Below are 72089 nucleotides of genomic sequence, written 5' to 3'. Positions count from 1 at the left end.
ATTGTAGGGACCCTTAGGGGGAACATGACTGGTGAGTTTCGGGCCCCTAGGCCGAAGAGGTCATAGCCTAGGGTCACAAAAACCTGTTTGTTTGGGCTATTTCAATGGTAGTGATGGTGACGTACATAAATCGCAGCCATGGCCGTTAGCAACGTCTGAATCTCACGAAATGTCTCATGCAGGTAGAAGACATATTGTTAGACTTGGATTCCAAAGATGGGGTCCCTACATCTCTGCAAACCAGAGTTACAGGGGTCCAAAATTGGTAAAATCCCCCATAGGATTTCATTGCCTCCCTATTTCACTTTCCAAAATCTCACATCTTTTCAAAGGGCAATGGCTCAGCAGTACCAAATTTTCTAGCATTGTAGGGACCCTTAGGGGGAACATGACTGGTGAGTTTCGGGCCCCTAGGCCGAAGAGGTCATAGCCTAGGGTCACAAAAACCTGTTTATTTTGGGCTATTTCAATGGTAGTGATGGTGGCGTACATAAATCGCAGCCATGGCCGTTAGCAAAGTCTGAATCTCACGAAATGTCTCATGCAGGTAGAAGACATATTGTTAGACTTGGATTCCAAAGATGGGGTCCCTACATCTCTGCAAACCAGAGTTACAGGGGTCCAAAATTGCACCCTCAACTATTGGGTATCGAAGCTAGACACCTGGCACAAACTGGCAATGTACGCATTAGAGGTGCTGGCTTGCCCGGCAGCCAGCGTTATGTCGGAACGCTGTTTCAGTGCTGCCGGAGGCATCGTCACAGATCGGCGGAGTATCCGCCTCTCCACAGAAAATGCAGACCGTCTGACTCAAATTAAAATTAATCAATCCTGGATTGGAAACGACTACGCAACACTCCCGGACCCCAACCAAGTAACATGAACAATGAACATCTGTGATGGGTTAGCGTTTCCGGTCCCTGTTTATTGAACCTCTCATCTGTATTACATTTATGACTGCATGGCGACAAAATGCAAATTGCTATCCGCACGCTTCTTGTCCTCATGCAAGGCCTGGGTTGTTGTGTCTCAAAGCGTGGCTTTCTCCTCCTGCGCCACCCTCCTCCTGTTCCATCACGTGTGCTGCTGCTGGGTTAGCGTTACCGGTCCCTTTTCCTGGAACCTCTTATATGTATTACATTTATGACTGCATGCCGACAAAAAGCATGTTACCTGTGCAAAGAAAACAGACATTTCCCGCATTTAAAAGACAGTTTTCCCTTTGAAACTTTAAAATCGATTTTCTCAAAAACTATAAGCTCTTTTTGCTAAAAAAATTTTCCTCTTGTACCCACTCCCAAGGTGCACATACCCTGTAAATTTGGGGTATGTAGCATGTAAGGAGGCTTTACAAAGCACAAAAGTTCGGGTCCCCATTGACTTCCATTATGTTCGGAGTTCGGGTCGAACACCCGAACATCGCGGCCATGTTCGGCCTGTTCGGCCCGAACCCGAACATCTAGATGTTCGCCCAACACTAACAGTTAGCACCGTTTTGTGAATCAAGCCCAATATCTTGTTTTTTCGCCACCAATTAGGCTTTCTTTGGGGGGTACATTTTGCTAAGAATTATTTTATTCTAAATGTGTTTTAGCAGGAAAAAGAAAGAAAAAAATGGAAAAAATTATTTCTCAGTTTTCGGCCCTTATAGTTTTAAAATAATACAAGCTACTGTAATTAAAACTCACACATATTATTTGCCCATTTGTCTCGGTTATTGCAATATTTACAATTTTTACCTAGTACAATGTATGGGGCTAATATTTTATTCGGAAATAAAGGTGCATTTTTTCAGTTTTGCATCCATCCCTAATTACAAGCCCATAATTTATAAAGTAACAGTAATATACCCCCTTGATATACATATTAAAAAAGTTTAGTCCCTAAGGTAACTATTTACAATTGTTTTAATTGTACATTTTTTATTTTTTTCTTTACAAAAAAAATGTTGGAGCAACTATTGGGGAGTGTGGAAAGGAAGGGTCAATTTAAAAAGTAAAAATAGGTCTTTTTATTTTAAAAAATGTTTTGGGATGCAATTTTACTTTTTGCCGACAAGATGTCCTCATGCATAACTTCCCTATGCATAGTATTACTATGCATAGAGGAAGTAATGTGTGGATGTGTAAGTGGTAAGTGTGGTAAGTGTTTCTGTGAATGAGGGCACCATTTAATAGATGGCGGCGTTCATTCACATGGGGACTTAGATCAAGGAAGGGACATAGTTTCTAAGTCACTCTATCGAGTTATGGCATTTTGCAGGGACGTAGACGTAGTTACTTGTCCCGGGGGAGGGTAAGTGGTTAAATCATGGGCTTGTAAATAGTGATGGACGCAAAAAAAAATGCACCTTTATTTCCAAATAAAATATTGGTGCCAAACATTGTACTAGGGAAATATTTTAAACATTGCAATAACCGGGACAAATGGGCAAATACCATGTGTGGTTGTAATGATTGGTGTAGCAAACAGAAGTCTGGTTATTGTGTGATCTGCAGTATCACCAATAAATCAGACACTATAAGTGATTATATGGTGATCTGCAGAATTACCAATAATGCAAGTATTATTAGGCTAACAAGGTATAGCAAGTGTACAGTGCTTGCTGCAACAGTAATACTGATAGTTTTGACAGAACCTCACCAGAGGAGCTGGTGGGTACTATCAGTAATGAACCTCACCAGTGACAAGGGCTCACTGGTGAGTAGAGTGGTCAGACAGATCGGTTCGGCAACAGACAGGAGGATACAGTACAAAATCGACAGGCAGAAGGATATAGATATATCAGGCAGAGTCAGCAACAGGATCAGATGGGCTAAAGTACAGAATCTTATAGTGTAAGAGTAGTCAGAAGAGATCCAGAGTCATACACAGATAATCAAGCAATAATAACAGTAGTAATAATAATAATTCCTAGTCTTGTGTGAAATCCCTGGTTTCCTCCCAGATCAAAGCACACCGGAACTATCTAAGGTCTGAGTGCTCACACGAAGTATTCGCAACAGCAGACAAGTTGCAAGTGATTCTCGGAGGCTTAAGAAGCGGAGGAGACCCCTCGGCCACGCCCACGCCCATCAGCCAATCAGAACTGCCGAGAGTCTCCTCTGACGTCAGCCGACCGGCAGGTCAGCTGACGCACCTCCTCCCCGCATAAAGGTCCTGTCTGTGCGCGCGCGCACGCGACAAAGCCGCCCTATGAGCCACTGACAATCCCCTCGGCGTGCTAGACGCCGGAGGGCCAGGATAAATGCCTGCCAGGGAAACCGAAGCAGCTGCGGGGGCATCCTGACTGCCCGCAGCTGCATCTCCACAGAATGTTACTGTGGGTTTTATTTACGGTAGCATACATTATTTTAAAACTGTAATGGCTGAAAACTGAGAAATAATGAATTTTCCCCAATTTTTTCTTATAAGTTCCATCAAAATGTATTTAGAATAAAATAATTCTTAGAAAAAAGTACCACCCAAAGAAAGCCTTATTGGTGGCGATATAAGATATAGATTCTTTCATTGTGATACGTACTAATAAAGCTATAGGCGAATGCATAGAAGGAGCCTATTACTCTGCTGTTTAAGGGGGAAAACCATGGAGGTGAAGTGGTTAAAAAGCCCTGCGTAATATGCTGGTGCTTTATAAGTACAATAAATAAATAAATAAAAAGTAACAGTAATATACCCTCTTGACATACATATTAAAAAAGTTCAGTCCCTAAGGTAATTATTTATGTTTTTTTTATGTTAACTTTTTTATGTTAACTTTTTTTTTCATACAAAAAACAATAACTGGGGACTATGGGAAAGTGTAAGAGGGAAAGATTTAATTTTAAATGTAAATATGGGACTTTTTATAAAATAAAATAAAATTGTATGTAAGTGTAATTTTAATATTTGGCCACAAGAGGTCCTCATGCATTTATTTCTGTTGCGTACTATTAGTTTTTTTTGCTTTTGGTTTTTGTGAATTATGCGGCATCTCATTGATCGCCAGCGCTCATTCACATGGGGACTTGGATTAATGAATGGAAACTGCTTTTTTATATTCATTCATCCCCCCTCTACTGTTTGGCACGAGAATGAGCGTGGAAGCGAGCGAGAGTGCATGGTGGCAAGAGAGGAGTATCTACATCCCTGCAAGGTAAAGCAATATCAGGTTTGGGAGAGGCACACCTTACCATAGGCAGTTGGGTGCATAGCCTGGATGTAAAAGCCACATCAGTCCAGCAAGGTTCAAGTTTGGGTAGCACACCAGTGTCAATATTCCAGGATGTTTATTCCTTATAGTATGCACAACATGACAATTGTTTCAGGGCCACGGAGGGTCCCCTTCATCAGATAAAGGTGCAAGGTAAAGTAGGGACATAGATACTCATGCCGGGGGAGGGAAAGTCATTAAGAGATGTAGGTTATCTATGTTAATTGCTAATTTAATAAAGTATGGTGATAGAGGAAGGATTGATTGCTTTTGGTATAACAGGTGTGATACCACTGTATCTCTTTCCTCTTAGGAAGTATTACCAGGTTGATTAAAATGATGAGCAGGGGAAAACAGATGTAGCTATGGGAAGTACAGGAACACTTGAGAACTGGACGTGACACAGGAAATTGTGAAGTATAGGCATGGCCGGTGCTGCCATAGAGGAAATTTCTCCACAGCCCCCAAATGCTGCTGCCCCCCCAGGTCTCCCCCTGACTTGTGCTCCCTAGGGCCACTGCAAAGATTTGTCAGCATAGCAACTCATCTATCCCAGCTCACTGCTCCCCATCTTAATCCCCACTGGCTGCCACTTTTCCATGACCCGGCCATCACACGTCATTATGCAATAACATGTGCCAGGTCACTATGAAGAAGCACCCCTGTGAGGCTGAAGACGAGAGCACAGGGACTCTACTGAGCAGCACATCGGGCAGGTGAGTTTATTTGCTGAGAAAAACTGTGCAGGGGCCCCGGGGAGTAAGGCAAAGCTGAGGGGAGAGATCAGTGCAAGGCACTCCCCTGGATATTTTAGCCTGGGACCTCATTGTGGTTTGAACTGGCCTAGAATATAGAGGTCCATCACGTCTGGGATTATCCAGTGCAATGTGAGAATAGCAGAGAGAAACAATAACACAATCAGTATATAAATGTCATTGATGATAATGTTTCCAGATTATTGTTTCCAAGTTACTTAAAGCAAATTTTGACACTAGGGTGTCCTGATGAACTACAGCAAGCCCAGATATAAATAGAAATCCTGAGGTATCTGCTGTCCCCTGTAAGCATTCAGAGGCCTTTTTTTTTTTTTGATTAGTGTGTACCTTCAATAGACAAACTTCCCCACAGTGAAAATGACAGCCTTTTTAAGGTAGATTACAGATCTTGAAATTCAGCTTCTATTTTTACTTTGTCAAAGCAGAATGTTTTAAAAGAAAAGAACTAAATTTAGAGCAATAAAGTGTAGCCACAGGTACATACATAGTAGAGACATCAATTGTAAGATTATGAATCACAAGCAAATGTCGGTATAAAGAAAGCAACTTAAAGAAAACCTGCAGCGAGAGAGATAAGTAGGTTGCCATCTTTATTCATTTCTTATGGCCCATACTCACGGGCTACAATTGTCTCCGCAACACGTGGCGCGCGCTTGTTGCGGGGACAGGTGGGACAGGTCGCCCGTGAGTATGAGGTGTTGCACGGGCACGCACCCCGAACCGTCGCTGCTGTCGCCAGGCGATTGGCGCGTGAGTATGCGGACTAGCGACAGCAACCAGCAAGGAATACCCTGAGCTTCCGGCTGACTTCAGCGACAGCTTCCTTCGCGTCAGTTGCCAGGTCCCTCCGCCGTGTGTATGCGGAGGGACCTGGCGATGAGCTGTCGCCGGCCTGTTGCGCACACGCTCCCGTGTGCTAGCGACAGGCCAGAAATGTTGCCCGTGAGTATGGGGCATTAAAGTGGATCTGAACTCTTGCACAGGAGAGAAGGGGAACACAGAGAAATCCACAGTGTCCATCCCACATGTGTTTATAGAGAACAGCCTGTCTAGTTCTCCCTTCTCAGCATAAATTAGCTAGTGTAATTTCATCTCCCAGCTGTCTGCCAACTCTGCAGAGTTGAGAGCTAATATGTAAACAGCGGATGTAAAGAGTTGAGAGCTAATATGTAAACAGCATTGTAAACCGCTGCGGAATATGTTGGCGCTATACAAATAATAATAAAAAAAAAAAATAATAGTATGTGCCCTCAGCAAACCAGGAAATAACAACACTGCAGCATCTCTGAGGAGTTGTAATAAGGAAATGTTTTTTTGTAAAGGATAATGGGGTTGATTCACTAAGAGAAATAGCGTGAGTAATCTCCTGTTACTCGTACTATTTCATCAGCGTGCCTTGTTTGCACGTTATGTGCACTAGTGGCTGCGTAGCACGCGTAATCAGCCCTAGTGACAGGAGCGCATGCTATGCAGCTGTATTGCAGCATAGCAAGCGCTAGTAAGCTAGTAACTTTGTGCCCGCTCCACCGCCCCCCGCCCTGAACCCGTTCAGGTCCAATCACTTTAAAGGACGTGGCCCCCAGGGGCGTAACAATAGACCCTGCAAGGGATGCCTCTGTAGGGGGGCCCAGAAGCCACAGGGGGCCCCGTGGGGGGGGGGGGAGTTTGAGAGACTGACAACTAAGGGCATGGAGAGAAAATGTATTCTGCTCTCGTTCCATTATTATTTTGACTGCATGTGTCCACCACACAGATAAGGAATCATGCACACTTAGGAATTTGTACACTGTCCCTGCTCCCTAGGGTTCATAAAAAACATCTGTCTCGCACTGCAGCAAAGTTCTGATGACTTCATGTACAACGTTACAAACAAAGGAGTCACAGTTTGAAAAAAAGTTGTAGACTGGCCCCTTAGCAATCCCTCAGAAGAGATTCCTAGATTATTATCACACACAGGCTAGTGACCTTATGGTGTCTGATTACTGACACAGTGGAGTGGGTAAGATTGATGTCTGACTGTCGCTGCCTCATTGAGAACTAGTTGTCTCATACTGAGTCCAAGATCCTGTAATAAGAGTATCAATCAGTTTTGAATGTTTTGCCAAAGTTACAGTGAATACTATATCTTATGTTCAGCATGTCATTGTTGTTCCTCCATATAGCATGTGCTCTCCTGTAGTAAAATAATACGGCTGTGTGTGTGTATGTATGTACTGGGAGCAGAGCTGTGGCGTGGGACTTGTCTGCTGCAAGGGGCTGATGGAAGCCCCGAGTAAGTAGATCTAGGGGTAGTATAGATTGTCTGATGTTTCCTTTAAGTCTAAGTGTTTTTATCTGCATGAGGAAAACACACTGGTCCTCAGTTTTCCTGTGCAGAAAGCGAGGGAGGTGGGGGTGGGGGGCCCAATCCAAAGTTTCACAGAGGGGCCCAGTGATGTCTAGTTACGCCCCTGGTGGTCCACGCACTTATAAGGATGTGATTTTGGTCCCCGCTTTGATAACATTGCAATCATTAGGCAGGGAATGGAATACCTTTTGCTGCTGCATTCTTTTATACTAGAAACTGGGAAGCGCTTGTGCTAATTTTTCTTATTGCAATTATTAAGGTCTCAGCAGGTTCACCCAGATACTGGACTTGATGTAGCATAACCCAAAAGATTAGGCCTTTGAAAGTAAAAGAAATTTCTGATTAGCCAACCCAATGACATGGCGTGACCACTGTTGGTTGAAAAGCCCTTGTCTTTTTTTCAGGACTGACACTTGTGGTTACACCTTCGCTACCAAGCATTTTATCAGCTCTGAATTGTCAGTGTAGGTCCAAAGGTTCCAGACTAGTAGCAGGAGATTAGGCATGTCCATCATTAATCTGGGATGTTATGCTCCTGCCAGTATGATGGAGCAGAGGTAGAGGTAGCAGTTGTCAATATTAAAGGTATTTAATAAAGTTTTGTCAACCCCCCCCCCCAAAAAAAAACAAAAAAAACCTATTACATAACTATAATATGGAATGGAGGCTGTGCTGATGGAATTCTTTTATTCTAGAGATCCAATTTAATTTGACTGCTTACCTATGCCAAGTTTGCAGTTTCTGAAAAAACGGATCAATTTCTGCTCCTGCATTTCTCTCATCCATGCTTCCCTTTCAAGAATATTTGCTTTTTAGTTTATTAGGACAACATACGATAATCCAAAGGCTGGGTAGATGGAAATACAGCACATGCCAGCAACAGTGGAAAAAAAATAGACATGAAAGGATGTAAGATCTCTATAGCTGATGACGAGAGTAACCATTTGCTATGTTACCAAGATCAGCAGACATTACTTATGAATTTAATAGGTGATACAATATGTATGCAATAAATACTGTTTTTCTATTGAGTGAATCACAGCAAGGTTTAAAGAGAATCTGTATTGTTAAAATCGCTCAAAAGTAAACATACCAGTGCGTTAGGGGACATCTCCTATTACCCTCTGTCACAATTTCGCCGCTCCTCGCCGCATTAAAAGTGGTTAAAAACAGTTTTAAAAAGTTTGTTTGTAAACAAACAAAATGGCCACCAAAACAGGAAGTAGGTTGATGTACAGTATGTCCACACATAGAAAAATACATCCATACACAAGCAGGCTGTATACAGCATTCCTTTTGAATCTCAAGAGATCATTTGTGTGTTTCTTTCCCCCATGCACTGAAGTTTCAGGCTGCTCTTTTCTTCCTGCAAACAGCTTTGCCCTTGTTTGTAATTCCTCAGTATGTGAAAGCCCAGCCAGCTCAGAGGACGATTTATCCAGCTTGTAAAAGATAAGAGAGAAGAGAGAAGCTGCTCTAATCTAAATAACACACAGGCAGTGTGCAGAGAGGGGCCTGGAAGGGTGAGTTCATAGCAGAACCACAACACTGAAGAACTTGGCAGCCTTCCAGACACAGGCCGACAAGTCTGACAGGGGAAAGATACATTGATTTATTACAGAGACAGTGATAGTATAAAGTGCTGCAGTTAGCCAGAACACATTAGAATAGCTTTTGGAACTTGTAGGATGATAAAAAACAGGATGCAATTTTTGTTACGGAGTCTCTTTAAAAGCATTTTACTGTTAGCTGTTAAATAGAGATGGTCCGAACTGTTTGCCGGCGGACAGTTCCCAGCAAATATCGGCTGTTCGCTAATATATATGGTGTGTTCAACCCACCCCCTATACATTATAATGGAGCCAAAAATTGACCCCTCACCCCAGAGTCAGCAGACACATGGAAGCCAATCAGCTATCCCTCCCACCTGGACTACTCCCTACCTATCAGAAAGCCAGCACAGCAGCCATTTTGCAGTTTGTGTTTGGCTTCTGTGCTGGGCAGATCAGGAAGAGTGTGCTGCTGACAGGGAAAGCATTAGGTAGGCCTGTGTTCTGTGTCCTCAGTGCAGATTCTTGCTGCTACCACAGTGTCCTGAACAGCTAATAGCCCTTTTATATGTGTAAAAAATAACAGATTTCTTGTTTTGTTTTAAAATTGGAGCTGAACCCTTGCACAGGACAGAAGGAAAACAGAGAGAAATGCACCATCTTTGTATTTAGATAGACGACCCTGTCTAATCCCCCCTCATATGTGACTACTCACAAGTTGTAATTTGTAATTTGACCTCTTCAGCTGTGTCAGCTTAGGAATTCCCTCTGCCACGGCAGAGCTGCTAATTTGTAAACACAAAGGTCCATAAGAAATTAACTTGTTCTCCTGAGTTTCCTCTTAGGTGATATTTTTACACCTTATTATAAAATACCCTTTAAGCCATAAGCTAGCAGGAAAATACTCAAAATAATATTGATAGTACTTTTTCACCTACTTTTTGGTACTTTTTGAATTGCAAAGTGATGAAAAATTATTTTAAATACGAGATGAAAAATGATCTCCTAGGAGAAAACTTGGGAGAAAAAGTTAATTACATATGGGCCAGGGTGTTAACCCTATATCTGTTTCAATGAAAGCAGGAAGTAGACACACTGCAGATTTATTGCAGGATTTGTATTAGCTATAACAAAAAATGTTTTTCTTTAAAGGTTATTATGTTGTTGTGTATCTTTTAGAGCCGAGAGGTCTTCTGAGTTCAGGTCTGCTTTAACTAGTTAAGCCTTTTGGACATAGCTACTACGTCTAAAAGGCTGCTGCGCACTCCTGCACAGTATTACCAACCATTCATGTTCATTTTTATTGACAAAGATCCAAAAATTTACTGACAAAGGACATTTCTGACACACAAAACGGGTGTGGCCATGCAAAACAACATGTGTGTGGTCATGGGTGGGGCCAAATATACATGACCTTAGCACATGGTGTAAGTAGGCCTGCTGGGGAAGTGTGAGCGCCGCCATAGTGTTTCTTGCCAAAATACACATCATCTGACAGCATTTCACCCACAATACATGTAATCTGTAATTGTAATTGGGGTTGGAATTTTCAAGCTCGGGCATAGATAAAACTATTAATGCTTCAACCACATTTCCACCACACATCAATGTGCAGATTGCTGCTTAAAGGAAGCATTAGGAGTTTAAAAAAACTCATATCTACTAACCTGGTGCTTCCTTAAGCTCCTGGCAGCATATGTGTCCCTTGCTGCAGCTACACTAGTACTACTCGCCGTTGTCCTGGGGTCCCGTCCATAGCAGGCGGCGAGGTTCGCCTCTTCTGTGCCAGTGCAAGCGGCCCGTGGCAGGGACCATGAAGTACTGCACCTGCGCAGAATGCTCGTGAGCACGGCTGTGCGCTCGTAAAGTGGCCGAACTTACCAGGTCGGTGGCTACTAAGGAGGGGACCCTGGGCTACCGGCTGGGAGCGGAGCTGCGGCGAGGGACAGATAGGTAGTGATGGGCCGAACCTCCGATTTTAGGTTCGCGAACCGGGTTCGCGAACTTCCGCGGAAGGTTCGGTTCGCGGAAAAGTTCGCGAACTGCAATAGACTTCAATGGGGAGACGAACTTTGAAAAATAGAAAAAATTATGCTGGCCACAAAAGTGATGGAAAAGATGTTTCAAGGGGTCTAACACCTGGAGGGGGGCATGGCAGAGTGGGATACACGCCAAAAGTCCCGGGGAAAAATCTGGATGTGACGCAAAACAGCGTTTTAAAGGGATACTGTAGGGGGGTCGGGGGAAAATGAGCTGAACTTACCCGGGGCTTCTAATGGTCCCCCGCTGACATCCTGTGTTGGCGCAGCCACTCCCCAATGCTCCGGCCCCGCCTCCGGTTCACTTCTGGAATTTCTGACTTTAAAGTCAGAAAACCACTGCGCCTGCGTTGCCGTGTCCTCGCTCCCGCTGATGTCACAGGAGTGTACTGCGCAGACACAGACTATACTGGGCCTGCGCTGTGCGCTCTTGATGACATCAGAGGGATCGAGGACCCGGCAACGCAGGCGCAGTGGTTTTCTGACTTTAAAGTCAGAAATTCCAGAAGTGAACCGGAGGCGGGGCCGGAGCATTGGGGAGTGGCTGCGCGGGCACAGGATGTCTGCGGGGGACCATTAGAAGCCCCGGGTAAGTTCAGCTCATTTTCCCCCGACCCCCTACAGTATCCCTTTAAGGGCAGAAATCACATTGAATGCTAAATTGCAGGCCTAACGTGCTTTAAAACATCTTGCATGTGTATACATCAATCAGGTAGTGTAATCAGAGTACTGCTTCACACTGACGCACCAAACTAACTGTGTAACGCACCGCAAGTTACCAGCTGTTTGTGTAGTGACAGCCATGCTGAACTACTGTGCAACATGGCGAGATTGCTCTTCCTCACTCAGTGATGTCAGGTAATGTGTGACTGCCTTCTCAATTTTCCATGGCATTGTTAAAAAGCTTACGTTTTGTTTTTAAATTACATTTTCTACTTGCTGTGTACTTGTTCAGTACCGCTACAATTAGAATCCTATGGAGGCGGGCAAGTCTGGCATTGTGACCCCGGGTAATGGCCGGGGAATGAGGGTTTGAATCCGGTGTGGAGCCTGAGCAACGGCTACCACTACACATCCAAGGAGGGCAGCAGGCAGGCATGCACACCCGCCCCGAGGTAGTGACCAAAAATAACAATACAGGAGGACTATCGAGGGCTTGCTGTATTAATTTCAGCCTGCATCTGCTGTATGTCTAATCTCTGAATCTGAACTGCTTTGAAATCTCTGCAAGCAAACGCTTAATTTCAGCCTGCATCTGCTGTATGTCTAATCTCTGAATCTGAACTGCTTTGAAATCTCTGCAAGCGAACGCTTAATTTCAGCCTGCATCTGCTGTATGTCTAATCTCTGCTATCTTTTGTATCTTTTCACCTTTGCTTTCTTGATCTTAATAGTGATCTGCAATAGTGTTAGCACCTGAGTTACATTACAGACAGTATTGTAATTGCTATTGAATTCTGGCTGTTTGTTCACACTTTGTTTTCTGGTGGCTGTCTGCAATTTCCATCATAGCCTGTATCACATACAGATCTGTTTGAAGTTGCAGGAAATAAGACCACCCCTATTACTTAATTAGCATATTGTCTGCCAGCTGACTAGGCCTTCCTTCCTGATTACACATTGCTAATGCTATAGCTATGTGTATATGAGGAGAAGCACCTTGTCGGTTCGACAAGTCGGTTCGCTTTCTAAGGGCAGTTTTCAAAGGCACAAACGAATTTACCAGAATTCACCAGTAATTCAACAGAAATAAGCACCACATCAAGGTAACATTAACTTTGTTGTAACTTACCTGTACTGCTGCTTACTATTGCTGTCTAACTTGATCATCTCTGCCCTTAATTCTGAACTGCACAGCCTACAAGCCACCCCACCAAATAAAAACAAACTGCACTGATAAACGACTAAACGTTGCTCCATTGCCCTAGGTAAGCCCACCACCAAGTATCCTCCAACCTCTGCTACACCATTTTCCCTACCTATTTTCACCACCACTCCCAGTGCAACAGTATGTATCCCCAACACATCATTATGCGTACCCCCCTCATACCTCCTCCTCTTTCCCTTAATCACCCGCCCTATTGGTGCCTCATGTTCTGGCTCCATCTGCTCCTCCCCCTGGTCCCTTGTCCACTGCTCACCACACATCCTAACCCCAGGCCCACTCCGGTCTCCCAACCCCCCCGTTCCCCTCCTCATACTTCCCACCTCACCCACCACAACCAAATTTACCCACCTAGCCCCTCTCCCCGCCGCACCTCCCACCCTCCCCATACCCACGAACATTCTCGCCCCAATCTCATTCCCATCTGCCCCATACTCAGACAATCTCTCCCTCTATCTGGCGCTCTCTGGAATGCCAGATCTATCCGCAACAAGCTTACAACTATCCATGACCTCTTTATCTCAAAAACCCTCACCTTTCTTGCCCTTACTGAGACCTGGCTCACCCCCTCTGACCTGCCTGCAGCTGCAGCCCTATCCTACGGGGGTCTACACCTCAGCCATACCCCAAGACCAGATAATAGGCCTGGGAGAGGGCCTACTCCTCTCCCCATCCTGCACCTTCCGTGTCCTTACCCCTCCCCCTTCTCTTTACTTTACCTCCTTTGAGGCCCATGTTATCCGCCTCTACCATCCCCTCCCAGCCATTATTGCAGTCCTATACCGCCCCCCCTCCAGTACTATATCGCACTTCCTAGAAAACCTTGCCTCCTGGCTCCCACACATCCTGTCCTCCGACCTCCCAACAATCATCCTCGGAGACTTTAACATTCCAATTGATGAGCCTACCACCTCTGCTGCCACTCAGCTTCTCTCACTCACCAACTCCCTTGGTCTCACTCAGCATACTAACGCCACAACCCACAGTGCTGGCAATACCTTGGACCTAATTTTCTCCAAAGCCATCGCACTTACCACCCTGGACATTACACCATTCCCCATCTCCGACCACCACCTCATCACCTTCACCCTCACTCCATCCAGCAACCCCTGTCCCCCTCCCCAAACTGGACGTTGGCAGAGAGATCTGCGCAACCTTGACCCAAATGTACTAGCCACACCCCTCCACTCTCTCTCCTCCTCCCTCCCCAGCCTAACCTGCCCCAACGAAGCGGCAGCTCAATACAACAGTAACCTCTCTGCAGCCTTAGACCATGCGGCTCCCCTGACCTTTTGTACCAACAGTCGCCCCAACCCCCAACCTTGGCACACTGCCCTCACAAGAAAACTACAAAATGAGACACGAGCTGCAGAACGCAAATGGAGGAAATCCCGCAACAACAATGATTTCCTGGGATACAAGACTAAGTTGCAGACGTACCATGCTGCCCTCGCTGATAGTAAACAGATATACTTCACTCACTTGATCGCTACCCAAGCCTCCAACCCACGTCGTCTTTTTGCCACCTTCAATGCCCTACTTAACCTCACACCTCCCCCCCCAACCTCCACCCTCTCAGCCACTGACCTATCAAATTACTTTATCAACAAAATTACAACCATCCGGAGGGATATTTCTCTCCTCCACTCTATCGCCCCCGCCTCCCCACCACATCCGACTCCTTCCTCTTTCTCCTCCCTTACCTCCTTCAATCCTGTCACGGTGGAGGAAGTCAACCAGCTGCTGGCAACTTCACCTGCCACTTCCTGCCCCCTAGATCCGGTCCCATCTGATTCTCTGCGCCCACATTTTTTTGATCTGGCCCCTGTCCTCACCCATCTGTTCAACCTCTCCTTCTCCACCGGCATCTTCCCCTCCGTATTCAAACAGGCCACTGTGCTTCCCCTACTAAAGAAATCTTCACTTGACCCTGCTCTGCCATCCAACTACCGCCCAATCTCTCTCCTCCCTTTTGCCTCAAAAATTCTTGAACGCCTGGCCCACCAACGCCTGACCAACTTCCTTAACTCCAACTCCCTTCTCGTCCCCTGCAATCTGGTTTTCGCACAGCCCATTCTACAGAAACCGCCCTCACCAAAGTGGTAAATGACCTCGCCCTTGCCAAAGCCGAAGGTAAATACTCCATCCTGCTCCTCCTGGACCTCTCCTCGGCATTTGACACTGTCGACCACTCCCTCCTCCTCCACTCCCTGCAGCTAATGGGCATTCAGGACCTAGCCTTAGCCTGGATCTCCTCCTACCTCTCCAACCGCTCCTTTACAACATTTTTCAATGGCTCCTCATCCACTCCTACACCCCTCTCAGTTGGTGTTCCTCAAGGTTCCGTCCTAGGACCCCTACTGTTCTCACTCTATACTGCCTCAATTGGCAAAATCATCTCCTCCATGGGCTTCAATTACCACCTGTATGCTGACGACACCCAGATATATCTCCACACCCCAGACCTCTCCTCCTCTACCATGGACAAAGTCTCTGCCTGCCTCACATCCATTTCCTCCTGGATGGCTGCCAGGTACCTGAAGCTTAATTTGGACAAGACTGAGCTTCTAATATTCCCACCCCGCACAGCTGCACCCCTCCCAGATCTGCACGTCACTATTGAAAATACTATAATCCACCCTACCTCCCAAGCCCGCTGTCTAGGCGTTACTCTGGACTCTGAACTTTCCTTTACCGCCCACATCCAAGGTATTGCCAGATCCTGCAACTTCCACCTCCGCAACATCTCCAAGATCCGCTCCTACCTGTCCCCTGACACCACTAAACTCCTTATCCACGCCCTTGTCATCTCCCGCCTAGACTACTGCAATTCTCTTTTATCTGGCCTCCCCTCTAACCGTACTGACCCACTTAAATTGGTAATGAATGCGGCAGCCAGACTGATACATTCTTCTCACCGCAGCGCCTCTACAACTCCGCTCTGTAAAGCACTACACTGGCTCCCCATCAGCTTTAGGATCAATTTCAAAATCCTGTGCTTTGCCTACAAATCAGTGCACAAGACCTGCCCAACCTACATCTCTGATCTGGTCCACAGGCACATACCAGCCCGCCCCCTCCGATCCTCCAATGACCTGCGCCTAGTCGCACCACGCATAACTCAGTCACACGCACGATTGCAGGACTTCACCAGGGCCGCCCCTACTCTCTGGAACTCTCTCCCACCAGCCGTCAGACTCGCCCCCACCTTTAATTCCTTCAAACAAGCTCTCAAGACTCACCTCTTCACGCTCGCATACCCCCCTACACCAGCACCATAATATGTTCTGTTAGACCCCCTCTCAAAAGACGCACCTATTGTCTCCACCCCACCTTTTAGATTGTAAGCCTCCGGCAGGGCCCTCCTCCCTAACGTAACCAGCTTGATTATGCAATCTTACTCGCAACCATCCCTCTTGTAGACTCGAACAGTCTCTATTTTGACCTATGATACTGTATTGTTATCAAATCATTTGCATGATCTTGTTTTGTTGTGAGTTTCCGTATGTTCTACCTGTATGTTAACCCATTTATCTATTGTGCAGCGCTGCGTAAGATGTTGGCGCTTTATAAATACAATAAATAATAATAATAATACTTTAAATGCTTTAACGAGAACCAGTTATGGCGGGCAAAGATGACACCACATTCCTTTCACGAGAATCATATGGAGGCGGGCAAGTCTGCCATTTGAGTTCACTCAACCCAGAGGTAGTTATATATGCAGTGAGGTGAGTTCACTCAACAGAAAAGGTAGATATGCAGTGAGGTGAGTTCACTCAACCCAAAGGTAGTTATATATGCAGTGAGGTGAGTTCACTCAACTCAAAGGTAGTTATATATGCAATGAGGTGAGTTCACTGAACTCAACAGGTAGTTAGATGCAGTCAGCTGAGTTCACTCAACACAAAGGTAGTTATATGCAGTGAGGTGAGTTCACTCTACAGAAAAGGTAGATATGCAGTGAGGTGAGTTCACTCAACTTAAAAGGTAGTTATATGCAGTGAGGCAAGTTCACTCAACACAAAAGGTAGTTATGTGCAGCGAGGTGGGTTCACTCAACACAAACGTAGGTGTATGCAGTGATGAGGTGGGTTAACTAAACACAACAGGTACTAGTAGTAGGTAAATGCAGTACTGGGTGGGTAGTACAATGTGCAGCTCCCTGTCACACACACAGGTAGTCACTGAATGTGCTACTGAATGCTGGTGGGCTGCTGGCAGTGGGACACACACATTATGAATTAGCAATGCTGTCTAAGCAACACAAGTGTCTCACACACAGGTAGTCACTGAATGTGCTGCTGCTGCTTCTGCTGGCAGTGGGGCACACAGTATGAATTAGCAATGCTGTCTAAACAGCACAAGTGTCAGTTTCAAACACAGAAAAAAAAATTGATTACACGAACAGGATGAGCTCTGAAAAGAGCTGTTCTGGGGCGCTATTATAGCAATAAGATTCAGCTAGGAGCAAGCTAAGAAGGCAAGAGCCTGACTAATCTGTCCCTAGGAGAACAAGTCTGCAGCAGCTGTCCCTAGTCTGTCTCTAGCAGGCACACGAGTAAGGCTAATGGCCGCCGGAGCCTGCCTTATATAAGGGGGGTGGGGCTCCAGGGCTTAGTATAGCCGGATTGGCTACAATGCGCCTGCTGACTGTGATGCCGCGGGTCAAAGTTGACCCTCATAGAGCATTATGGGGCGAATCGAACTTCCGGGAAAGTTCGCCTTCGCCGGCGAAGGCGAACCACCCGAGGTTCGCCTGGAATCGTTCGCCGGCGAACCGTTCGGCCCACCTCTACAGATAGGCTGTCAGGGACAGGAGGAAGCCCGAGGTAAGTAGATCTGCTTTTTTGTCTTTAAAGCCTAATGTTTCCTATGTGCATAAGTGATGTCCATAAAGCTGTGCTCCCCAGGACTCAGCTTGGACCTTGGGAGCACAGATTTATGGACAGTACTTATGTATTAAGAAACAATCTGAAGCAAGAATAGTTTTATCTTTTATATATTCCCAGCCTGAACATTTAATTCTCAATGGGCTTGATTTACAAAGCTGTGCTAACTGTTAGCACGCTGGTGAAAAGCCCATTATCACGCCTAAACTCAGTTTAGGCGTGATAAAATAAACTCACACGCGAAGTTTTGTGCATAAAGTTTTACGCACCCAAAGTTTACGCGTGCAACGCCATTAAACTCTATGCGCAAAACTTTGCGCGCAAGTTTTTACCTCAAAGCGGTGCTAACCTACTTAGTGCGATGCTTATCACGCCCAAAAGTCTTTAGGCGTGCTAATTAGGTTAGCACTGCTTTGTAAATCAAGCCGGGCGACTGTTAGATGGCAAAATTACCATCTTTTCACTAAGTGCAGCTCTGCAACACCCCCCATCCCCCCCCCCCCCCCCGTGATACTAGAGAGCGATCTACTCTTATAGGCAGAAGCCTATGACAGCTGATCGCCAGGATTGGCTGGCTGGGGGGAGGGAGGGGTTTGCACACACAGAAAAATAGTAAAAAAATAATATGAAGATAAAGATGCAAATATTTATTTAAAAAAAAAAAACACTAGACCCAACCAACAGGAAGCTCTGTTGGTGGGGAGAAAAGGGGGGGAATCACTTGTGTGCTGTGTTGTGCGGCCCTGCAGCTTGGCCTTAAAGCTGCAGTGGCCCATTTAGTTAAAATTGGCCTGGTCTTTAGGGGGGTGTAATACTGCGGTCCTCAAGTGGTTAACTTCAGACCCCTCTCATATGGCCCTCTTACTGCCAGAATTTCTTTCCCTGCACAAGTGATGATCAGCATAGAGCACAGTGATGTGATCAAACCTGTACAGGCTGTGTGTTTGTGGTCCCCTAATATAAAGCCCTGCAGTGTCCATGCATGTAGACCAGAGCAGCAGACATTGATGCTTTCTGCACTCCTCTGGCCCCTGGAGCAGAAGAAACAGTTTAACTTTTTTTGAATAAGCTAGCATCTCCTCACCACTTCTCTTCTCTTGTGATGATCTCAGTCAGATCTCCATCTCCCTGCTCCCTGGCTCCTGGAGTCCTGAGGCTGCTCGCTGCCCTCCCCAACCAGCACCTCTGAGAAGACTTTGAGGCTCTGGCACTCACAGTAGTATGTCACTTTCAAAGAATCCGTTCCACGCACACATTCCCTGGCTAGATGGCTGATTGACAGAGGCAGGGATGGAGTTGACCGGGGAAAAAAGGGGAGGGCATGTGTGGGACAGAAATGCCTGCTACTGGCTGCCACAGTGAGCCGAGGGGAAGGGGGGGGGGGGGTAACTCTCTGCAACAACTAACCCCCCCCCCCACCTCCGGCAAGTGCATGGATCTGCTTGATTTTTACGCACACAGCAAAAGAACCTACGGAAATCACGGTCACTGACATGACTGACATGACTGAGGATGACTTAACTAATCAATAGGCTATCTTAGGTGTTCAGCTAAGTTTACTCTTTGGTTTACAATATCTGCTGAGATCTGGTGTAATTTGCTGCACCACTTACAAATGTGTGTAGTAGGGCTCAGGTCCCAGTAAGTCCTTTAGGTTGTGGGAAACCAAAATAAGTAACTGCCACAGAAGTAACTCGTGGAGCCAACTGCATTTTTAATGACCAATTACCGGTAGTCATTTTAACATAACACTGACCTTTTAATGGCAGTATAAAAATGTTACCAGTCCTTAGTTTTTGCTCTGAAAAATAATTCTCTACTGAACTCTGGTATGTCTTACATAGGGTTTTGGAAATCCTGGCTTGGTCCCCTTACTCCAAGTTTACAGGCTCCAAACTCTTCATGCAGAGGTGGTACATAGGCCTGGAAATGATGTACCTTAACATCCAATTAAAAGTCACGATCCTTATAAGGTGAAGTTCTAGAAACAGGTTATTTTGTGGGGAACAAACAGCCCCTAGCTGAGTGGAGAGAATGGAAGCATTTCCAGAGGCGATGCAAAGTAGTGTCAGAGGCCTGTGCTACATCACCATGAAGGCATTTTTATGCTCAGGAAAACAGTTTTAACCACACAATAAAACCTTGTTTTTTCTCTCTCATTTATACATTTCCAAAAATCATTTGAAATCATCATTTAAACATGATGTGTTTCATATGTACTCAAAAAAGAGCCTGTTTATAATATATATCTACATTATAAATATACTTAGCTTAAAACTTTAGGGCTATTTTTCTATAATGTATGTTTTATATGAGCCAAAACAAATTGTACCACTGCATACTAGTGATTAGACTCTGCAGGAGCAGCTATTAAATTGTCAGCATGTTGTTTTCCAAGATGCATGTGTCTTTTTCTTAGGATTTTGTTTTTCAGAATCATATATGAGAAGTTCATATTGTTTCATTTTAACTTTATTCATTATAGTTTTTTTCCCCTTACCTTGCACCAAAGCTAATTTTAGTAAGCAAGAATAAGTGAAACAATTGAATTCTAAGTAACCATGGGAACTATATAGCATTTAGATATTGTCTTCAAAGGAACAAAATCACATAATTGCTAATTTGTTTTTTCTATTTGTCTTTACAAAAACAGATATCCAAATAATTCCTACATCTGCGCCTATAATTATAATCCAGTTATACAATCGTTGCTGGCAGAATGTACACAACATTTTCTAACATTTCAAGCTGTGTTATATAAGCCAAGTGCCACGTTAACTTAGGGGCCTGGTTTACCATGGATCTCTAGGGCAATAAGCAATAAGGGCAATACGCACCTCTGCAGTTGCAGAAATATGCACACATTCAGAGGAACAACATTTTTACACAAATACTAGAATATTTGTCTATCTGTTAAAATGTATGTGACTGTCATAACACTGCCAAAATTCACTAAACTACTCAGTCATCAGAATGTACACCTCTCTATTTGTTTCTCCATTGCATGCCCACAGAGCTGGTTCTAGACTTTTTGCTGCCTGACACAAACTTGTGAGGATGCGACCCTCCCCCCCAATCTGGAATGATCGCACAGTACCCGACAATTTTCTCTGCTTCATTTAATGTCCTCAAATGACATGCTGCAGCTCAATATGATAGCACACTGCACTGCCTGTCAGTGAGTCTGTGACAAATACACTTCTCATCCTCAGCCACTCCATTCCTCCTCAGTCTAGACAGCAGTGCATCCTCCCCTGCTGCGCAAGTCAAATGAAACACTGCTGCTCTCCTGCCACCCCCCTCCTCACTCACTATCAGACTCCTCACACAGCACAACAAGCTGCTTTTCCCAATTGATGACCTCTTCAACTTGCTCTCCTTTCGCTTATCCTCCTACTCTGACTGCATGCTGGTAGTGTAAACACAGTACAAAAATGCTGTCCCTGTAATCTCTGCGCCTGATGAAAATGTTTCATTCAAATCAATATGATATTCAGTTCAAGTGCATAACTCTCACCTAAGAGCTCTCTCCTGCTGGTCCCACTACACATAAGAGCCATAATTTCCAACCTATTCAGTTAGGAAGTGTCGGCTTTAGGTGAAATGGGGCTCTGGCCAAAAATTAACATGGGCTCTAAATACCCACTTCCCCATATATAGTCTTAGTAGGTGCTCTTTGATTACCCCACCCCCATATAGTAGTACTAGGTTGTCTTTATACCCCCAGATGTAATCGTATTAGATGACCTTTGTCCCTCGCCCACCCCTGGATCCCAGAAGTGACACCCTTTTAGGGAAGATACTTGGGGGCCCTTACAGGCTCTGGCACCCTGGGCAATTGGGAAGCACCAGCCCTGCAGTTATGCACACACAGTCTTATATACAGCATACTGAATTGCAATGCCTTTGTGATGGCCAAGGAAAATGTACCAGATGATTGCTGGTTTAGTTTGTGTTGCACAGATTTATTTTGAATTTGGTATTGGCATCCAGTAAAAAATTGGCCTATTAGGTCATTCATAAAAACCCAGAACAAGGTTTAGAAACAGATGTAATCAGCACACCTGGTTGCGTTCTATAAATAACTGCATCTCTCATGAGGTTGTGGGCCATTCTGAAGAGAGGCTGGTGACTAGACTACAGGACTATGGGTTCAGAGGTGAGGGGAGGTTTTGGCACAAATTATATCTATTTGCTATTCTGAGTGGAGCACTTTGTTATTTTCTGGATATATCTGGTTTAAATAAAACCTCGTTCCCTTTTTTCTTTATTTTAACCCTAATGAGCTGACTGGCTGCTGTTTTCTAATCCTTCTATGCCTTAATCCCTACTACCTAAACCTAAAGGTTCAGAAAAGGGTAACTAAGTTGGTTTGAATAGTTGTGGTTTGAGGTCTTGTTTTAAAAGCAAACCTAATTTGATGAGATATGAAATTCCAGGGGGGGGGGGAGGGGATCTATAGATAAACTTTGCAGGCATTTTCAATAAAAGGTTGTGAGTGGATACGTTATATGTAGGTTATTGTAGACACGGGCGGGGGGGGGGGGGGGGCAGTTAGGGGTATATTTATGTGCAACTTTAGAAACATGAGGGGAACAGGACCACTTGAGCAATTTAAACACAAAGCATGGAGGCTTGAATTTAATTCTTTGTTGAAAAGGAAGCCAACATAGAATTGTCAGAGAGGAGAAAAATATGAGGAGTAGGAAGAATAGATACGTGTAGCTACAACATTCAGTATAGAGTACAGTTAGAGCAATAACTGTGTTATCTATTATACTGATGCAATTAATCAATATCAGGTAGATATTAATCATGTAACTGACCTACCTATAATCTTATAGTGTGTAAAGCAATGAGTGAATTAACAGAAAATGGATGAGAATAAAATAAATGGAAGAAGACTTGTGTATGTTAAAGGGAAATATTACCTTTTCACTTATTTTCATAAGTCATATTGGCTCATCTACATCATCCTTATCAAGAGTAAAACATCTAAGTACATATTCCAATAAAGTCTTACAGAAAATTAACAATATTTACATGTAATTTATGGAACTGTACACTAAAGCAAACACCAAGCTCATACATAAAGTGAAAAGGCTATGGAAAGGATATTGTGTTTATGTATGAAATGGATGAGCCACTTTGCTATACTGTGTCCTAAATCATTTTAATATTAGATTTATGTGGCCAAGGCAGATAGCCTTAGAAGTATCTGCCTCATACAGATGTGTTTTATCTTCATTGCACAATGCTCGAAGATGCTTAGTTTTACAATCAGTAATAATTTGCATAATCATTTGCAGGTGCTTTCACATACTCATGAAATCACTGGTCCTAGCACTTGCCCAACAAATCAAAGCGGAGTTACTGTTTGCATTTTCCTATGCAAGAGTAGTCTAAGGCTGATTATTACTTTGGTGAACTTTAACATTAGTCATTTTTTTATGAGGCACTGCAACATCTTTTTACAATTCCCAGTTCCCCATCAGGTCCACCACTTGATTCCGCCCAGTGGGGCACTGATTGGTGCATTTAATGGGTGTGGGGTATTTAAGAGACTGCACTTTGTTTGTTTGTATATGGCGATTGCAATTTGAGAAAGGGCTATGCCTGAAACAACGTTTGTCATTGTTGGAGCCATTGAGGTGATGCAATAAAAGAGCTTACTGTTTACTCTTATGGTGCTGCCGGCTGTGTTGCTGTTTACATCTTTTTACAAGGACATTTAAAGCAAAAGCCAAGGCTTCAAAGAAAAAAAAAATCATAGCAAACTATATCACAATAGGAACGGTTCACATTAGCATTTTTTTGCGGGAACGTAACCGGAACGTATACTGTACAAAGGGAACGGATGTGAAAGGATCTAATGTTAACCTATGGATCCATTCACATGTGTCCGTTGGTACGGATACGTTCCGTACGTTCAGTTCCCCGGACCTAAAAAATGCTGCAGGCCCTAATTTTCCGGACTGTTCTGCCCAGCAGAACGGAACCAGACAAAAAATGTTGCAGCATTGGGGCAATGGAAAACAGAACATCATCCCTCATCCACTGGGAGGATGAGGGAGGGTGCAGAAGCCAGGCGGGTGGATGAGGGAGGGTAAAATACACACCTAATGCTCTTTTGAAGCCGGCAGTAGAGCCTTCCATATTCTTCACTTTGTGACTGTCACAGCAGAAGAAGAGGAAGCCTCTACCGCTGGCTGCAAAAGTGCATTAGGTGTGTATTTGCCAGCAAACTGAGTGAAAACTGATCCGATCGAACGTTGATCAGATCCATTTTCACTTTTCATTTGGCTGTGTGCACAGAGCCATCTGGATCCGGTGTAGCGGAGAATGGATCTGCTCACCGGATCCATTTGGCTCAAAACACAGATGTGAACCAGGCCTAAAGGAAAACTGACCCAAGAAGAATATGCAATGTCATAGGCCTGTAGCTCTGAATATACTTAAGCCAAGAGATCAGTAAAACAACCAAACAAATTATATTTTTAAAAGAGGATAAAAATAACTGCTTCCATGTTTCTTTTACTACAAGTTTCCTTTAACAAGAGTGTTAAAGCACAAGAGTGTTAAGCAAGAGTGTCCAATCCAAGAGGCCGGCACCATCCAGTGTTATATTGCTCTTTTATTGTTTCATAAAAACAGGCTATCACAATGAAATGACGTTTTGGAGCATAGTACTCCTTTTTCAAGTTGGTGACAGTTGCACACACTTGTTAAATGTACTGTACAAATGTACAAATGTACAAATTTACCAACATCATAAAGTTCCAAAATAATATATCATCCTGACCCTAGGCAATGGTGCAGAAATGTCTCTTTCCATTTTACCTTCTTGGGTTCAGAAGAAGTGCTGGAAATCACAATCATCTAGAACACAGTTGTTAAACTCCAGCCCTCGAGGGCCATATCCATGCCAGTGTGGATTGAGAAATGGAGAAAGGTGTCCTGCTTGATGAACCACCTTTTATGATTAAGCTCCATTTATTAATTTGAGCTGTGCCAAAAATGTGTGAGGACCTTTGTCCTGGAGGACTGGAGCTCAACATCCCTGCTCTAGAAGTGTTGTGACACTACTCTTTCTTGGTGTTGCATAACTCCAGCAAGCACAGATCTGAATGTGATGTGTAGTTTTGGTGAATAATAATGTCTGAGTAGGCTTGACACACATTTGTAGATAATTTATTGGGAGCTACTTGATCTTGGTTACCCTCCTGTTCTCATTAGAGTTGGGCCGAACCTCCGATTTTAGGTTCGCGAACCGGGTTCGCGAACTTCCGCGGAAGGTTCGGTTCGCGTTAAAGTTCGCGAACCGCAATAGACTTCAATGGGGATGCGAACTTTGAAAAAAAAATGTATGCTGGCCACAAAAGTGATGGAAAAGATGTTTCAAGGGGTCTAACACCTGGAGTGGGGCATGGCGGAGTGGGATACACGCCAAAAGTCCCTGGGAAAAATCTGGATTTGACGCAAAGCAGCGTTTTAAGGGCAGAAATCATATTGAATGCTAAATGACAGGCCTAAAGTGCTTTAAAACATCTTGCATGTGTATACATCAATCAGGTAGTGTAATTAAGGTACTGCTTCACACTGACACACCAAACTGTTCACTGAACAGAACAGGTATGCAGTGGCGGGTTCACTGAACAGAACAGGTATGCAGTGCCGGGTTCACTGAACAGAACAGGTATGCAGTGGCGGGTTCACTGAACAGAACAGGTATGCAGTGGCGGGTTCACTGAACAGAACAGGTATGCAGTGGCGGGTTCACTGAACAGGTATGCAGTGGTGGGTTCACAGTACAGGTATGCAGTGGTGAGTTCACAGAACAGGTATGCAGTGGTGGGTTCACAGTACAGGTATGCAGTGGTGGGTTCACAGAACAGGTATGCAGTGGTGGGTTCACAGAACAGGTATGCAGTGGTGGGTTCACAGTACAGGTATGCAGTGGTGGGTTCACAGAACAGGTATGCAGTGGTGGGTTCACAGTACAGGTATGCAGTGGTGGGTTCACAGAACAGGTATGCAGTGGTGGGTTCACAAAACAGGTATGCAGTGGTGGGTTGACAGAACAGGTATGCAGTGGTGGGTTCACAGAACAGGTATGCAGTGGTGGGTTCACAGAACAGGTATGCAGCCAGGGACAAGCTAAGCCTAACTAATCTTTCCCTATGAGAGAGAGTGTACAGCAGCTCGCCCTACTCTCACTAATGCAGGCACACGAGTGACCGTAATGGTCGCCGCTGCCTGCCTTTTAGTAGGGGGGAGTGGCTCCAGGGGCTAGTGTAGCCTAATTGGCTACACTGTGCCTGCTGACTGTGATGTAGAGGGTCAAAGTTGACCCTCCATGGTGCATTATGGGGTGAACCGAACTTCCGCAAAGGTTCGCCTGCGGGACGCGAACGCGAACCACGGAAGTTCGCATGGAACCGTTCGCAGGCGAACCGTTCGGCCCAACTCTAGTTCTCATGACAGCTGCAGAACAAACCTGTAAGATAATAGCTCAACCATTCCCATTAAACATAGGAGTTGGTTGCTAACCACTGTTGTTCTAATTTCCTGTCTGCGATTATTAACTATGTGCCGTGTTAAACCCAAGTAACTAAGGCAATCCTAACATTTCTAATCCTATCCTAGCATTTGTATAGAGCTTTTCTCTACTTGGATTCTAATCACTCAAGAGCTGCTGCCACTAACAGCGCGCTCAAGGGGCCACCCTGCAGTGTTAGCAAGTCTTGCCCAAGAACTTCTTACTGAATAGGTACTGACCCTGGCCAGAATTCGAACTCTGGTCACCCATGTGAAAGGTGGAGCACTTGATTAGCACACTATCCAGCCACTCTATGGGCTTGATTTACAAAAGAGTGCTAACTGTTAGCACGGCCATTTTCGCGTGAATTTTCGCATTGCGCGCGATCGCGAATTTTCGTGCGAAACCGTTATCGATTCGCGGGAAAATTCGCGATCGCGAAAATTCGCGCGAAAACGTTAGCGATTTTGCGGTAAAATTCACGTTTGCGCGCGAAAACGTTATCGTTTCGTGCGAAAATTCGCGATCGCGCGCAATGCGAAAATTCGCACGAAAACGGCCGTGCTAACAGTTAGCACTCTTTTGTGAATCAAGCCCTATGTGGTGTTAAGAAGATTCTATGCTTCTATTTTTCCTTTTGTTTAAATGAATGTTTGTTTATGCTGGGGGAGGTCTCTGTTGTCCTGCTGTGGGTATAAAAATGGCTACCTTTTCAACACTTACTTGGTATTTATTAAGGGAAAGGGAAGTCCCTGCCTGCTGGCAGGTAGTCTCCATATGCACGCACACAACAATCTTTCTCCAGGGTGTTACAATAATACTGCAGATTTTAAACATCAAAGTCTTTTTTTTTAATACTAAGGTTTTGCAGCTTGGAATTGCCATTTATAGGCCAGTAACACTCATTTAGCTTTTTTCGTTTCAAGTGTGTTTATTGAAGAAATAAGAAGCAAAAACATATCAATGCAATCAAAAAGGTCCCCACTTAGGGGAATATTATAATAGCTTTCAACCAAAAATTAAGAAGGTTACAAAAAATTATATAAAAACTTTAACATAGAAATTTAAGGTGAACCATAGTAACAGTCTTATTTCTTTATTAGGGGGGAAAGGGAAGAAAGGGGTAGGGTAAGGAGAAGGATAGAAGGGTCAAGGGAGGGGAGGGAAGAGTCAGACGATGGGGACATGGGTGGGGTTACCACATCATGCCATAGTACCCCATCATCCAGTATAGGGAAGATAAGGGAAATGGTAGGAGGAAAGAAGGGAAAAGATTAGGCTAGATACATATCTCATCATAACCAGCAAAAATGTTTAACAGGGCTTGGTAGATAACAGCTATATTTCTATAGGTCTCACTTCAGCTTCAATACGATCTAAAAGTTATGCAGTGTGTATGATAATCCTAGGTTGTCCTGCCATGAGATCCAGGGGTCCCAAATTTTAAAGAAGTGCTCCATTTTGTCATGAATTTTGGCCAAGATGTGCTCTGAGAGCATAGTGTCGTTCAAACCTGTGAATACCTTATCCACTGAGAGGGAGGGAGAGCGCCAATTGGCGGCCATGTGCCTTTTAGCCTGGGCCATGATAAATTGTACCAGTTTATGTGGCGCATATGGCAGGCCTGAAGGTCTATTTCCAAGTAAAGATACGGTAGGATCTAAAGGAATGGATTTTCCCAAGATTAAATTTGTCTTTGTGCTCGAGGACAGGCCCACCAAATGTGCCACATGTCGCCTCTAGTTGTGCAGCCTCTAAAACATTGGTCTGAATGAGAGGGGGAGAACATGTGCATTTTGGATGGCGTATAATAGACTCTGTGTAACAACTTGATGGATGTTTCAATAGATGAATAAAATAAGCTATTCTTAGATAGCTGGGAGCAACAATGAGACCATTTAGGGTCAGAAAGAACCTGGCCACTGTCATTTTCCCAGTCTACCTGACATTTAAGCTTGGGTTCCATATCAAAGTTCAAAAGTATGTTGTAAATTTCAGATATAAATCCTCCCTCTAATGCACGACCCTTGCATCTTGTTTCAAAGGGAGTATAGACCAGGGTCTCATTACCGCTATCTAATGTTCTCAGATATTGATAGACCTGTTGGACTCTGAATCTTTCAACAAGTGGTGGGGAGAATTCCTCAGAAAATCTAGAGATATGCATTATTTTAAAGGCCCGCAAAAATGTACCCACCGTAACCAGCCCTTTTGTTGACCACCAATTGAATAAGGCCCATTTCTGGCCTAGTGGGAAATCGGGGTTCCTAAAAATGTGTGTCATGCATGAGATAGGTGCTTGTAGCCCATAGTGAAATCTATTTTTAGCCCACAATTTAAGGGAGTGTGCTGAGAGTGGGGATAGTTTTGCAATAGATTGAATTGGAATATTTCTAGCCCACATAGAAGCCGGTAGTGAAAGTGGGCTAATCAGTTGTGATTCTAGGGATACCCATAATGGGGCTACACTACCCGAGTTTACCACTGAAATTGAGATATTTGTGCCGCCAAATAATAATTCCAGAGGATGGGGGCGCCCAACCCTCCCCTATCTTTAGGCCTAGCCAATGTCTGGTACTTTATCCGGGGTTTACGCTGCCTCCATATAAAAGACTGGATTTGCTTTTGAAGATTATGTAAGGCAAATTTCTTAACTTGGACTGGGAGAACCCTGAATAAATATAGTAGGCGTGGGAGTAATGTCATTTTTACCGACATTACTCGTCCTAACAAGGATATAGGGAATTCATTCCAAGATTGTAGGTCTGAGATCAATTTCCTATGAAGGGCAGGATAATTAAAGTCGTACAATTTTGTAGGATCTAATGTCAGATTGATACCCAAATATTTAATATATTTAGCCTGATGTTGTACTCCCAGGGAGTGTGATATATTTTGGGCCTCCTGTTGGGGGGTGTTGGTGAGCATCAGTTCTGATTTGTCTAAGTTCAGATGAAGCCCTGAGAAAGCAGAAAAGTTGTGAATGATCTTAAATAAATTTGGGATGGTAACTCGGGGAGTAGACAAAGTCAAAAAGATATCGTCTGCAAATAAGGTAATTTTGTGCTCCCTATTACCAATACGCATTCCCAATACTTCCTTGGATCCATGTATGGCACTGGCCAAAGGCTCCATCATCAGTGCAAAGATGCCCGGCGACAGTGGACACCCTTGTCTAGTACCCCGTTGGATGGGAAAGGAGGCCGCTCCCTGGGAAGGCATCTTAAGTGTAGCAGTTGGGACCGAATATAAAGTGTTTATGGCTTTCATAAAATTTCCCATGAAACCATATGAATTCAGGACTTTCTTCATGTATGGCCACTTGATCGTATCAAATGCTTTTTCCATATCAAGCGCCAAAAGTGCAAGCGTGGTGTTAGCCCTTTTACAGTAATGTTGTATGGCCACTATCTTTCTAATGTTATCTGATGCCTGTCTAAGTGGTATAAAGCCGACTTGATCTTTATTAACTAATGCCGGGAGGACTCTGTTCAGTCTCTTGGCCAAAATGGAGGTGAAAAGTTTGTAATCAATCCCTAGCAACGATATGGGCCTGTAATTTTTGACCGATAATGGGTCCCTATTAGGTTTAGGGATTACAACCAGAGCAGATGCAAGAAACTCAGGCGGTGGTGTAATGCCTTTCATAATAAATAAAGTTAGAGGCCACCGCTCAACTGCACCGTACAGAGTGGTGCTGGACCCAAGGCAGCCAGACCCAGATATTGAAGCAAATATGAAGAAGGTGTGGTCCGCAACAAAATTCTCTCCACAAAACCGTAATTTATTTAGGACATATCCTCAAGCAAGTATAAAAGTACATAAGCTATGTACTTTTATACTTGCTTGAGGATATGTCCTAAATAAATTACGGTTTTGTGGAGAGAATTTTGTTGCGGACCACACCTTCTTCATATTTGCCTTTCATAATACTATTGTAAAATTTAAGTAGAAATGGGGACAAGGTGTGTTCGTATTTTTTATAATATGAGGCAGTGAGGCCGTCCGGACCTGGAGCCTTTGGTCTTTTTAATTTCTTAATAGCATCGTGCAATTCCTCTGAGCTTATATCGTAATTAAGCGATATGGCCGTGGGGAGTGATATGGTGCTTGAGATGTTGTGGGAAAGGAAGTCGTCGCAATCCGCAGAGTGCGAGTTTGGGAATTGGTCTTTATATACATTTTTATAAAAGGCCAAAAATGTGTCGTGGATTCTATTAGGATTTGCCGTTATCTTACCATCTCCATCTCTAATTCTAATTACCCTATTTAACACCTGTTGATTTCGCAACCTCCTTGCCAACCATCTATTGGGTTTGTTTATTTGTTCATATGTAATGGCCTTACACCACCGTATAGATTTTTCCGCCTCTGCATTGAGAATTGTGTTCAGTTGAGTCTGAAGGTCACGGATTTGCTTTAGGAGATATCTAGAGGGACTAGTTTGGTTGGCGAATGTTAGGGATCTAATTTTATGTTCAATATTGGATTGTATTATGTTTTTATTTTTCTTATAGTGGGACGAAATCTTAATGAGTTCGCCTCTAATGACGGTTTTATGGGCCATCCAACATATGCCTGGGGATATCTCTGGGGTATCGTTCTCTTTGAAGTAATTCTCCAGAGTTGTTTCGATTTTGTCATGGATCTCGGAGTTTAATAAGAGGGAATCATTCAGTCTCCAAGGGGAAGATTTAGGTTTAGGGACAGGTGATGAGAGGACAGTAAGGACAGGATCATGGTCAGACCAAGAGGTTAAGAGGTGTCTAGAGTAGATCATGGAGGGGATACAATTGGCTGAAAGCAATATTAAATCAATACGAGAGTATGTATTGTGAGGAGCAGAAAAAAATGTATACCCTTTTTTGTTGCCGTTATATTCCCTCCATGTATCGATCACAGAGTGTTGTTGGAATATATGATCAAAAAGGTTTCTAAATTTCTTGGAATCAGAAGGCTGTGAGGGATTAGTCCTGTCAATATGATCATTAGGGGTAGCGTTAAAATCGCCCGTCCAGATAAGAGAATCAAACTTAAGGCCCAAAAGTAAATCCGATACCTTGTTAATGGTTTCAATATTAATGTCTGGGGGGCATAGATGTTAGCAATACACACAGTTTTAGCTTGATATTCCCCTAATATTACTACATAGGTTCCTTCTAGGTCTTCAATGTGGGAGGTAATTTCGATTGGAAACACATCAGCCAAGAAAATCGCCACACCCCTTCGTTTAGAGTCATAATTTGCCAAAAAGAACCTCTGCTATTTTTTATGAAAGAATTTGGGGTGGGATTTCTTTGTGAGGTGAGTTTCCTGCAAGCATAAGATGTCGGGATTATGTTTGACATATTCTGAAAAGGCCTTATTCCTTTTCATTGGAGAATTTAGGCCCCTAGGATTATGTGAGATTATATTAATAGTCTTATTAGCCATTCTCGTACACACTAGCCCGAGATGGTATTTTGATAAGAGTGAGAGTAAATTGCAAAAACAAGCATGGTTCTACCAAAGTTAGAATAAGCTGAGCGTGAATATGGGTTTTACTGGTGAGAGATAAAGCAAGATGTAGCTGGAGAAAAATAATAAACATATGGCAGCACAATAGTGCTGATAAGCTGACGGGGGACAGGTCCATAATATACCAGGCCTGTCTCCCGGCAAACATCAAGGGGGGCAACAATAATTACCGGGGCAGACCAACCGCCCAGAATTAAAAACAATATGAGAGAAAAACTGGACTTTGTGCATAAGGAGGATAAGGGTTTAAGTTTAAAGAAACAAGTATTCTATAACTATGTTTAAAGACAAAGACAAACCACCGGTCCTCGTTGTACCGAAAACAGTTCTAACGCTCCCTGTTATAATATAATAGCTTAAGAGTCTGGGATATACCAATTATGGTTGCAATGGCTCATCAGTTCTGAAGGTTCGAGTATAGCTTGGGTGATTGCCAAGTCAAAGGACTACATCTGACCCCACATCATAAAGGGGGTCAGGGAGCTCCAAAGAATCACAAAGTAACTAGGTTGCGATCCTACGGTTATTCCAGGAACCCTTATGAGGGATTTAGTCATAAAAAGATCGAGGTCGTTACCCCCACATCATAAAGGAGGGTAAGAGGACCAGGGCTGATCACTGTAGTATAAACAAATTGTCCTGGGGAAGTTTACCAGGTCTTGTTTTCCAATTACGGTGGGTATTCCAGGGCTCTGGGTTGAGGCCTGTTATGGCCGGCCATGTTCCAGGTTCTTCGTAGTCTTGGGGATCTTTGTTGTCTTGGAGTTTGCTGCTCTACAACTGGGATAGAGAATGAGATTCCTGCTTCCGACAATGCCGAGGCTGCCTCATCCGTGGTTCTGCAATTATATTGCTTGCTGTTAATTGTAAACGATAGCATGAAGGGAAAGCGCCATCTATATCGAATTAGTGCTCTTTGGAGTGCCGAGGTATAGGGCCTCATAGCTCTTCTTTTAGCAATTGTTGTAGGGGCTAGATCGGCGTAAATCTGAACTGACTGGAGGACATCCGGTAAGGTTTCTAAATCTCGAGCAGCTATTAAGATTTTATCTCTAGTGTCTTCAGATGCTAGTTTGGCAATGATGTCCCGGGGAAGTTCAGGGTTCCGAGGTCTAGCTGCGGCCCTATGGATACGTACAATGCGCATTAGGGAGGGGTTTATGTTAGGTGTTAGAGCTGCAAACAGGTTAGAGGCCACTGCATGGACATCTTCGAAAGATTCTGGGAGACCTCTAATTCGGACGTTAGCCCTCCTGCATCTATTTTCCAGGTCTTCCATTTTGTCCTCTACCGTACAGAGTCTGGTGTCTTGTGAGTCAATTTGTGCCTTATCTATCTGAACAGCAGCTACTAGGTCGTCTGATTGCTTTTCGAGTATATCGACTCTCTCTCCTATTTCATCGATACGATTACTAAGTTCGTTCACTGCTTCCCTTAATTCGGCTCTAAAGATACGCGTGATGGCACCCAAAAGTTCCTCATTAGACATGCCTCTCTGCGTTGATGTTTGAAGGGTAGAATTGCCCATATGCGGATCTTCATGCGCATGAAGTCTATCAGGATGCAAATTTTCATGCGACCCCTGCCTGTCTCCATGCGTATCTTCATGCAGATTTTGTCTGTTGCCATGCGGATTTCCATACGCATCTGATCTGCCTTCACGCGAACTTCCATGCGTACCGGACATACTGCCATGCGAATTTTCATGCGAATTTTCCCCCGCACGCGTATTTTCATGCGTATTTTCTCCCGCACGCGTATTTTCATGCGTACTTGCCCGATCCTCTAAAGTGTGTTCTCGGTGATCCGACTTCTGGGGTGCCCGTCATGGCAAGCAGGGATGAGGTTGAGGGTCCAGCTACCCGGGAGGATGAAGATACAGCTGCAGAAAAGCCAGGGAGAGCCTGTGGAGAGCCGGCTTGAGAGTTAGAAATTCGGGCCTGGTCGGCCATCTTGGAAAATCTTCTCCGGTGCTTTAAAGGGGATAAAAGTGGTCTTGCAGCTGGTTTACTCCTCCGGGGGTATCCCGATGGGGACCTCAGCATAGCGGGTATCCAAGGGTGTTGTTTTGGGGTCGTTTCATCCAGTTTTTGATGCTAAAATCAGCGTTGATCTGCCCCAGTTCACAGAGCTCACAGAGAACACATCCTCCCTGTAGCTCTGCACATGCGCACCCCCTCATTTAGCTTTTTTGTGCTCGTTTCCTTAAAAAAAAATTCCTTCCTGACAGGCTATTACTTTTTATTCAGTTACAGCTATGATTTTTGCAGATGTGTAATGTGAACCCTAATTAATTTAGTTATTTCAAAGTCTTGTCATTTTCAACCTTTATTAACAACCCCTCTTTTAAAATGTCGTCATGTTCATAAATATGTAGTGTTTTTTTGTAAAAGAAATCTCAACAAAATTGTACAAACCAAGAGTGTTTTTCCAGAGGCACTAATTCACACTTGCCCGTTTTATTGCACTCTAGGTAACAGCAGCTGAAATCAAATTACCAGTTTTTTTGTGGCAACATTCAATAGTTGCTATTAATATTATTATTCATTATATTATTCAATGGTGTACAATTAATAACAAAATATGGAAACCGCAAAAGAAAAAAGGGAACATTGCCCCCAAATAACATGTGAAACTATGTTGAGGGTTAATGAGACTTTCCCCAAGCCTCCATGGCAGCACTACGGGTATTAGCCCCGCCCCTAATACCCCATAGGACATGATATCTATAAATGTTTAGTTAGTCCCCCTCCAGGCGTCTTTTTTTCCTCGTCCTTCACCTCATAGGTCTGGCAGTTCATTCTGTCATAACTTTTTATTTTTGTATTATTCCTTCCGTTTTCTACCTTACCGACCACGTTATTTTTTGTGGGAATTGAAACAGACTTCAATGCCTGTTCAGCCTCGTAAATTCTAATAGAGTTTCTTAGGCTTGCACCCCGTTCTACTGGTCTTGGGGGTGCCTACATGTCTCGCTGACCCTGCCTGCAAACCACTAATAGTGAGTATTGGCGTGGGGCAAAAAATAATATCTTGCTTACCCAGGCTAAATGCTTGGACGGGCTGGCATCCTTCCTCCCTGTGTGGCGTATGGGTCGGCACGGCGTACGTTCCACGCCTACTCGTTTCCGGACTCTTCCTCCATTCCCTTCCGGCTTGGTGGAGCGCACGGGCGGAAGTAGGTCAGAGCGCATAGCGCAAGACTTCCGCTGTGACGTACACGGAGGGTCGCGCGCAGATGACGCGAATGGACGCATTTAAACAGCGCAGCTCTCAGTAATGGCGGCTGCGGCGGGCTCTCCGGGAGACGTGAGGGGGATACTTTGTATCTACATACACCAGGTATTCAAGCTTCTTTACTTACACATGCTACACGATGTTCATATGTACATTGCCTAGCCGGAGGGGAAGTGTGAGTGCCTTAGCCTTTTTTTTCTGTCTCTAATTTCTAGCGTGCTGCCGGATTTTGGTGACCTATCATGGATGCCAGAAAGCCCTCATCAGACCAGTACTATTATTATAGGTAAGGTAGGATATGGAAGACAGGTAAGTCGGTGTTCAAAACAGTGAACTGATGTCGGGATCTCTCTCTTGTTCTTTGTCTACAGTACAAGGAGACAAGACAAGAGGAGGTCTTCACATTCCCCTAGGAGACGCTCCAAGGAAAGATCTCGGTCCAGGGACAGGTCCAAAAGAAAGAAGTCTAGACACAATAAATCAAGCAGGAAGCATAGATCCAGATCCCGCTCTCCAGTAGCACATCAGCAGGAAAAAGCCTGTTGGGCTTGTGGACAGCCAGTTATGCCCAGCAAATTAGTATGTGCAAACTGTTTTCAAGATCTGGGTAAGGATGAAATATCGGAACCAGTGGATGTATCAGAACTGGTTCAAAAAGCAGTACAAGAATCTTTACAAAACTTTGTAGCCAACATGCCGTCACAGCCGGAGCAGTCCCAAGAGGAGGCACAGGTTTATCCCTCCACCTCTGCAGCTAATGAAGAGGAGTATAATGTAGGATTTGACTTCACATTTGTGGAACCTTTTGTCAAGGCTGTCAAGCAAGCCATTCAGTGGGAAGATGCAGAAGAAGACTCACAAGAAACAAAAACAAAAAAATGTTACTATAAGCATTTAAGTAAGGAAAGATCAACCTTCCCAGTCATGGAGGAAATAGAAGCGGTGATGCTAGATGAGTGGCAGAAGCTCGAGAAAAGGATTCCCTTAGCTAACCGGATATCGAAGTTATATCCAATTCCAGATACCAAATCAAAGGTTCTAGATACCGCCCCACCTGTGGATGCGTCAGTAATTCGCCTTGCGAAGCATGTGACACTACCTTTATATGATGCAATCTCCTTCAGAGATACGTTGGAACGCAAGCTAGACTTTGACCTGAAGAAGATTTATACTGTATCAGGAGGGGCGTGCAAGCCGGCAATTGCCCTCACCTCAGTGGGGAAAGCCATCAGGAGCTGGGCTGAGGACATAGAACAAGCAATCCTTAACGATGTAGATAAAAGAACACTCGTATCGATGTTGGAGGACCTTAAAATATCGGGAGATTTTGTCGGGGAAGCCGCCATAGATGTGTTAAGGTCATCAGCAAGATCGATGTTTCTCTCGGTGACCGGGAAGAGGGCCCTATGGTTAAAAGCATGGGCGGCAGACCCTACTTCAAAGTTACTGTGGTGTAAGATCCCGTATGATGGGAAATCCTTATTCGGAGAAAAAATGGACTCTGCAATCAGTCGTGTTACCGGAGGTAAATCAGGTTTAATCCCTCAAGACAGACGCACGGGAAAACAACCTTTTAGCCAAACGGGTCAAGGGTCGGCATCAAGATATCGCAATGCAAGGTCCTATAGACCAGGAAGAAACTTTAAACGAAATTGGCAATCGACACAACCTACCTTTAATAGGAACCCTAAACAGAAGTCTACATCTTCTACACCCGCTAATAAAAAGTCTTTTTGACAGTGGTTGTCTCCAGGCCTGTCCAGTGGGGGCCAGATTAAGACACTTTGCTCAGGTCTGGAATCAGAATATAACGTCCCCTTGGGTCCTAAGAACAATAGCAACTGGCCATTTCTGGACATTCAGAAAACAGCCCCCACGGACACGGTTCAGGGAGACTCGTCTACCAAGTTCTCCACAAAAAAGGGAAATATTGCAGGATTATGTGCAAAGCCTTTTACAAAAGAAAGCCATTGTTCCCGTTCCGAACGACCAGAAGGGCAAGGGGTTTTATTCAACCCTCTTTTTCATTCAAAAGAAAACTGGGGATTGGAGGCCGGTATTAGATCTCAAAGACCTCAATTCATATATTCTCCTAGAAAAATTCAAAATGGAATCACTGAACACAATTATTTCAATAGTAGGCCCAAACGATTATTTGCTCTCTGTCGATTTAGAGGACGCCTATTTGCACGTCCCCATTCAAGAATCCTTTCAAAAATTTCTACGCTTCGCAATAAAGGACGACCACTTTCAGTTTGTGTGCCTACCATTCGGCATCTGCACAGCCCCAAGGACCTTCTCCAAGGTATTAGTGGAGGTGATTGCCATCCTTCGTCTCCAAGGCATACGAGTATTTCACTACCTCGACGATGTACTTTTGTTAGGAGAATCGGAGGAGCAAATAGTACTTCACAGAGAAAAACTTATGCAGACTCTGACAAACTTTGGGTGGATTATAAACTTCCAAAAAAGTAATCTAATCCCCACGAAAGATCTAGTTTATCTAGGAGCAAGATTCCGAACAGATCAAAACGCAGTGGGTCTTCCCAACGAGAAAATTCCAATAATAAAACACAGAGTTCAGCAGCTATACCTATCACATCGGTTACCAGCGAGACACTGCTTGAGGGTTTTGGGGACAATGTCCGCAACAATACCCATGCTTCCATGGGCACATTGGTTCCTGAGAAGCTTTCAGCACGGGTTTCTAAGACAATGGGGTGGTCTATCTCTGAATCAAGTAATTCTTCTAACGAAGAATATGAAGAAAGACCTCAGATGGTGGTTGTCAGACAGCAATCTTACCAAAACGGTTCCCCTAGCACCTCCAACTCCAATTCTGATTTCAACAGATGCCAGTACGCTGGGGTGGGGAGCGACCTTTGGAAACCAGTTTGCTCAGGGACAGTGGCCGCCCTACATGACAATCTGGCCAGCAAACAGACTAGAACTGCGAGCAGCCTACTGCGCTCTCTGTCATTTTCTACACCAAGTGACACAGCAAGCAGTAGTTCTAAAGATGGACAATGTGACGGCGGTGGCATACATCCGCAATCAGGGTGGTACACGCAGTCACACTTTACTGGAAGAGACAGAAAAGATCTTCAGAATAGCAGTGCACAATCTTCAGTCCTTGACAGCAGTCCATATTCCTGGATCTTCAAATATAGTTCCGGACTATCTCAGTCGAACTCCGATCGGGAACAACGAATGGACTCTGAAGCAGTCAGTATACAATCAGATATGTGCCCAGTGGGGGACACCACAGCTAGACCTCATGGCGACTTATTCGAACAGGAAATGTGTGAGATATATAAGCAGGTACCCAGAGCCGGAAGCGGAAGAAATAGATGCACTAACAGCACCATGGAACTTCAAACTGGCCTATATGTATCCTCCAGTTCCGTTGATCCTACGATTACTCATCAGGCTGAAGACGGAAAGGGTCACCCTATTGGCAATCCTGCCAGCTTGGCCAAAAAGACCTTGGTACCCTATGGCTCGTCAGATGATGATCAGTCAACCCATACCGCTGCCTCTCAAGAAAGATCTTCTCACACAAGGCCCGGTCTGTCATCCAGATCCAGGACGCCTGAGACTGATGGCATGGCAATTGAAAGGAGGAAGTTAAAGGATCTGGGTTGTGACGAAGCAGTAATATCTACACTGCTGAAGGCAAGAAAGCCCTCCACCAATGTCTGCTACCAAAGAATATGGAATATATATATAGCTTATGCAAAGTCAAATAGTTTTGACCCCTTACAGCCGCTAGTAACTCAAATACTGGCCTTCTTACAAACAGGAATAGATAAGGGACTTTCATCATACTCAATTAAAGTGCAGATATCAGCCATATCGGCACTAACGGGAGAAAGATGGTCGCTACATCCGCTTGTAAAGCAGTTTGTTACGGCAGTACTAAAATTTAGGCAGCCCTTTAAACCAATCTTCGCTCAGTGGGACTTACCCTTAGTTCTAAATTTTTTGTCATCTGCTCCTTTTTTTCCACTAGCAGAATGTTCAGTTGAAAATCTAACCTTAAGGACTATTTTTTTTAATAGCAATAACCTCAGCAAGAAGGGTTTCAGAGATCCAGGCCTTGAGCTGCAGAGAACCATACTTACAATTTTTTCCGGAAAAAGTAGTACTACGACCGGTACAGAGTTTCTTACCCAAAGTATCAACGGCTTATCATCTCAACCAAGAGTGGTGCTTGCCCGTCTTTAAGGAGGAACACTCGCACAATCTGCATTCACTTGATGTAGCCACTTCTTTAAAAGCTTACCTTCTGGCAACTAAACCCTTCAGGAAAACGGATAAACTTTTCGTTATTAATACAGGTTATAGAAAGGGGGAACCGGCAACTACTAGAACGATTGCTGCCTGGCTAGTTCGAATCATTCGAAAGGCATATATCGCTAGTAATGAACTTCCGCCTACTCAGATAAAAGCACATTCAATAAGAGGTATTGCTGCTTCTTGGGCAGCACAAGCAAAGGTGACCCCAGACAAGATATGTCAGGCCGCAAATTGGGCTAAAATTAACACCTTCATTTCACATTACCGTGTTGACACTCATGCTTCTACAAGTGTAGATTTTGGGAAGGCGGTACTGTCGTCCGCCTTCACTCCTAATTTAAGTTAAGAGTGCTAATAAAAAGTTATTTCCTGATTCACTGGCAACAGTCTCCCTCCCAATTTCTTTGACTAGTTAAATCCCGTAGTGCTGCCATGGTGGCTTGGGGAAAGCAGAAAATTGTATACTTACCTACCGGTAATTTTCCTTTCCCCATGCATCCATGGCAGCATAGGGTGCCCGCCCATTCGGTGAGTACCTAGTTATGAAGACGCCTGGAGGGGGACTAACTAAACATTTATAGATATCATGTCCTATGGGGTATTAGGGGCGGGGCTAATACCCGTAGTGCTGCCATGGATGCATGGGAAAAGGAAAATTACCGGTAGGTAAGTATACAATTTTCTGCTTTAGTTACTTAGTAACCCATAGCATTATAAAATCAAAGTTCTTTTCCACGTATGTTAATGTGAGGGAAAGCAGGTGTAGCATGTAACTGTAAATTCAGCCATGCTTTATGGTCTGCATTGATTTACTTGCTGCAGCCAGTAATTTGGGCAAGAGAGGCGACTGAGAACAAAAGCGGGAGTGGGAATCCGTGACTCATGGCAGAGCTGACAGTGTTAGGTTTAGGAAGGAAAGTTCCTGTTAGTCATAAATGGGGAGGAGGGGTAGTGTAAGGTGTAAATATAGGGGCGGTTAGTGCTGGTGTAGATTGGGGGGAGGGTAAGTATTGAGCAAAGATGCAGGGAGAGAGGATAGGATAACATAGTGGCTGGATAGTGTAATGGTTAAAGGATACCACAACCGAACGGTTGTGGTAAAATTGACTGCAGCGCTGTGTAGGGTAAAAGGAGTACATACCTTCCGTGCCTCCAGCCCCCCTCCGTCTGCCGCTGTTCTTAGTTTATAGATGCCGGTGTCCGGCGACTTTCCTGACCCTAACCCTGGACATACTGCGCCCTGTGTGCGCAGTATGTCCTTCCCCCTTGCTTCTGGCCGGCGCATAGTGCGAGGCTCAGAAGCACGCTGTCCCCTTTCTGCTGCGTGTGCGCTCAATTACACCGAGCGTCACATGATTAGTCATATGTCTATATTGTGTAGTGCATGTATATATTTTTTAGTCTAGGGCCAATTTTATGGGGAAGCCAATTAACTTATTTGTATGTTTTTGGGATGTTTGAGGAAACCAGAGTGCCCGGGGGAAACCCACGCAGACACAGGGAGAACATACAAACTCCTTGCAGATGTTGACCTGGCTGGGATTCGAACTGGGGGACCCAGCGCTGCAAGGCAAGAGCGCTAACCTCTACACCACTGTGCTGCCCATATGTGCAAAAATAATCTTTATGGTAACTGTTATAGCACACAATGACATAGAAATGTGCAAAAATATTGGCTATTATGGTAACGGGAATAATGCCCAACCACATGGAAATTTGAACAATATTCACCGTTACGGCAACTGGAATACCACACAAACACCTGCAGTGAAACATGCTACCTTGAGTCATAACGCTCTATCTCAGTAACAGGTAATAGATCCTCCAACAGGATAATGATTCAAAACACAACTTAAAGAGAATCTATAAGTTTATAACAGTAAAAAAACTGATGCTTACCTTGGGTTGGGGAAGCCCCTGTCCTCCTGAGCCAGCCCCATCCAGCGCTGGCAGCCCCAAACTAAAACAATAACAATAGCAATGGCATGCCTGCACAGGCACGCTAGCAGCTTTCCACTCAGGGAATTGGAGCCTCCAATAAATTTGGGGTTGATGGTTACCAGTGCTAGTTTCCATGATTTCATGGTGGCTAATACAGAGGGCAGTTTTTGGGATAATGGGCTGTCTATAAATTAAACATCTGGTTAGTAGCGTTTTGGGATCCATACCTATGATTTCTCTCTCTATGTCTAGCCGGCAACTGGTATTTTTTTTACCTCTTTAATACCAGATGGTTCTGGCCCCTTAAACGAAACATCAAGCAAAATGTCCTGCCCTATGATATACTTACCGGGGGCTTCCTCAAGCCCCTTGAAACCGACATGTCCCATGCCGCATCTATGATTGCAGCCACCGGCCCCAACCTCGTCCTCACTGCATCTGCATGAAGCACCGCTGTCAATCAAGTCCACGTTGTAGCGTACTGTGCAGGTGCAGAACTACTGCGCCTGTGCAGTACGCTGCAGACAACATGGAGTTGACTGACAGCAGCGTTCACGCAGGCGCAGTGGAGGAGGTCAGCATCTGCAGATTGCGCGGACCCGAGCTGGCGGCTGCGATCGGAGATGCAGCGTGGGACATGTCAGCTTCAAGGGGCTGGAGTAAACCCCCAGTAAGTATATCATGGGGCAAACATTTTTTCTTAAAGCTTCCATTAAAGTTAAGCTTAAGTGACATGTGGCATGATGAGATAAACTTGTGTATGTACAGTGCCAATCACACAAATACATATGCTGTGTTGCTTCTCTTCTTTTTCTGCCTGAGGGCTTGTTCACACTGCAGGCGTTTTCGGCTTTTTTTCACCCACGTGCGGTTTTTAAAAATCCCCCCCCCCCCCGACTGTGTGGACAATGAATGTCTATGAGAAGGTACATATCAGTGTGGGTCATGCGCTGTCCATTCAGTGAAGCGGTGCATGGACCATTTTTGAGGTGATTCCGCCTCAATAAAAAGTATAGGAGCAACGCAAAATGCTCACAAAATCGCTTTGTGTTTTAAGAATAACTACATTATATTTATTCTTTTCCGGGTCAAAAAGTTCACTTCCTTACTTGCATCAGGGAGTGAATTACAAAACTGCTCGGAAAAAATGCTTAGAAAACCGCTAAGCACAAAAACGAATCACCCACCCAACACAGGTAATAGGAAAAAAAAGACGCCTCAAAAACAACCCAACGCGGATGGACACACGAGCTGAACGCAATGTGAACAAGGCCTAAAAGAGTTAATATTCAGCTAAGCAACTGACATTTTTTTTCCAGTCAGGACCAAGCATACTTCACTGATAAGGAATTACAGCCATAAAATACTTAAATGGCAGAGAACTGGGCTTATGAGAGCAGGGGATAGATAAAAAGGTCAATAGTTCATATATTTCAGCACTCTGAGACAAAGGACAGGCTGTTTCATTGAGCTGAGACAAAAAAATAAACCTATTTTTTTTAAAGTTTTTAAACATAACATAACACTAAAAGTCATTTTTAGGGATAGTGGGATAGCTACAATTGTTTATGTCATCGGTTTCACTTGAACTTCACTGTAAGGACCAGAGCTGTACTCCTATTTTTACACTGGGATTCCCATGATTGTCTCCCAGTGATCACAGGGTCAGGATCCAATGAAATTGGCTACTAAGTGGCATACAGAGCTCAGCTGCAATACGCACAGCTGAGTGAGTAGGCTGCTGTTCAGGCTGCAGCGGTGCCAGATCGGCGAGAATGGTGGGACTGTGCAACAGCGAGCGAATAAAATATACACCCTTGGCAGGGTAAGATTAAGTTTGTAAATATGTCAGCATATCCCTCTAACTTCAAGTTACTTAAAGCATCACAGAGAACTTTTTTCTTGAAGATGATAGCCATTTTACCATCATTCTTGACACATACAATTTTGCAAGAAAATGTTGTTTCGTGTGAACTTAATTATTGTGGAAATTACTGTTTTTGAAGTGTTTGTTGGAAGCAAAAAATTTATCAGGACATGGGCAATAAAGTAAACAGTCTCTTCCTGAAATACATATGTAGGGTTTCGCACAACCATAAAGATTGTAGCAACCCCTTCCTTATGATAACCCCTGCGCAATGAGAAACAAACAGTCCCATGTGTAAATAACTTTCTCCTTTCTCCTTACTGAATTAGTACTGACTCCAGCCAAGATTCAACCCTGGTCTCCCGTGTCAAAGGCATAGCCCTTACCTAGTACACTATCCAGCCACTTGTCAGTACTTTTACATCTACTTTTTTGGGGTACTTTTTCAATTGATTACTGGAAAGTTATTTTAAACAGAAGATGAAAAATTATCTCCAGGGAGAAAACTTGGGAGGAAAAGTAAATTGGATTGGGCCCTATGTATTATTTGGTGATATGAAACTTTCAAAGTATCTGTACTTTCAAAGTATGATTTCAATGTATCTGGAAGGTGCCAGCTTACTAAGGATACCTTTTTAGAAGCACAAAATGCTGTTTGAAGACAGTTGGTTCTCTGTTGAGATGTATGTGCCACTTCTTTTTGTAAAAAATGTTGTTTGCAAAACAAAATTGCAGCGTTTTCACAAAAAATTATGGTAGGCATGCCTTGAGTATTATCTGTAGACATCACAGAAACCCTTTACAGACATTCACACTTGGTTTTGCTAATTTGTACTCTGCAATCAGTCGTGTTACCGGAGGTAAATCAGGTTTAATCCCTCAAGACAGACGCACGGGAAAACAACCTTTTAGCCAAACGGGTCAAGGGTCGGCATCAAGATATCGCAATGCAAGGTCCTATAGACCAGGAAGAAACTTTAAACGAAATTGGCAATCGACACAACCTACCTTTAATAGGAACCCTAAACAGAAGTCTACATCTTCTACACCCGCTAATAAAAAGTCTTTTTGACAGTGGTTGTCTCCAGGCCTGTCCAGTGGGGGCCAGATTAAGACACTTTGCTCAGGTCTGGAATCAGAATATAACGTCCCCTTGGGTCCTAAGAACAATAGCAACTGGCCATTTCTGGACATTCAGAAAACAGCCCCCACGGACACGGTTCAGGGAGACTCGTCTACCAAGTTCTCCACAAAAAAGGGAAATATTGCAGGATTATGTGCAAAGCCTTTTACAAAAGAAAGCCATTGTTCCCGTTCCGAACGACCAGAAGGGCAAGGGGTTTTATTCAACCCTCTTTTTCATTCAAAAGAAAACTGGGGATTGGAGGCCGGTATTAGATCTCAAAGACCTCAATTCATATATTCTCCTAGAAAAATTCAAAATGGAATCACTGAACACAATTATTTCAATAGTAGGCCCAAACGATTATTTGCTCTCTGTCGATTTAGAGGACGCCTATTTGCACGTCCCCATTCAAGAATCCTTTCAAAAATTTCTACGCTTCGCAATAAAGGACGACCACTTTCAGTTTGTGTGCCTACCATTCGGCATCTGCACAGCCCCAAGGACCTTCTCCAAGGTATTAGTGGAGGTGATTGCCATCCTTCGTCTCCAAGGCATACGAGTATTTCACTACCTCGACGATGTACTTTTGTTAGGAGAATCGGAGGAGCAAATAGTACTTCACAGAGAAAAACTTATGCAGACTCTGACAAACTTTGGGTGGATTATAAACTTCCAAAAAAGTAATCTAATCCCCACGAAAGATCTAGTTTATCTAGGAGCAAGATTCCGAACAGATCAAAACGCAGTGGGTCTTCCCAACGAGAAAATTCCAATAATAAAACACAGAGTTCAGCAGCTATACCTATCACATCGGTTACCAGCGAGACACTGCTTGAGGGTTTTGGGGACAATGTCCGCAACAATACCCATGCTTCCATGGGCACATTGGTTCCTGAGAAGCTTTCAGCACGGGTTTCTAAGACAATGGGGTGGTCTATCTCTGAATCAAGTAATTCTTCTAACGAAGAATATGAAGAAAGACCTCAGATGGTGGTTGTCAGACAGCAATCTTACCAAAACGGTTCCCCTAGCACCTCCAACTCCAATTCTGATTTCAACAGATGCCAGTACGCTGGGGTGGGGAGCGACCTTTGGAAACCAGTTTGCTCAGGGACAGTGGCCGCCCTACATGACAATCTGGCCAGCAAACAGACTAGAACTGCGAGCAGCCTACTGCGCTCTCTGTCATTTTCTACACCAAGTGACACAGCAAGCAGTAGTTCTAAAGATGGACAATGTGACGGCGGTGGCATACATCCGCAATCAGGGTGGTACACGCAGTCACACTTTACTGGAAGAGACAGAAAAGATCTTCAGAATAGCAGTGCACAATCTTCAGTCCTTGACAGCAGTCCATATTCCTGGATCTTCAAATATAGTTCCGGACTATCTCAGTCGAACTCCGATCGGGAACAACGAATGGACTCTGAAGCAGTCAGTATACAATCAGATATGTGCCCAGTGGGGGACACCACAGCTAGACCTCATGGCGACTTATTCGAACAGGAAATGTGTGAGATATATAAGCAGGTACCCAGAGCCGGAAGCGGAAGAAATAGATGCACTAACAGCACCATGGAACTTCCAACTGGCCTATATGTATCCTCCAGTTCCGTTGATCCTACGATTACTCATCAGGCTGAAGACGGAAAGGGTCACCCTATTGGCAATCCTGCCAGCTTGGCCAAAAAGACCTTGGTACCCTATGGCTCGTCAGATGATGATCAGTCAACCCATACCGCTGCCTCTCAAGAAAGATCTTCTCACACAAGGCCCGGTCTGTCATCCAGATCCAGGACGCCTGAGACTGATGGCATGGCAATTGAAAGGAGGAAGTTAGAGGATCTGGGTTGTGACGAAGCAGTAATATCTACACTGCTGAAGGCAAGAAAGCCCTCCACCAATGTCTGCTACCAAAGAATATGGAATATATATATAGCTTATGCAAAGTCAAATAGTTTTGACCCCTTACAGCCGCTAGTAACTCAAATACTGGCCTTCTTACAAACAGGAATAGATAAGGGACTTTCATCATACTCAATTAAAGTGCAGATATCAGCCATATCGGCACTAACGGGAGAAAGATGGTCGCTACATCCGCTTGTAAAGCAGTTTGTTACGGCAGTACTAAAAATTAGGCAGCCCTTTAAACCAATCTTCGCTCAGTGGGACTTACCCTTAGTTCTAAATTTTTTGTCATCTGCTCCTTTTTTTCCACTAGCAGAATGTTCAGTTGAAAATCTAACCTTAAGGACTATTTTTTTTAATAGCAATAACCTCAGCAAGAAGGGTTTCAGAGATCCAGGCCTTGAGCTGCAGAGAACCATACTTACAATTTTTTCCGGAAAAAGTAGTACTACGACCGGTACAGAGTTTCTTACCCAAAGTATCAACGGCTTATCATCTCAACCAAGAGTGGTGCTTGCCCGTCTTTAAGGAGGAACACTCGCACAATCTGCATTCACTTGATGTAGCCACTTCTTTAAAAGCTTACCTTCTGGCAACTAAACCCTTCAGGAAAACGGATAAACTTTTCGTTATTAATACAGGTTATAGAAAGGGGGAACCGGCAACTACTAGAACGATTGCTGCCTGGCTAGTTCGAATCATTCGAAAGGCATATATCGCTAGTAATGAACTTCCGCCTACTCAGATAAAAGCACATTCAATAAGAGGTATTGCTGCTTCTTGGGCAGCACAAGCAAAGGTGACCCCAGACAAGATATGTCAGGCCGCAAATTGGGCTAAAATTAACACCTTCATTTCACATTACCGTGTTGACACTCATGCTTCTACAAGTGTAGATTTTGGGAAGGCGGTACTGTCGTCCGCCTTCACTCCTAATTTAAGTTAAGAGTGCTAATAAAAAGTTATTTCCTGATTCACTGGCAACAGTCTCCCTCCCAATTTCTTTGACTAGTTAAATCCCGTAGTGCTGCCATGGTGGCTTGGGGAAAGCAGAAAATTGTATACTTACCTACCGGTAATTTTCCTTTCCCCATGCATCCATGGCAGCATAGGGTGCCCGCCCATTCGGTGAGTACCTAGTTATGAAGACGCCTGGAGGGGGACTAACTAAACATTTATAGATATCATGTCCTATGGGGTATTAGGGGCGGGGCTAATACCCGTAGTGCTGCCATGGATGCATGGGAAAAGGAAAATTACCGGTAGGTAAGTATACAATTTTCTGCTTTAGTTACTTAGTAACCCATAGCATTATAAAATCAAAGTTCTTTTCCACGTATGTTAATGTGAGGGAAAGCAGGTGTAGCATGTAACTGTAAATTCAGCCATGCTTTATGGTCTGCATTGATTTACTTGCTGCAGCCAGTAATTTGGGCAAGAGAGGCGACTGAGAACAAAAGCGGGAGTGGGAATCCGTGACTCATGGCAGAGCTGACAGTGTTAGGTTTAGGAAGGAAAGTTCCTGTTAGTCATAAATGGGGAGGAGGGGTAGTGTAAGGTGTAAATATAGGGGCGGTTAGTGCTGGTGTAGATTGGGGGGAGGGTAAGTATTGAGCAAAGATGCAGGGAGAGAGGATGGGATAACATAGTGGCTGGATAGTGTAATGGTTAAAGGATACCACAACCGAACGGTTGTGGTAAAATTGACTGCAGCGCTGTGTAGGGTAAAAGGAGTACATACCTTCCGTGCCTCCAGCCCCCCTCCGTCTGCCGCTGTTCTTAGTTTATAGATGCCGGTGTCCGGCGACTTTCCTGACCCTAACCCTGGACATACTGCGCCCTGTGTGCGCAGTATGTCCTTCCCCCTTGCTTCTGGCCGGCGCATAGTGCGAGGCTCAGAAGCACGCTGTCCCCTTTCTGCTGCGTGTGCGCTCAATTACACCGAGCGTCACATGATTAGTCATATGTCTATATTGTGTAGTGCATGTATATATTTTTTAGTCTAGGGCCAATTTTATGGGGAAGCCAATTAACTTATTTGTATGTTTTTGGGATGTTTGAGGAAACCAGAGTGCCCGGGGGAAACCCACGCAGACACAGGGAGAACATACAAACTCCTTGCAGATGTTGACCTGGCTGGGATTCGAACTGGGGGACCCAGCGCTGCAAGGCAAGAGCGCTAACCTCTACACCACTGTGCTGCCCATATGTGCAAAAATAATCTTTATGGTAACTGTTATAGCACACAATGACATAGAAATGTGCAAAAATATTGGCTATTATGGTAACGGGAATAATGCCCAACCACATGGAAATTTGAACAATATTCACCGTTACGGCAACTGGAATACCACACAAACACCTGCAGTGAAACATGCTACCTTGAGTCATAACGCTCTATCTCAGTAACAGGTAATAGATCCTCCAACAGGATAATGATTCAAAACACAACTTAAAGAGAATCTATAAGTTTATAACAGTAAAAAAACTGATGCTTACCTTGGGTTGGGGAAGCCCCTGTCCTCCTGAGCCAGCCCCATCCAGCGCTGGCAGCCCCAAACTAAAACAATAACAATAGCAATGGCATGCCTGCACAGGCACGCTAGCAGCTTTCCACTCAGGGAATTGGAGCCTCCAATAAATTTGGGGTTGATGGTTACCAGTGCTAGTTTCCATGATTTCATGGTGGCTAATACAGAGGGCAGTTTTTGGGATAATGGGCTGTCTATAAATTAAACATCTGGTTAGTAGCGTTTTGGGATCCATACCTATGATTTCTCTCTCTATGTCTAGCCGGCAACTGGTATTTTTTTTACCTCTTTAGTACCAGATGGTTCTGGCCCCTTAAACGAAACATCAAGCAAAATGTCCTGCCCTATGATATACTTACCGGGGGCTTCCTCAAGCCCCTTGAAACCGACATGTCCCATGCCGCATCTATGATTGCAGCCACCGGCCCCAACCTCGTCCTCACTGCATCTGCATGAAGCACCGCTGTCAATCAAGTCCACGTTGTAGCGTACTGTGCAGGTGCAGAACTACTGCGCCTGTGCAGTACGCTGCAGACAACATGGAGTTGACTGACAGCAGCGTTCACGCAGGCGCAGTGGAGGAGGTCAGCATCTGCAGATTGCGCGGACCCGAGCTGGCGGCTGCGATCGGAGATGCAGCGTGGGACATGTCAGCTTCAAGGGGCTGGAGTAAACCCCCAGTAAGTATATCATGGGGCAAACATTTTTTCTTAAAGCTTCCAGTAAAGTTAAGCTTAAGTGACATGTGGCATGATGAGATAAACTTGTGTATGTACAGTGCCAATCACACAAATACATATGCTGTGTTGCTTCTCTTCTTTTTCTGCCTGAGGGCTTGTTCACACTGCAGGCGTTTTCGGCTTTTTTTCACCCACGTGCGGTTTTTAAAAATCCCCCCCCCCCCCCCCCGACTGTGTGGACAATGAATGTCTATGAGAAGGTACATATCAGTGTGGGTCATGCGCTGTCCATTCAGTGAAGCGGTGCATGGACCATTTTTGAGGTGATTCCGCCTCAATAAAAAGTATAGGAGCAACGCAAAATGCTCACAAAATCGCTTTGTGTTTTAAGAATAACTACATTATATTTATTCTTTTCCGGGTCAAAAAGTTCACTTCCTTACTTGCATCAGGGAGTGAATTACAAAACTGCTCGGAAAAAATGCTTAGAAAACCGCTAAGCACAAAAACGAATCACCCACCCAACACAGGTAATAGGAAAAAAAAGACGCTTCAAAAACAACCCAACGCGGATGGACACACGAGCTGAACGCAATGTGAACAAGGCCTAAAAGAGTTAATATTCAGCTAAGCAACTGACATTTTTTTTCCAGTCAGGACCAAGCATACTTCACTGATAAGGAATTACAGCCATAAAATACTTAAATGGCAGAGAACTGGGCTTATGAGAGCAGGGGATAGATAAAAAGGTCAATAGTTCATATATTTCAGCACTCTGAGACAAAGGACAGGCTGTTTCATTGAGCTGAGACAAAAAAATAAACCTATTTTTTTTAAAGTTTTTAAACATAACATAACACTAAAAGTCATTTTTAGGGATAGTGGGATAGCTACAATTGTTTATGTCATCGGTTTCACTTGAACTTCACTGTAAGGACCAGAGCTGTACTCCTATTTTTACACTGGGATTCCCATGATTGTCTCCCAGTGATCACAGGGTCAGGATCCAATGAAATTGGCTACTAAGTGGCATACAGAGCTCAGCTGCAATACGCACAGCTGAGTGAGTAGGCTGCTGTTCAGGCTGCAGCGGTGCCAGATCGGCGAGAATGGTGGGACTGTGCAACAGCGAGCGAATAAAATATACACCCTTGGCAGGGTAAGATTAAGTTTGTAAATATGTCAGCATATCCCTCTAACTTCAAGTTACTTAAAGCATCACAGAGAACTTTTTTCTTGAAGATGATAGCCATTTTACCATCATTCTTGACACATACAATTTTGCAAGAAAATGTTGTTTCGTGTGAACTTAATTATTGTGGAAATTACTGTTTTTGAAGTGTTTGTTGGAAGCAAAAAATTCATCAGGACATGGGCAATAAAGTAAACAGTCTCTTCCTGAAATACATATGTAGGGTTTCGCACAACCATAAAGATTGTAGCAACCCCTTCCTTATGATAACCCCTGCGCAATGAGAAACAAACAGTCCCATGTGTAAATAACTTTCTCCTTTCTCCTTACTGAATTAGTACTGACTCCAGCCAAGATTCAACCCTGGTCTCCCGTGTCAAAGGCATAGCCCTTACCTAGTACACTATCCAGCCACTTGTCAGTACTTTTACATCTACTTTTTTGGGGTACTTTTTCAATTGATTACTGGAAAGTTATTTTAAACAGAAGATGAAAAATTATCTCCAGGGAGAAAACTTGGGAGGAAAAGTAAATTGGATTGGGCCCTATGTATTATTTGGTGATATGAAACTTTCAAAGTATCTGTACTTTCAAAGTATGATTTCAATGTATCTGGAAGGTGCCAGCTTACTAAGGATACCTTTTTAGAAGCACAAAATGCTGTTTGAAGACAGTTGGTTCTCTGTTGAGATGTATGTGCCACTTCTTTTTGTAAAAAATGTTGTTTGCAAAACAAAATTGCAGTGTTTTCACAAAAAATTATGGTAGTCATGCCTTGAGTATTATCTGTAGACATCACAGAAACCCTTTACAGACATTCACACTTGGTTTTGCTAATTTGTACTCTGCAATCAGTCGTGTTACCGGAGGTAAATCAGGTTTAATCCCTCAAGACAGACGCACGGGAAAACAACCTTTTAGCCAAACGGGTCAAGGGTCGGCATCAAGATATCGCAATGCAAGGTCCTATAGACCAGGAAGAAACTTTAAACGAAATTGGCAATCGACACAACCTACCTTTAATAGGAACCCTAAACAGAAGTCTACATCTTCTACACCCGCTAATAAAAAGTCTTTTTGACAGTGGTTGTCTCCAGGCCTGTCCAGTGGGGGCCAGATTAAGACACTTTGCTCAGGTCTGGAATCAGAATATAACGTCCCCTTGGGTCCTAAGAACAATAGCAACTGGCCATTTCTGGACATTCAGAAAACAGCCCCCACGGACACGGTTCAGGGAGACTCGTCTACCAAGTTCTCCACAAAAAAGGGAAATATTGCAGGATTATGTGCAAAGCCTTTTACAAAAGAAAGCCATTGTTCCCGTTCCGAACGACCAGAAGGGCAAGGGGTTTTATTCAACCCTCTTTTTCATTCAAAAGAAAACTGGGGATTGGAGGCCGGTATTAGATCTCAAAGACCTCAATTCATATATTCTCCTAGAAAAATTCAAAATGGAATCACTGAAAACAATTATTTCAATAGTAGGCCCAAACGATTATTTGCTCTCTGTCGATTTAGAGGACGCCTATTTGCACGTCCCCATTCAAGAATCCTTTCAAAAATTTCTACGCTTCGCAATAAAGGACGACCACTTTCAGTTTGTGTGCCTACCATTCGGCATCTGCACAGCCCCAAGGACCTTCTCCAAGGTATTAGTGGAGGTGATTGCCATCCTTCGTCTCCAAGGCATACGAGTATTTCACTACCTCGACGATGTACTTTTGTTAGGAGAATCGGAGGAGCAAATAGTACTTCACAGAGAAAAACTTATGCAGACTCTGACAAACTTTGGGTGGATTATAAACTTCCAAAAAAGTAATCTAATCCCCACGAAAGATCTAGTTTATCTAGGAGCAAGATTCCGAACAGATCAAAACGCAGTGAGTCTTCCCAACGAGAAAATTCCAATAATAAAACACAGAGTTCAGCAGCTATACCTATCACATCGGTTACCAGCGAGACACTGCTTGAGGGTTTTGGGGACAATGTCCGCAACAATACCCATGCTTCCATGGGCACATTGGTTCCTGAGAAGCTTTCAGCACGGGTTTCTAAGACAATGGGGTGGTCTATCTCTGAATCAAGTAATTCTTCTAACGAAGAATATGAAGAAAGACCTCAGATGGTGGTTGTCAGACAGCAATCTTACCAAAACGGTTCCCCTAGCACCTCCAACTCCAATTCTGATTTCAACAGATGCCAGTACGCTGGGGTGGGGAGCGACCTTTGGAAACCAGTTTGCTCAGGGACAGTGGCCGCCCTACATGACAATCTGGCCAGCAAACAGACTAGAACTGCGAGCAGCCTACTGCGCTCTCTGTCATTTTCTACACCAAGTGACACAGCAAGCAGTAGTTCTAAAGATGGACAATGTGACGGCGGTGGCATACATCCGCAATCAGGGTGGTACACGCAGTCACACTTTACTGGAAGAGACAGAAAAGATCTTCAGAATAGCAGTGCACAATCTTCAGTCCTTGACAGCAGTCCATATTCCTGGATCTTCAAATATAGTTCCGGACTATCTCAGTCGAACTCCGATCGGGAACAACGAATGGACTCTGAAGCAGTCAGTATACAATCAGATATGTGCCCAGTGGGGGACACCACAGCTAGACCTCATGGCGACTTATTCGAACAGGAAATGTGTGAGATATATAAGCAGGTACCCAGAGCCGGAAGCGGAAGAAATAGATGCACTAACAGCACCATGGAACTTCCAACTGGCCTATATGTATCCTCCAGTTCCGTTGATCCTACGATTACTCATCAGGCTGAAGACGGAAAGGGTCACCCTATTGGCAATCCTGCCAGCTTGGCCAAAAAGACCTTGGTACCCCATGGCTCGTCAGATGATGATCAGTCAACCCATACCGCTGCCTCTCAAGAAAGATCTTCTCACACAAGGCCCGGTCTGTCATCCAGATCCAGGACGCCTGAGACTGATGGCATGGCAATTGAAAGGAGGAAGTTAGAGGATCTGGGTTGTGACGAAGCAGTAATATCTACACTGCTGAAGGCAAGAAAGCCCTCCACCAATGTCTGCTACCAAAGAATATGGAATATATATATAGCTTATGCAAAGTCAAATAGTTTTGACCCCTTACAGCCGCTAGTAACTCAAATACTGGCCTTCTTACAAACAGGAATTGATAAGGGACTTTCATCATACTCAATTAAAGTGCAGATATCAGCCATATCGGCACTAACGGGAGAAAGATGGTCGCTACATCCGCTTGTAAAGCAGTTTGTTACGGCAGTACTAAAAATTAGGCAGCCCTTTAAACCAATCTTCGCTCAGTGGGACTTACCCTTAGTTCTAAATTTTTTGTCATCTGCTCCTTTTTTTCCACTAGCAGAATGTTCAGTTGAAAATCTAACCTTAAGGACTATTTTTTTTAATAGCAATAACCTCAGCAAGAAGGGTTTTTAGAGATCCAGGCCTTGAGCTGCAGAGAACCATACTTACAATTTTTTCCGGAAAAAGTAGTACTACGACCGGTACAGAGTTTCTTACCCAAAGTATCAACGGCTTATCATCTCAACCAAGAGTGGTGCTTGCCCGTCTTTAAGGAGGAACACTCGCACAATCTGCATTCACTTGATGTAGCCACTTCTTTAAAAGCTTACCTTCTGGCAACTAAACCCTTCAGGAAAACGGATAAACTTTTCGTTATTAATACAGGTTAAAGAAAGGGGGAACCGGCAACTACTAGAACGATTGCTGCCTGGCTAGTTCGAATCATTCGAAAGGCATATATCGCTAGTAATGAACTTCCGCCTACTCAGATAAAAGCACATTCAATAAGAGGTATTGCTGCTTCTTGGGCAGCACAAGCAAAGGTGACCCCAGACAAGATATGTCAGGCCGCAAATTGGGCTAAAATTAACACCTTCATTTCACATTACCGTGTTGACACTCATGCTTCTACAAGTGTAGATTTTGGGAAGGCGGTACTGTCGTCCGCCTTCACTCCTAATTTAAGTTAAGAGTGCTAATAAAAAGTTATTTCCTGATTCACTGGCAACAGTCTCCCTCCCAATTTCTTTGACTAGTTAAATCCCGTAGTGCTGCCATGGTGGCTTGGGGAAAGCAGAAAATTGTATACTTACCTACCGGTAATTTTCCTTTCCCCATGCATCCATGGCAGCATAGGGTGCCCGCCCATTCGGTGAGTACCTAGTTATGAAGACGCCTGGAGGGGGACTAACTAAACATTTATAGATATCATGTCCTATGGGGTATTAGGGGCGGGGCTAATACCCGTAGTGCTGCCATGGATGCATGGGAAAAGGAAAATTACCGGTAGGTAAGTATACAATTTTCTGCTTTAGTTACTTAGTAACCCATAGCATTATAAAATCAAAGTTCTTTTCCACGTATGTTAATGTGAGGGAAAGCAGGTGTAGCATGTAACTGTAAATTCAGCCATGCTTTATGGTCTGCATTGATTTACTTGCTGCAGCCAGTAATTTGGGCAAGAGAGGCGACTGAGAACAAAAGCGGGAGTGGGAATCCGTGACTCATGGCAGAGCTGACAGTGTTAGGTTTAGGAAGGAAAGTTCCTGTTAGTCATAAATGGGGAGGAGGGGTAGTGTAAGGTGTAAATATAGGGGCGGTTAGTGCTGGTGTAGATTGGGGGGAGGGTAAGTATTGAGCAAAGATGCAGGGAGAGAGGATAGGATAACATAGTGGCTGGATAGTGTAATGGTTAAAGGATACCACAACCGAACGGTTGTGGTAAAATTGACTGCAGCGCTGTGTAGGGTAAAAGGAGTACATACCTTCCGTGCCTCCAGCCCCCCTCCGTCTGCCGCTGTTCTTAGTTTATAGATGCCAGTGTCCGGCGACTTTCCTGACCCTAACCCTGGACATACTGCGCCCTGTGTGCGCAGTATGTCCTTCCCCCTTGCTTCTGGCCGGCACATAGTGCGAGGCTCAGAAGCACGCTGTCCCCTTTCTGCTGCGTGTGCGCTCAATTACACTGAGCGTCACATGATTAGTCATATGTCTATATTGTGTAGTGCATGTATATATTTTTTAGTCTAGGGCCAATTTTATGGGGAAGCCAATTAACTTATTTGTATGTTTTTGGGATGTTTGAGGAAACCAGAGTGCCCGGGGGAAACCCACGCAGACACAGGGAGAACATACAAACTCCTTGCAGATGTTGACCTGGGGGACCCAGCGCTGCAAGGCAAGAGCGCTAACCTCTACACCACTGTGCTGCCCATATGTGTAAAAATAATCTTTATGGTAACTGTTATAGCACACAATGACATAGAAATGTGCAAAAATATTGGCTATTATGGTAACGGGAATAATGCCCAACCACATGGAAATTTGAACAATATTCACCGTTACGGCAACTGGAATACCACACAAACACCTGCAGTGAAACATGCTACCTTGAGTCATAACGCTCTATCTCAGTAACAGGTAATAGATCCTCCAACAGGATAATGATTCAAAACACAACTTAAAGAGAATCTATACGTTTATAACAGTAAAAAAACTGATGCTTACCTTGGGTTGGGGAAGCCCCTGTCCTCCTGAGCCAGCCCCATCCAGCGCTGGCAGCCCCAAACTAAAACAATAACAATAGCAATGGCATGCCTGCACAGGCACGCTAGCAGCTTTCCACTCAGGGAATTGGAGCCTCCAATAAATTTGGGGTTGATGGTTACCAGTGCTAGTTTCCATGATTTCATGGTGGCTAATACAGAGGGCAGTTTTTGGGATAATGGGCTGTCTATAAATTAAACATCTGGTTAGTAGCGTTTTGGGATCCATACCTATGATTTCTCTCTCTATGTCTAGCCGGCAACTGGTATTTTTTTTACCTCTTTAGTACCAGATGGTTCTGGCCCCTTAAACGAAACATCAAGCAAAATGTCCTGCCCTATGATATACTTACCGGGGGCTTCCTCAAGCCCCTTGAAACCGACATGTCCCATGCCGCATCTATGATTGCAGCCACCGGCCCCAACCTCGTCCTCACTGCATCTGCATGAAGCACCGCTGTCAATCAAGTCCACGTTGTAGCGTACTGTGCAGGTGCAGAACTACTGCGCCTGTGCAGTACGCTGCAGACAACATGGAGTTGACTGACAGCAGCGTTCACGCAGGCGCAGTGGAGGAGGTCAGCATCTGCAGATTGCGCGGACCCGAGCTGGCGGCTGCGATCGGAGATGCAGCGTGGGACATGTCAGCTTCAAGGGGCTGGAGTAAACCCCCAGTAAGTATATCATGGGGCAAACATTTTTTCTTAAAGCTTCCATTAAAGTTAAGCTTAAGTGACATGTGGCATGATGAGATAAACTTGTGTATGTACAGTGCCAATCACACAAATACATATGCTGTGTTGCTTCTCTTCTTTTTCTGCCTGAGGGCTTGTTCACACTGCAGGCGTTTTCGGCTTTTTTTCACCCACGTGCGGTTTTTAAAAATCCCCCCCCCCCCCCCCGACTGTGTGGACAATGAATGTCTATGAGAAGGTACATATCAGTGTGGGTCATGCGCTGTCCATTCAGTGAAGCGGTGCATGGACCATTTTTGAGGTGATTCCGCCTCAATAAAAAGTATAGGAGCAACGCAAAATGCTCACAAAATCGCTTTGTGTTTTAAGAATAACTACATTATATTTATTCTTTTCCGGGTCAAAAAGTTCACTTCCTTACTTGCATCAGGGAGTGAATTACAAAACTGCTCGGAAAAAATGCTTAGAAAACCGCTAAGCACAAAAACGAATCACCCACCCAACACAGGTAATAGGAAAAAAAAGACGCCTCAAAAACAACCCAACGCGGATGGACACACGAGCTGAACGCAATGTGAACAAGGCCTAAAAGAGTTAATATTCAGCTAAGCAACTGACATTTTTTTTCCAGTCAGGACCAAGCATACTTCACTGATAAGGAATTACAGCCATAAAATACTTAAATGGCAGAGAACTGGGCTTATGAGAGCAGGGGATAGATAAAAAGATCAATAGTTCATATATTTCAGCACTCTGAGACAAAGGACAGGCTGTTTCATTGAGCTGAGACAAAAAAATAAACCTATTTTTTTTAAAGTTTTTAAACATAACATAACACTAAAAGTCATTTTTAGGGATAGTGGGATAGCTACAATTGTTTATGTCATCGGTTTCACTTGAACTTCACTGTAAGGACCAGAGCTGTACTCCTATTTTTACACTGGGATTCCCATGATTGTCTCCCAGTGATCACAGGGTCAGGATCCAATGAAATTGGCTACTAAGTGGCATACAGAGCTCAGCTGCAATACGCACAGCTGAGTGAGTAGGCTGCTGTTCAGGCTGCAGCGGTGCCAGATCGGCGAGAATGGTGGGACTGTGCAACAGCGAGCGAATAAAATATACACCCTTGGCAGGGTAAGATTAAGTTTGTAAATATGTCAGCATATCCCTCTAACTTCAAGTTACTTAAAGCATCACAGAGAACTTTTTTCTTGAAGATGATAGCCATTTTACCATCATTCTTGACACATACAATTTTGCAAGAAAATGTTGTTTCGTGTGAACTTAATTATTGTGGAAATTACTGTTTTTGAAGTGTTTGTTGGAAGCAAAAAATTCATCAGGACATGGGCAATAAAGTAAACAGTCTCTTCCTGAAATACATATGTAGGGTTTCGCACAACCATAAAGATTGTAGCAACCCCTTCCTTATGATAACCCCTGCGCAATGAGAAACAAACAGTCCCATGTGTAAATAACTTTCTCCTTTCTCCTTACTGAATTAGTACTGACTCCAGCCAAGATTCAACCCTGGTCTCCCGTGTCAAAGGCATAGCCCTTACCTAGTACACTATCCAGCCACTTGTCAGTACTTTTACATCTACTTTTTTGGGGTACTTTTTCAATTGATTACTGGAAAGTTATTTTAAACAGAAGATGAAAAATTATCTCCAGGGAGAAAACTTGGGAGGAAAAGTAAATTGGATTGGGCCCTATGTATTATTTGGTGATATGAAACTTTCAAAGTATCTGTACTTTTAAAGTATGATTTCAATGTATCTGGAAGGTGCCAGCTTACTAAGGATACCTTTTTAGAAGCACAAAATGCTGTTTGAAGACAGTTGGTTCTCTGTTGAGATGTATGTGCCACTTCTTTTTGTAAAAAATGTTGTTTGCAAAACAAAATTGCAGTGTTTTCACAAAAAATTATGGTAGGCATGCCTTGAGTATTATCTGTAGGCATCACAGAAACCCTTTACAGACATTCACACTTGGTTTTGCTAATTTGTATACCTTTATACAAGATCATCTCCTTGCAAGATCTTCTTCCAGATTTCACTTTCCTGGGATATAAAATCTCCACAGATGGTGACTGCAGCCATGAGATTAAGAGACACTTGTTGTTAGAAGGAAAGCTATGGCAAATTTGGACAAGATACTGAAGGATATAGATGTCATTTTACCAGCAAAGATCAGGATAGTTAGAGCTATGGTTGTTGCCTAAACTCTAACCATTCCCTCTGCAGAAACACTCTTTTCCACATAGAAACGATAATATCTTTGATAACGTAAAATCTGTACATACAAACAAAATAATATGATAAAAACTATAATGTTGCAAGCTTTTAAAACAATAGCATACTTCAAAAACTTTAATGTTCTAATGCTGTTAACGATATTTACCTCAGCGCCGTGTAACGATAACTGCATTAAAGTCTATGGTGGTGCCCTTTTTGTCCACCCTTAGCCGGCACCTTTTTTTCCTGCTACCGTATTATGATACTGAGAGTTCCCTGGACTGCCAGAAGATCAAACTAGTCAATACTTAAAGAAATAAGGCCAAAGTGTTCACTAGAGGGGTTTATACTACTATTAAAACTTAATTACTTTGGTCACAGAATAAGAAGACTGGATTTTTTGGAGAAACCCTTGATACTTGAAAAAAAATGAGGGCAAAAGAAAAGGAGAACGACAGAAGCAAAAATGGATAGACAGTAGATATGAAGCTATGAACATGCCTATGCAACAGCTAAAAAAAAAACAGTGATTGACAGACACATTTGGCACGCAAAAATACATATGGCCACAAAAGAGTCGGAGTTGACTACACAAATGAGGAGGAGGATGTAAGCTCATACTCATACCTTTGAAGAGATAAAGACTGGACAGCGGATGATGCACCTCTGCACAAGGAAAGAGATAAACAATATGGCCTTGGCATAAACCTGTCCTGTAGAACTTACACCCCCCCCCCCCAACCCACCCCATGACTCATCCAAAAGTTTGCTTATGATTATGCCACAAAGGCCTTGGCCTAGGGCAATAAGATCAGAAGGGCAGCGGGACTTGGAGAGAGAAGAGGTCATATGTCAAAGTAAATCATGTCTTCTGGTCTGGTCCGCAACGCCCTGCTCTGCACTGATGCCTACATTCCAGAGTTCCCCAATCACTGCATATCTCTCATTTCCTGGTGTGTTACCATAGTCAGCATCTGCTGTCACCTGATGATCCTGTCCTTTGAATGATGGATATACATGCTGCTGTGTGAGAAGTGCCAGTTTACAGTAGAAAGCATACAGAACTATGTTGAGTTTTAAAGTACACATTCACAGAGGAAATTCAGCTCTGCTAGTTTCCTCTCCCCATCTCCTACAGCTGTTAGAATGACTCCTGTTAATGACTCTCTTATCTAAACCTAAATTTATGACTGTTTTTTTTCTTGCTAGCCACAGTTGGTGACACCTGGCCTTGGGCACTGGAACGTACAAATTCGGCAAAGTTTAGGATACACAGAAAGTGTCTGCTACTTGCATGAACATGACACTGACATTGTCTCTCACTGCAGCAGAACATTTATCAATTGACTATTTCTATCTGTCAATTTGCAATTCATTATCTTGCTAGATATTTTTTTTCATTCTGTTTGTCTGATGTACATTAACTTGGGGCAATATCATCAATCCAAATATGTTACAAAGGTCATTTACCTAATTATGTCTAAGTAGCCACTGAGGATTGTGGTCTGACATGGCTTTGCGACTTTTAGCACATTGCCTTCATTCACACATTCTTACATTCTTTATGTATAATGTCTTTAAAAGCAAATTTGCATGAAATGTGATTTCTCTTTACATTTTTATGTGCAATGCACATAAATTTCTCATATTTTCATCCCCCTGCCTGAGCAGAGCTTATCAGCCTGGAAAACACTACCATGTCTTAGAGATTCCTAATGGGATACAAACTTCTCACATGACTAAATGCTGTGATAGATTGCTAAATGCCTCATTCTGCAAAATAGGTATACCAATTAGGTTATTATACTGCTTTCACATTCATCTGTCTTTGCACAAAGGAATGACTTGTCTAAAATAGCAGTATCTGCCTGACATTTAAAGAACTTACAGCAACACATACAAATTCAGCAACATTTCCAAGCATGTAATGTATAAGCTAGTGTGCTTTTTAGACCTGTTTTATGTGATCAACACATTTGCTCTTCATTCTGATGTAAATGGCCCTATTTTTTTCTTTATGCCAATTTTGCTTTCAGACATTTAAATTACTACTTTCTGTCACGATGAAATGATGGCAACAAGCTTGGTAAAACTGTACGCAAATGTTAACTTTGTGTATCTGTCACATGGAAAGGTTACAAAAAATAATATATATTCTTCAATAACATCCTTTATGAGTGTGTGTGCGAGCGCATGCGTGCACATCTGTGCATGTGCTTGTGTCTGTGCGTGTGTGCTTAATAATAATAATATAAAAGGAGCAATGTGCCATTTTTTATCTGAATTACGCAAGTTAAAAAGAACACAAGCCACAGAGAAGCATTGGTGTGCAGGATTGTGTAAGTTATGATAGCATACAAGGCATGATGCATGGTTTAGTCACATAGCACATTACCTTCCCAACTCAGTCAACTCATAAATAAAAGACATAACAATGGTATTTTTCAAATTACTTGTTTTTAGACCTTGATGCATTATTTTGGATTTAGAACATTATATTAAAAAACAAATGCACTCTTAGATCAATGTCAAACTACAAATCCAAAACCACACTTCTTTAACTGTTTCAGGACTGTACTATGTGAAATCTGTAAATACAGAGAGGAGGAGAGGCCTGCACTGCTAGAAACTACTTCATTTAAAACACCATAGGTCACATACAATTGGTGCCAAGGGCAGAGTGCCAAATGCCAGAGCACGCTAAACACACTGCTGAAGTACCAGGTGTTCATACTACCACCTGTAACGGTCACAGCACAGAGACACTGCAGTGCCAGCAGCTTTTGCTTCTTCTGGTTTTGTTGTACTATGTGAAATCTGCATCCTGTTCATGGATGCTAGCTCCCGACAGAACATACTTTTTATGCCCCCAGCCCCACACACTCCTGCAGCAATCACACACAGCTGACGCCAGAGATTCAGTCATGTGACAGTTGACAGCTCCTCAGATTGATCAGGAACCATGCTGATTGGCTCCTGACCATGTGATGACTATGATCACATTAGTAATCATAAAGTTCACCAACAGAGGAGTACAGCCACCACATCCCCTGGGGGAGACTATCTGACAGAACCCATTGAATATGCTACAGATCATGTGACCACATTGATCATGGTAATCTAATTTTTTTTTCTTTCCATATCTCGTAACAAGTCTCCCACCAAGTGATTCCATCCCTAGCCCTTATGCAGAGTAGCGCAGTGGAGTACTAAGTAACTTATCTACTCCCGCACCAAGTTCAAGGTGTTCTCCTTTGCTATAGCTACCTTCACCTCCATCTTGGCCTCAAGTCATGATGTAATATGTAGAAGAACAGGACCAAGGCAGATTAAGCAGCTGCAGCAACAGAGGATTGATAAGGATTGATCATATGAGATCGGGAACCATGCTGATTGGCTCCTGACCATGTGATCACTATAGGCACAAGACGCACGTGGTGAGGGAGTCCTCACTGACTAAGCGCAGCCCAGCGTTTCCCCTGCCTGAAGCCTACAACGGAGCCTGGCGCCGGCTGACCGATTGGGAGGCCTAATCTAAGAAGGGGTTTCAAGCTGGATTCATCTTATGCTGGCCACGCACGTGTGCACATGTTTCCACCAGTCACAGGCTTGATATGGAAGGAACCCAGTTTCATCTACCTAGGAAGTGGACTGCTTTGCATGGCTACTGACATTCCAAAAGGAATGTGATATTCGATTGGTCACTGGATGGACGATTATACAAACTACACTGAGAGTGGTGAGAGCCTCAGTGAGGCAGATGTTTGGCTACTAACTGCATGAGCTTGCGCTATGAGCCCAGGAACTTTCTGCTTGATGCTTGCCCGCAGTAATTTGCATGCGTTCCCTGTGACTCCCTAACTTGTGGAACGGTTCCTCTGTCAAGGAGGACTTTTCATGTTTGCAGTACTTCCAGATAACAGGTGGTCCCTGTATTTCAAGTGGATGTGTGGTGGGGATCCCAGGCATGTCTGGTGTGTTGGGTGTGATGGTTGCTGTGTGCCCAGCCGGCTGCGCTTGTTATATCGTCAGTGAGTGTTTTATGCTTTTAAACTGATGCTCAGTGTAAATACAGTGTTGATCACAAATTTTTGAATAAAGTTTTCTATGAATGAGAAGCAGGGTCTGATTTAATTTGGTGTGGATCACTATAGGCACAAAACTGACACCACACTAAACGAGCAGACATATTTAGGCAAAACATTTTTTTTATATGTTTAATTGCCTTGTTTATACCTGAAATAGGTTAGATAACTAGGAGGAAAGAGGTCATCAACCTCCAACTATAACACTCACTAAACAAAAGAACAAAGCTCCTCCTCAAATACCATATCTATACCACTGTAGAGCAAATGGTCAATTAAAAGCCTGAGACAAAGGTATCAAATATGAAATTTTTTTTATTCTATAGCCACCTCAACATTAAAAACAATTAAAACCAAGCAGCCCACCTAGGTCACAGGCCCCTGAATAATGAGTATCATAAATAGCTGAGCCTTATGTCAAACTGATATACACTAAATAACTCAATTGCTTGCCTGGGGGATCATGTGGAGAAATAAAGGTGGTGTCCCCTATGTAAAATAACAATAATTGTGATTAGAGACATCCACCCCACATGTTGACCCACAGGGAAACAAAGGCAAATGAATAATAATAACTCTCCTCACAAGTACTCACAGATAAAGTGCTAGTGCTAGAACGTGATCACCCATAGGTGCTAATAAAAAGCATCATAACTTAACAAATATTGCCAATAACATTAATACAAACACTGTGCAAACAAGCAATGAGGTAAACATCCATAAAGTGGAAAAACAGATAAGGAGAAAAATTACACAAAAATAGCCATGGAGGTGAATCAAGAATATGCAGCAATATGAAGAAGATGGCGACATGAAGGACGCCAATGAAAGGTAAATGTGAAGTTCAGGGTGAAACCCAGAGTCAGAGAGGAGAGGACATAAAGACTCACCCAGTAAAAAAGATGAAGGACCCAGGAAGGCTGCAATAGCGCTGCCCGCGCTATCCCACTAGTTCCGCCGAAGCTGCCAAGGGACAAATGAATACAGAGCTGGCGCAGTTTAAATAACCCCCCGGAGACACGGCCGCGTCATTGGCTCAACCCTGCGCGCCGTCTGAAACGTCAGCACGCATGCCAAGCGTCTGTTGAGATGCATAGGTCTCAATGAGACGCATAGAGAATCGCGTAGCTGTGACCTATACGTACGAATGGTCGCGTCATCGCCATCTAGTGGACAATCGCCAAAATGCTTTAAAAACACAAAGTAAACAGATCAGATGAGTGTTTGATGGCCATCTAGTGGAGAAAGGGGGAACTTAAATATAGGATAAGAAAAAAATAGAACAAGATTCATCAGAAAAGATCCAAATGTCCCAGGCCTACACATATATCTAGAGCACGAACGACATGGTCATAACAATTGTATACATAACGTCATATCAATTCCGGTACAACTATATCAACCCAGTCATATTAATTGCGGTACATAATTCAGAATAATCATTACAACACCAGTTATATATAGATCCCTGCAATCAGCACAATATTATGAAGACAATCCAAACACATTCTTAATGGAAATATCAAGCAAAGATGTTCTTGAGATCCCAAAACGGTGATTTCTTCACCCCCATAGGGTCCTTGAAGCCCAGATTTCACATCACGGTCCCAAAGTAGGATTCAAAAGTAATCCTAAATTCAAACATAGAAAAAAACATGTATCAATCTGATATGAAAAAAACATATATGGGGAAATAACTATCCCACACATAACCTTCACAGCAAGATATACTTGAGCAAGCTAGAGAAATAAAATAAATAGACCAGTCCCCTTACCTAGGACCGTGGAAATCAATCTAGGGCCATCATTCACTCACCAAAAATGGTGGCCAAGGAATTAGAACAATACCGATAATAGCCTGTCCAACCAGAAATCTATAAGAACACCCCAAAGTGTAGACTAAGAATAGAAAAAAGTCTGACCTCCTCACCTAAAGGTCATAGAGTCACTATACACAAGATATTCTAAATTAATGTGAAGATCCTGAAAAATGGAAAAAACAAGAATTGCACCCAAGAAACAAGGTGAGTCAGGCATACACGTTTCATTGTGGTAAGTAACAACCCAGATTAAAGTCTTCATTGAGGCCATTGGGAACCCGCGTACCCAATTTATGTATCCACCGCAGTTCCCATTGTAGCATCTTGGTGATATGATTTCCGCCTCTAATGTTTGGTTGTAGCTTTTGGAGCCCATAAACCTTCCAATTCTCTATTCTGCTCAAAGAACATGTCAGGGAATGTGCAGCTACGGTAGTTAACATCTTATTGTCCTGATAGTCTCTATATGCAAGTTTTAAATTTGAACGATGTTTTTGCACTCTAAACTTCAGAGGATTCTTCGTCTGGCCAACATATCTCTTCGAACATCCACATTCAAGAAGGTAAATCACCCAGGGTGTCTGACAATTAATAAAATCATAGAGAACAATTAAGGAGTTGTCTACAAAATTGACAATATTCTTAGTGGGCGGCATCATTGAGCAAATGGAACAGTTCCCACATGGATAACTTCCCTTGATACTTAAAAATCTTTGTGGATAGGAATAATGGCTGCGACAAAACTTATCTTTCAATGTGGGTGCCCTACTGGCAGTTATTGAAGGCTTTGAAGTAATACATTTTTTAATAATTGGATCACTCTGTAAGATCCTCCAGTGAGTCTTGAGTATCCCATAAATTTCATTCCAACCTTCGTTGTAAGTCGTAATTAATCTCACCATATTGTCGGCCTTAGTCCGAATACTTCTTGTCTGTAACAATTGCTCTCTTGGAGTAAACCTGGCTCTCCTCCATGCTTTTCGCACCGTTTTGGGATCTCAAGAACATCTTTGCTTGATATTTCCATTAAGAATGTGTTTGGATTGTCTTCATAATATTGTGCTGATTGCAGGGATCTATATATAACTGGTGTTGTAATGATTATTCTGAATTATGTACCGCAATTAATATGACTGGGTTGATATAGTTGTACCGGAATTGATATGACGTTATGTATACAATTGTTATGACCATGTCGTTCGTGCTCTAGATATATGTGTAGGCCTGGGACATTTGGATCTTTTCTGATGAATCTTGTTCTATTTTTTTCTTATCCTATATTTAAGTTCCCCCTTTCTCCACTAGATGGCCATCAAACACTCATCTGATCTGTTTACTTTGTGTTTTTAAAGCATTTTGGCAATTGTCCACTAGATGGCGATGACGCGACCATTCGTACGTATAGGTCACAGCTACGCGATTCTCTATGCGTCTCATTGAGACCTATGCGTCTCAACAGACGCTTGGCCGGCCATGCGTGCTGACGTTTCAGACGGCGCGCAGGGTTGAGCCAATGACGCGGCCGCGTCTCCGGGGGGGTTATTTAAACTGCGCCAGCTCTGTATTCATTTGTCCCTTGGCAGCTTCGGCGGAACTAGTGGGATAGCGCGGGCAGCGCTATTGCAGCCTTCCTGGGTCCTTCATCTTTTTTACTGGGTGAGTCTTTATGTCCTCTCCTCTCTGACTCTGGGTTTCACCCTGAACTTCACATTTACCTTTCATTGGCGTCCTTCATGTCGCCATCTTCTTCATATTGCTGCATATTCTTGATTCACCTCCATGGCTATTTTTGTGTAATTTTTCTCCTTATCTGTTTTTCCACTTTATGGATGTTTACCTCATTGCTTGTTTGCACAGTGTTTGTATTAATGTTATTGGCAATATTTGTTAAGTTATGATGCTTTTTATTAGCACCTATGGGTGATCACGTTCTAGCACTAGCACTTTATCTGTGAGTACTTGTGAGGAGAGTTATTATTATTCATTTGCCTTTGTTTCCCTGTGGGTCAACATGTGGGGTGGATGTCTCTAATCACAATTATTGTTATTTTACATAGGGGACACCACCTTTATTTCTCCACATGATCCCCCAGGCAAGCAATTGAGTTATTTAGTGTATATCAGTTTGACATAAGGCTCAGCTATTTATGATACTCATTATTCAGGGGCCTGTGACCTAGGTGGGCTGCTTGGTTTTAATTGTTTTTAATGTTGAGTTGGCTATAGAATAAAGATATTTTCATATTTGATACCTTTGTCTCAGGCTTTTAATTGACCATTTGCTCTACAGTGGTATAGATATGGTATTTGAGGAGGAGCTTTGTTATAGGCACAAAACTGACGACATATGTAGATTGCATAAAGGCTGCATGGGTAACCAAGCTGCAATATTCTATGCACTATGACTTTTGTATACATTGCACATGAGCTGCATATTAAGCATTTATCCGCCGTGTGGTGCATTGTCTGTATTTGCTACTTCTGCAACTAGAGTTTGCAATGCCTTCCAGTTTGCAGCTACTGCAAGATTATAACAGTGGCATTCATTGCAAGCTGGGAAAGCACATGCAGTCATCATGCAGGGGGTGCTCGGTGGGTTTGTGTGACAGGAAAAGTGGCTGCAGAGGTCCATATTTATAGTCAGTGTGTTGTTAAGATCTGTTTACTCATTGCCTCCTATGCAGTTCTTCAGCATCTGTTTCCGTTTACGTGAAACTGAGTTTGCAGAACAGATCTATTCGAACACACCAATGTCAACAGATCCATAGGTTAATATTGGATTCGTTAGCATCGATTATGACCCATACTGTGACGACCCCCTAGCATACTGTTTTTTAGTGCCAATGTGAATCAGGCCTTGTAGAGGAGCATTGGAGCTTCCACCCAACCCCCACAGTTGCTACATCCACAGCCAGGCACTAAGCTGTCATTTGACAACTTATATCTCCCAGCAGAGATCAGAAGTCATTGCAAAAACCTGGTGCGGGAACCCATTGCGTCACACTCAATCCTCACCCCCATGCCTCCCCCCGTGGCCCCCCATAAGATTGTATCAAACAGCGACTTCGCTGCTAGGTGCTTGAATACTGTTTACATTTAAAGTGGAACTTCAGTGGAAATAGTGTAAAAAAAAAAGTGCTTCATTTTTACAATAATTATGTATAAATGATTTAGTCAGTGTTTGCCCATTGTAAAATATTTTAAAGCCCTGATTTACATTCTGACATTTATCACATGGTGACATTTTCACTGCTGGAAAGCTGCTGCTTGCTTTTTTGGCAGTTGGAAACAGCTGTAAACAGCTATTTCCCACAATGCAACGATGTTCACAGACAGGAAACTGCCAGGACCATGGTCCTCACAGTTTCCTGTGGGAGGGGTTTCACCACAATATCAGCCATACAGAGCCCCCTGATGATCTGATCCCTTTGTGAAAAGGAATAGATTTCTCATGTAAAAGGGGGTATCAGCTACTGATTGGGATGAAGTTCAATTCTTGGTCACGGTTTCTCTTTAAGATGAACTGTAGTAAAAAAAAAAAAAAATAATGTAAATGACTAAAATTGCTTCTTCTTTCAAATCTATAAATGATTAAGTCAGCGTTTGCCCATTGTAAAAGCTTTCCTCTCTCCGATTTACATTATGAAGGGTATCACTGGTGGCGACATCTTTATTGCTGTAAGATGACCTCTGTGGAACTTACTTCCTTGCGTCCTATCGCTGCCACGTTACTTCCTTTAATGCTGTCCTCTGATGGTGATTGGACGGCATTACAATGATGCGGCGAGCGGTGGAGTGCAAGGAAGTAAGTTCCCCGCTCGCCGCCTACTACTTTGTATTGATTTTAAATGATTTTGAAACTAGCTGGAGGGGGAGCGTGGAACCCAGGTGAGGTGGTGGGGGACCTCCCTCCCTCCCCATCGCTGCCCCCACTGCCCTCTTCCTGCCTGCTCTCCCCTTTAGCATGGTGCCCCACCCACGGCAAGGGCTGGGGACATTTCCATGGACTGGAAACGTCCCTGCAAAAATAGCCATTTTCTCTCAAAACGGAGAGAGAAAAAAAAATTGTTTACAAAAACGAATCCGTTTTAAACGGATCCGTTCTGCAGGACACAAGTGTGGACCTAGCCTAACAAAGGATTTTTTAGTTGCAATTTAACCTCTTAGCAGCCACATGCCACATTTTTTTTTCTGACGCTGAGCAAGTGTGCTTTCCCCAGCCTGGCAGACTCATCAGCAGAGTGGGTGGCAGGGAGCTTTCCAGATGGCTGAATCGGCTTCTTCTTGATCCACTGTGGCAGCAATATAATCCTAACATGTCTTCTTGGTTTTCGATCACATGATATGACATGTAATTGTGATTCAGGAGACCATGTCAGAATTACAGCACCACCCGGTGGTGGAAAAGGTGTGATGCAAGAGTCTTTTCCATCTCTTCCATCACACCTCTTCCACCCCCGGTTGATACTGTAACGCTGACACAGCCTCCTGGATCCGATCACATCATATCATGTGATCAGACGTGATTAGGACCCAGAAAACCTGTCAGAAGTTCAAAGCCTCCAGTGGAGGAGACGAAGCCGTCTGGAAAAGGTAAGTTGGCTCCCTGCTACCCACTCGTTTGGCTGCACTACGCAACCAAACAAGATATGCAATAGAGCTTTATATTGCACAGCAGCTTTCAAATGAAACATTTCATTTAAAGCTGTTAACGGGTTAAAATATTTACATACTTTTGGTTAAAAACCTCCAGAAAATACACTCTTTTTTTCATTTTTTATTATACTTTCTCCTAAAAACACAGGAAAATTCCCAATTTATTATAATTAACTGTTACCAAAAGAAAGGACTATTTTTCCTGAAATATACAATACTAAATTTGCATTCCTATGTGTTTCCTCTTGCCAACAGTAGGTGAATGTTGCTTTGATCTCCTAAAAACAATAGTTGTCTTGCAGATTCTATTCCCTAGCATGTTTTTTGCAGCTTCTTCTCCTCAGCATATTCCTTGCAGCTACTTCTCCTCAGCATGTTCCTTGTAGCTTCTTCTCCTCAGCATGTTTCTTGCAGCTTCTTCTCCTCAGCATGTTTCTTGCAGCTTCTTCTCCTCAACATGTTCCTTGCAGCTTCTTCTCCTCAGCATGTTCCTTGCAGCTTTTTCTCCTCAGAATGTTCCTTGCAGCTTCTTCTCCTCAGCATGTTCCTTGCAGCTTCTTCTCCTCAGCATGTTCCTTGCAGCTTCTTCTCCTCAGCATGTTACTTGCAGCTTCTTCTCCTCAGCATGTTCCTTGCAGCTTCTTCTCCTCAACATGTTTCTTGCAGCTTCTTCTCCTCAGCATGTTCCTTGCAGCTTTTTCTCCTCAGCGTGTTCCTTGCAGCTTCTTCTCCTCAGCATGTTCCTTGCAGATTGTATTCCCTAGCATGTTCCTTGCAGCTTCTGCTCCTCAGCATGTTCCTTGCCGCTTCTTCTCCTCAGCATGTTCCTTGCGGCTTCTTCTCCTCAGCATGTTCCTTGCAGCTTCTTCCCCTCAGCATGTTCCTTGCAGCTTCTGCTCCTCAGCATGTTCCTTGCCGCTTCTTCTCCTCAGCATGTTCCTTGCGGCTTCTTCTCCTCAGCATGTTCCTTGCAGCTTCTTCTCCTCAGAATGTTCCTTGCAGCTTCTGCTCCTCAGCATGTTCCTTGCAGCTTCTTCTCCTCAGCATGTTCCTTGCAGCTTCTGCTCCTCAGCATGTTTCTTGCAGCTTCTTCTCCTCAGCATGTTCCTTGCAGCTTCTTCTCCTCAGCATGTTCCTTGCAGATTGTATTCCCTAGCATGTTCCTTGCAGCTTTTTCTCCTCAGCATGTTCCTTGCAGCTTCTTCTCCTCAGCATGTTCCTTGCAGATTGTATTCCCTAGCATGTTCCTTGCAGCTTTTTCTCCTCAGCATGTTCCTTGCAGCTTCTTCTCCTCAGCATGTTCCTTGCAGCTTCTTCTCCTCAGCATGTTACTTGCAGCTTCTTCTCCTCAGCATGTTCCTTGCAGCTTCTTCTCCTCAACATGTTTCTTGCAGCTTCTTCTCCTCAGCATGTTCCTTGCAGCTTTTTCTCCTCAGCATGTTCCTTGCAGCTTCTTCTCCTCAGCATGTTCCTTGCAGATTGTATTCCCTAGCATGTTCCTTGCAGCTTCTGCTCCTCAGCATGTTCCTTGCCGCTTCTTCTCCTCAGCATGTTCCTTGCGGCTTCTTCTCCTCAGCATGTTCCTTGCAGCTTCTTCCCCTCAGCATGTTCCTTGCAGCTTCTGCTCCTCAGCATGTTCCTTGCCGCTTCTTCTCCTCAGCATGTTCCTTGCGGCTTTTTCTCCTCAGCATGTTCCTTGCAGCTTCTTCTCCTCAGCATGTTCCTTTCAGCTTCTTCCCCTCAGCATGTTCCTTGCAGCTGCTTCTCCTCAGCATGTTCCTTGCAGCTTCTTCTCCTCAGCATGTTCTTTGCAGCTTCTTCTCCTCAGCATGTTCCTTAAAAATTTCAAAAACAATCTCAATAAACCATCTGCAAGCTCACAGCCCCTTCACACCACCATATGTTAATAAAATGTAACCTATAACAATCACTGTCCCCCTGAGTTGCTACACTCTGAGGGGGGAATAGTTTTTTATACCACCAAGAAGTTTTGCTATAAATAAGTGAGTTTTCGGCAGTGGTTCTCATAGATCAGGAAAGGAGGCGGGGCATCAGAACTGTGTTTTGCATAGATGCCCCATTCAACCAGGACTGTTTCAGTGATACAAAATGTTATAGAATAGTATAGGCCTTTAACCATTTGAGGACTTGAGGACCAGAAGTTTATACCCCCCCAGTGACCAGGCCATTTTTAACAATTCAGTACTTCAGAACTTTTATTGCTCGGTCATACAACGTAGCACCCAAATAAATGTTACCCCCTTTTCTTCTCACAAATAGAGCTTTCTTTTAGTATTAGACTTGTTATTCCACCCCGCTACATTGGCCCTAGACTACGTTACATACACTAAACAATACATACATAGACATATGCCTATGATAGGGATTAGATTGTGAGCCCCTCCGAGGGACAGTTAAGTGACAAGGCTATACTCTGTGCAGTGCTGCATTAGATGTCAGCGCTACATAAATACATTTTGTTCTATAAATAGAAAAAACAGCCTGCTAGC

This window comes from Hyperolius riggenbachi, chromosome 5 (assembly GCF_040937935.1).
Source record: "Hyperolius riggenbachi isolate aHypRig1 chromosome 5, aHypRig1.pri, whole genome shotgun sequence".
Lineage (NCBI taxonomy): Eukaryota > Metazoa > Chordata > Amphibia > Anura > Hyperoliidae > Hyperolius > Hyperolius riggenbachi.
This window is presented reverse-complemented; position numbering follows the sequence as displayed.